The 72,089-nt window shown below is 49.0% G+C and overlaps 1 protein-coding gene across 1 annotated transcript; it reads right to left on the reverse strand.

Annotated features, from left to right (window-relative positions):
* Positions 1-18,223: 18,223 nt before the first annotated feature.
* On the reverse strand, positions 18,224-19,156 carry LOC141050055 (olfactory receptor 11L1-like). The gene has a single exon (XM_073546889.1). It carries the CDS (start codon positions 19,154-19,156, stop codon positions 18,224-18,226), a length of 933 nt encoding a protein of 310 aa, XP_073402990.1.
* Positions 19,157-72,089: the final 52,933 nt, after the last annotated feature.

The following is a 72,089-nucleotide window of genomic DNA, read 5'->3' on the forward strand; positions in this document are numbered from 1 at the left end:
CATGTGTGTTGAGCCATTATACCACCATATAGCGTCCACCATTACCGGGCAGCAGGTAACATCTCTGCACGGTGGACCCCGGGCTGCGAACGCGCCTTATTACTACCTTCTTATTATTTGGTGCATTCCGCCAGCCCGAACAAGTATATTCGATGATACACACAACATATACATTTGTTTCTCTCAAAAAGGGAAACTCATATATTATACAGAGTCATTACAAACAGAGTGATCTAATTCATGTGTCTATTTCTGTTAATGTTGATGATTATGAAAACCCAAAAGTCATTATCTCAGTAAATTAGAATACTTTATAACACCAGCTTGAAAAATGATTTTAAAATCCACAATGTTGGCCTACTGAAATGTATGTTCAGTAAATGCACTCAATACTTGGTTGGGGCACCTTTTGCATCAATTACTGCATCAATGTGGTGTGGCATGGAGGTGATCAGCCTGTGGAACTGCTGAGGGGTTATGGAAGCCCAGGTTACTTTGATAGCAGCCTTCAGCTCGTCTGCATTGTTGGGTCTGGTGTCTCTCATCTTCCACTTGACAATACCCCATAGATTCAATATGGGGTTAAAGTCAGGTGAGTTTGCTGGCCAATCAAGCACAATGATACTGTTGTGTTTACACCAGGTATTGGTACTATTGGCAGTGTGGACAGGTGCCCAATCCTGTTGGAGAATTACATTTCCATCTCCAAAATGCTTGTCAACCGAGATAAGCTTGAAGTGCTCTAAAATTTCCTGGTAGACGGCTGCTCTGACTTTGGTCTTGATGAAACACAGTGGACCTAAACCAGCAGATGACATGACACCCCAAACCATCACTGATTGTGGAAACTTTACACTAGACCTCCAGCAGCTTGGATTGTGATGTTAGGGTTGCACTAAATATAAAATATAAGAAAGTGCGATCACAACTCGGGGTCCACCCGTGCGCTGGCCGTGCGCTAGTAGGATTTTGCATGCGCTGCACCCTTTTGACGGTGTGCTGAGCGCACCAAAATGCAACATGGTGTGTTGGGCGCACATCAGCGCACCGTCAAAAAGGCGCAGCGCACGCAAAATCCTACTAGCGCACGGTCTGCGCACCCTATGCTAAAGATAGGGTGCACAGATCGCAAGCAGCGATGTGCGATATAGTAGGGAGGAGATGACCGGAGAAGGCGCGGCAGGGGGCGGGGCTTAGCGGCGCCATGCGCTGCGTGTACATACGCTAGTGTGAAACTAGCCTGAATCCCTTAAGATCCACCTTTCTGAAATCTAACCTTGACGTCTGAGTCTTCACAGGTCTTCCTCCTTTAGTTATCCAAAATTCTAAAATAGCATGGTCGCTACCTCCTAGGGTCCCAGCCACTTTTACCTCCTCAACCATTTCCTCCCTGTTTATAAGGATTAGATCCAAGGTAGCAGTTCCCCTTGTTTTCTCCCCTACCTTTTGGAAGATAAAGTTGTCAGCAAGAGAGGATAAGAATTTCCTTGACCTGTTAGTTTTGCCTGAGAGAGATTCCCAAAAAATGTCTGGATAGTTGAAATCTCCCATGACAACTATGTCATATTTTTTGGAGAACTTGGCCATTGGATGCATAAAGAGTTCATCCATATCTTCAGCTTGCACAGGCGGCCTGTAGTAAATGCCTACAATGGTGTCCTTTCCATTGTTCTGTCCTTGTATTCTTACCCAAACAGTTTCCACAGAACTCCCGGTCTCTGAAGCTTCAGTCTCTGTGCAGATATACGCGTTTCTAACATACAATGCGACACCTCTTCCTCATTTATCAAGTCTGTTTCTAGCAAATAAGTTGTATCCTTCTAGCCTTGTATTCCAATCATGTGTATTGTCTAGGGATGAGCGATATTGCCCGATATCGTATCGGAATTCCGATTTCCGATATTGAAAAAATATCGGGATTTCCGATTTCCGATATCAATGCAAGTCAATGGGAGAAAAAAATCAGAATTACAAATTGACCACTACAGTGCTATATAATGGATAAAATGGAGGGGAATCACCTCAGGATAATGGGGAAGGATTTTTCAGAGGCAGAGGAGCAAAAAAATCGCTAGAAAAATGCACAGAGCGAAAGCTGTAGCAGGAAAACATCTTCTTAACAGCGGTGATTTTCTTTGGGTTAGTATTAGTTGGGGTAGGGTTAGGGTTTATGGTTAGTAGGGTAAGGGTTAGGGTAAGGGTTAGGGATAGTTAGGGTTAGGGTTAGTGGTTTTACATTATTAAATTAAAACTGCCGGTGATGGTGTCAATAAGCCCTTTGACTAACATGTGTCCGCGTTCAGCTCTCCTTGCTTTGCAGGGAGTTTCCAGGAGCACCACGTGGAGGAATGGATACACTCCCTTTAAACCATGCTTAGTCTTCTTCTGCTGATTATATTACTGTTATTCAGTAATTCTGCATATTGATATTCTGCTTTTGTTTCATGTACATCTGCTCCTACTGCTTCCTAAACCTCTGTCTATGGTTATCCTGCTATTGGCTGGTCGCAGAATGTCCCAAACCCAGAGGAAATACGCAGAAGTATCAGTAGGCACAGGAACTTGAGAGAACCAGCTGGTGAGTCTGGAACCCGTATAGGCAGCAGAAATCAGCCTAAGAGCCAATGGAACTAATGGGCACCAACTGACGTTACCGGAGGCTGATAACTAAGCAGGAGGTAACCTGTGCCAGAATGCACTACCAAGGACCAGCAGACGTTACTGGAACTCGGATACCACAAAGGAGGGACCTAAGCCATTGACTCTACTGAGAACCAGCTGACGTTACTGGAACCCAGATAAGCAGCAGAAGGTAAAAGTGCCAGTGGCTGTACTGGGCAACAACTGACATTACTGTAGCCCAGATACCACAATGTAGTAGTGACATAAGCCAAAAGCACTGCCGAGAAGCCCAAAAAATCCCCACAAAGATGCAAGTTCAAGAGCAAAAAGACAGGAGTCCGGGGACATCTCCATCTGTCTTCTTTTCTTGGGTCTTTTGCATCTGTCTTCCTGTCTTGGGTCTTCTGCATCTGTCTTCCTGTCTTGGGTCTTCTACCGGAGTAATGTTTTCTCGCCAGACACAGTCTTCTTTACTCCACAGTCGCAGCAGGGGAGGAGGAGGGCCTTCTGGCACTGTCGAGACCAGCCTTGAGCGCCAGGTCCCGGAGTCCACATAGTGGGCTCCTACACTGCCGACACCACGGATAACAGCAAACTGAGCCGGAATGATGTACGGCGGGGCCATGGAACAGTGCGGCAGACACAACCGTGTAACGGCGAGTGTTGCCGAAACACGGTTTGGAGCAGGAGGTACCCGTGCCCTTGGGCACTCCCGAGAACCAGCTGGCGATGCTGGAACTTGGTTTACCCCTCGGGTGAGGCACCTGTGTCCGCACTTCACTGCCAGGGAACAGCCGGCGTGGCTGGATCCCGCCTCTTGTGCTTCTGCCTATAGGTGTTTGGCATCTGTCGTCCTTTTTTTTCACTTTGGTCTAACGAGGTACAGCTGGCGTTACTGTTGCCCAGAAGCACAGCATGCTGTGAAAGTGGCAGTCATGGAAATGGGCACTTGCTGGCGGTACTAGAGTCCAGAAACACGACATGCTGTGAAATCAGCAGTCACGGAAATTTGCACTAGCTGGCGGTACTAGAGCCCATGGAAAACAGTATGAGGTGAAAGAGTCAGTCACAGAACCAGGAGCTAGATGTTGGTAGTAGTGGCCAGAGCACTGGCATAACAGATGACGCTATGTGCAACATAGGCACATGACAGAGCATGCATACTGCTACCAGCCATGCATGTAACCTGTCTACTCTGGCCCAGGGCAGCAAAAGTCACCAAAAATCCAGGCCTGGTTCATTTTTAGGAATGTAAGCCGGTCCACATTTGCAGCGGATTGTCTGGTACGTTGGTCTGTTAGTACATTGCCAGCTGCACTAAAGACATGTTCAGAAATCACCCTGGCATCAGGACAAGCCAGGACCTCCAAGGCATACTGGCTAAGCTCGGGCCATGTATCCAACTTGGAGACCCAAAACTTGAAGGGGGCAGATCCATCCTGAAGCACACTGACAGGGGTGGAGAGGTATTGTGCCACCATGTCACGGTAACGTTGCCTCCTAGTGCATTGCACTGTCTGTGCTGATGGTTCCCTAACTGTTTGTGGGTTCAGAAACCGTTGGAACAGGTTGGGTATACTGAACCTGTCAGTAGCAAATGTACTGCTTCTGCTACCAGCTTCTGAACGGATTCCACTGGGCCCAGGACGCACTGAGGTGCCTGCTACTGCACGCGCATCACTGCTATGCGGTGGAAAAGAGTACATGAGTGAATTAACCAGTGCATCTTGGTATTCCTGCATTTTACGTGCCCGGTTCAACGGTGTAATTAGGCTATGAAGGCTGTCCCGGTAATGTGGATCTAAGAGGGTGGCCACCCAGTAGTCATTTGTATGGAGAATACGAGCCACGCGTGGGTCGTTTCTCAGACACTGCAGCATGAAGTCACTCATGTGCTGAAGGCTGCCAACTGGCCATGCATCGCTGTCACCAGCTGGAGGAATGTGCTCTGGCTGCTCTGCATCACCCATTCCACGTTCTATCTGGTGACTACTAGTAGAGCGCTGTGTACTTTCCTCCTCTGGCTCATCCTCATAGTCCTCCTCATCCTCCTCACTTGCTGTGTCCTGCCTGGACCTTTGTGAGGCACCCACAGAGCTTTGTACCAACCCGGCCGATGAAGATTGCCTGGTTGGTCCAAGTGTCTCATCATACTCCTCCTCCAGAGAAACCTCATCCCTTAGTCCTTTAAGTGATGATTCTATAAGGCATATAAGGGGAATAGTCAGGCTGAATAGGGCAGCATCTGCGCTCACCATCAGAGTGGAGTCCTCGAAGCACTTCAAAATGGTGCATATGTCCTTCATGGATGCCCACTCTGTGGCTGTAAAGTGGGAGGGCTGAGATGTGTGTCGCCTACTTTGCGGCTGCTGCAGCTGCAACTCCATAATTGCTGGTTGCTGCTCACACAACTTCCGCAGCATATGCAAAGTCGAATTCCACCTGGTGGGGAGGTCAACAATGATGCGGTGCTCGGGCAGGCCCAATCTGCGCTGCATGGTTGAAAGGCGCAATGCAGCCATGCTTGAACGCCGCAAATGAGAGCACTCATATCTGACTTTGTGCAGCAGATCCTCAAGGTCAGGATAGTTCCTAAGGAAACTCCGCACCACCAAGTTTAGGACATGGGCAAGGCATGGAATGTGAGTCAGACCACCTAGGCCCAGAGCCGCGACCAGGTTTCGGCCGTTGTCACACACCATCATACCTGGCTGAAGGTTGAGTGGCGCAAGCCACATGTCGCTCTGCTCCTTGAGCATGTTCCACAGCTCGGTTGCGGTGTGGCTAACATCACCCAGATAAACCAATTTCAACACGGCCTGTTGATGTTTGGCCGATGCAGTGCTGAAATCGGTTGTTGTGGTACGTCTGGGTGCAGGCGAGTCTGAGGAGGAGCATGAGGAGGAGTCAATTTGAACGGAGGAGAGGCCTGCAATCCGTGGAGTTGGCAGGACCCGCGCACTTGCACTGTCTACTTCAGTTCCAGGCTCAACTACATTTACCCAATGGGCGGTGATGGAAATGTAGCATCCCTGGCCATGCTGACTGGTCCACGCGTCGGTGGTCAGGTGAACCTTGCTATTAACTGCATTTTGTAGTGCATGCTTAATTTTACGCTCCACATGCTGTTGCAGGGCGGGGACGGCTTGCCTGCTGAAGTAGAAGCGGCTGGGAACGCTGTATTGTGGGATTGCAAACCCCAACATATCAATAAAGGCTGGCTTGCTCACCAGCCAGAATGGTAGCATTTCCACTGCAAGCAGTTTGGCAATGCGAGAATTCATGCCCTGTGCTCGTGGGTGGATTGCCGAATATGGGCGCCTTTTCTCCCACACCTGTGTGACAGATGACTGCACACTGGATTGGGAGTGTGAGGATGCCAGTGATTGGGATGCTGATGCTGATGAAGCACAGACAGTGTGCCACTGCATAACACTGCCTGCAGATGCACCCTGGCATTCTGGCGAGGAAGCGGGAGCAGCTGATTGCGAGCTGGAGTAAGAGGTGGCCGCTGTGGCTGAAGAGGTGGAAGGTGGGGAACCAGCTGCAGGTGGCGAAGTATCTTGGGTGTGATGCTGCCACTCCACAGGGTGCCTCTTCCTGACATGCGTCAACATATTGGTGGTATTAAGGTTGCTGACGTTCTTCCCTCTCCGCACAGTTTGTCGACAAAGCTTGCATTTGACTACTGTAACGTCATCAGCAACTTGGTCGAAAAAGACCCATGCACCACAACTCTTGGGCACACCCCTTGCGTTCTTTAAAAGAGCCCTGCTCCTAACGGGTGCTGAAGTTGAGGGAGCCGACAACCAATTTTTCCCTTTTCCTCTCCCCCGTGGATGGGCAAGCGGCGCCACACCTGCAAGCTCTTCCTCTGAGCTATCCCCACTTGCTTGCTGCCCCTCAGCATGCCATGATGGGTCAAGGACCTCGTCATCCAATACACTTTCATTAGCAGAAACTGGCAGCTGAGATTCATCATCATCTGCTGACTGGGGTCTGGTCACTGTGGGCACTGGCCCACCCTCCACTTCTTCCTCAGACGGACACAGTGGTTGCGCATCTGTGCACACTACCTCTTCTTCAGCTGCAGAAATGCTGTCTGGATGGCACACAGATTCCAAGCCAACAGATTCTGAGAAGAGGATTAAGGTTGGCTCCTGGCCCTCTGAATGTCTGGGCAATTTATTGGGCGGTGAAGAAGCAGATGGTTGCTGCTCTTCAGTGGCCAGACCCGATGTGGTGGAGAGGTCCTGGGAGGATGCTGTGCTCATTGAGGTGGATTCCTCAGCTGCCATCCAACCAACAACGGTTTCTACTTGATCCTGTCTTATCAGCCTATGGCCATGCGCTCCTAACAAGCTGCGAATAAATGACTGCTGCCGAGTGAAAGTAGGTGCTGAGTGACTTGGGCCTGCTGCTTGCTCTGGATGTGCATCATGTCTAGCTGCTGATGCACCTCTTCCGCGGCCGCCGCAGGGAAGTCCCTTACTCCCTGCCTTCTTCATCTCTATCGATGGATTCAGAACGGCAAGAAAGTAATTATTAGGAATTAGTGTGCTTATTCTTGTAGGACTACAAACAGGTATAAGAAACACTAATGGCACTGTATGATGATGGTGTGTCTGCTACACTTTATTTGAATCTAGTGTGGCCTACACACAGAGTAACGTGTGTTTGTGGTGTTGGTGTACACGTTGCGGTCGGATGTCACAGCGTAGTAAATGACACTGCTGTGGTACCAAAAAAAAAAGGATTCTCCGGGACTGGGTCAGGTGCTGTGTGGCACCAGCCACAGAGGTTGTTTGGGTCCCTCACAGCACAATCCCTATATAGTGTTTAACTTTTAGGAAAAAATAGGGGAAGGGGATTTATGGGATGAAAAGAAAAGGCAGTGAGACACACACCACACAGTGCTGCAGCAAGAGGAGCTGCAGCAGCTGCAGTGAATGTGCTCTGCACTGTCTCACTAAGCACCTCACTGAGAGCCTGCACAGCACAAAAAATTAAACTGAGCGGGGTCAGTGAGGAAAAAGACTGCTTCTGTAACACACAGGGGCTGCTACAGTCACTGAAAAACAATTTCTATCGCTATTAGATCCGAGATCTCTCCCTATCTCCAACTGCAACCTCTCCCTCTCTGCTTTCACAGTAGAGTGAGGCTAAAATGGCAGGCACAGCCTTTTATACTGCCTGATCACACCATCCAGCCAGCCAATCGCAGCGCAGACCCTAGCTAGCAAGTTTGGACGCCTCCTACCAAGCTTAGGGGAGTTACACAATGTTGTCAGCAATTCTTCAGCTCCTAAGTGGCTCCACAGATGTGAAAAAATATCGGAATCGGAAATCGGAATTCCGATATCGCAAATATCGGGCCGATTTCTGATATTTCAATATCGGAAACTCATCCCTAGTATTGTCCCACCAAGTTTCAGTGATTCCAATGACATCATATTTCTTTTCCTGTGTTAGTAGCTCCAATTCTCCTTGTTTGTTGCCCATGCTTTGTGCATTAGTATAGAAACATTTTAGTTTGTGATTGGTTTCTGTTTCTCCAATATTTTTATTGTTTAAATTATTTTGTCTTTGTTCTTCCTTTCCACTTCTAATAGCAGAGTTCTCAATAGCATTTGTCAGGTGTATGGCTTTTTCTGGCCTTTTGCTTCCCTTCCCACATTGTTCTAGTTTAAAGCTCTCCTGATGAGTGTAGTAAGGAGACTTCCAAAACATGTTTTCCAGTCTTCGCAAGGTGCACCCCATCTCTAGCAAGTAGTCCATCATATAGGTAATTCACTCTTTGATTCAGAAATCCAAATCGTTTCTGACGGCACCATCGACGTAGCCAGTTGTTCACCTCCAGAATCTTATTCCACCTCCTTGTTCTATGGCCATCCACTGGGAGGATGGAAGAGAAGACTACCTGCACTCCCAGTTCTTTCATGTAGCCAGTTGTTCACCTGCACTTCACTTTGACTCCGAACTTTCATTCTCCCCCCACATCCGATCACTGGCTCGCTCTTGTTATCTGCAACTCAAAAACATTTCTAGAATTCGACCTTTTCTTACTTTTGGTTCCGCAAAAACTCTAACTGTTTCTCTTATTCATTCTCGTCTTGACTATTGTAACTCTCTTCTAATCGGTCTGCCTCTTACCAAACTCTCCCCGCTCCAATCTGTCTTGAATGCTGCAGCCAGCATCATATTCCTCGCCAATCATTACACCAATGCCTCTACCTTGTGCCAGTCATTACACTGGCTACCCATCCACTCCAGAATCCAGTACAAACTTACTACCCTCACCCACAAAGCACTCCATGACTCAGCCCACCCTACATCTCCTCCCTCGTTTCAGTCTACCACCCTACCCATGCCCTCGGTTCTGCTGATGACCGGAGGTTATCATCCACAATAATTAGAACCTCCCACTCCCATCTCCAAGAAATTTTCTAAATTTCCACAATTTTTTCTCACAAATAAACACAAGTCATACTGTAGAAATTTTACCACTATCATGAAGTACAATTTGTCATGAAAAAGCATTCTGAAAATCACCGAGATCCGTTGAGGCGTTCCTGTGACGTCTGCCTGCGGTCTGGACTGCAGCCAGACAGCACCCCGAGAAACACTGATACCCTTAACCCCAATACAGGGATCTGGATTTATAGCAGAGCCCAGGAGGCACTGTCTGAATAGGAGCAATGACCAGAGCAGGACAGTCGCCAGAAAGGTGTTCCAATACAGGACACAGAGGCAATGATATCCGAGACTAAACCAGTCAGGCAGCAACGGTACAAAAACAGTAGACAGTAGCAGAGTCAGATTCCAGGCCGAAGCCAGAGTCATAAACCAGGAGAGTCGCAGAGGTACAGAATCGTTAGGCAGAAGCAGAGTCAGAATCCAGGCCGAAGTCAGAGTCATAAACCAGGAGGGCAGCAGAGGTACAAAGTCGTTAGGCAGAAGCAGAGTCAGAATCCAGGCCGAAGTAAGAGTCATAAACCAGGAGGGCAGCAGAGGTACAGAATCGTTAGGCAGAAGCAGAGTCAGAAGTCCAGGCAAAAGTCAGAGTCAGTCAACAGCAATTCGCACAGTAACACGCAGGGGAACCAAGAATATATCCGGCGGCCTGCAAGGGCAGTCCCAAGGTATTTGAGGGATCAGGTCATCCCTTACAGGCCCGTGGCCTGATGATGTCATCCGGACCGCCCCCAGGACCAGGCTGGATGGTAATGCACCAGCCCCTTCATGACTGACCGAGGAGCGAAGCCTGCGTCCAGCAGACGCCTGCGCAGGAGCCTCATGACTATCGCCGCCATCACTCGGGGTTGAAGCACAACGCCTCCCAGAGACCAAGGCCGAAACTGCAGGCCACGGGTCAGACGGTGATAGGACAGTCCGGCGCCTCCTAGTGGTCGAGGCCGGAACAGCAGGCCCTGAGTCTGACGGTGATGTGATAGTCCGGTGCCTCCTACTGGCCGAGGCCGGGACAGCAGGCCCTGAGTCTGGCGGTGCCGTGACAGTACCCCCCCCTCTAAGAGGGGCCTCCGGACCCTCAAAACCCGGTTTGTCAGGGTGGAGGAGGTGAAACCTCCTAATCAAGCGCTTAGCACGAATGTCACTAGCGGGGACCCAGGACCTCTCCTCTGGGCCGTAGCCCTTCCAATGCACCAAATATTGTACCGAGTTTCTCACTAGACGGGAATCAAATATGCCTTGGACCTCGTACTCTAAGGCGCCCTTGACCAAAACAGGAGGAGGAGGGGACCGGACGGGACGAATTGGGGAGCGGTATACCTTGAGGAGGGACTTATGAAAAACGTTAGGAATTTTAAAAGACTGCGGGAGCTTTAACCGAAACGCTACCGGGTTAATTACCTCTAATATTTCATATGGGCCGATGAACCTGGGACCCAGTTTGGCCGACGGTACCTTAAGTTTGATGTTTCTTGTAGAGAGCCAAACCTTGTCACCAACTCCCAGGTGCGGCCCCTGGGATCGTCGTCTATTAGCTGCCGAAGTCTGTCTAATTTGAGCCCCTTTTAAATTAGAGTTTACTTCGGACCAAATAGTCTTTAGACGATGTATGTTTTGCTCAACCCCTGGGATTTCCGACATCTTGGCCGAAAATGATCCAAAGCTCGGATGTAGTCCAAGGTTACAGAAGAAGGGGGTGGTTTTGATGGAGTCTTGGTATCTATTATTGAGAGCGAACTCTGCCAATGGCAAATGTTCCACCCAATCTGACTGATGTGCTGAGACATAGCAGCGGAGGTATTGCTCCAGCGTTTGGTTGGCACGCTCAGTTTGACCATTCGTCTCGGGATGGTATGCCGAGGAAAAGGACAACTCAACACCAATACGTCTACAGAACGCCCTCCAGAACTTCGAGACGAACTGGGTACCCCTGTCAGATACGATATTTGCCGGAACGCCATGCAAACGTACAACGTGAAGAACAAACAACTTACTTAAGGTTTCAGAGTTGGGTAAGCCGGACAGGGGAACAAAATGAGACTGTTTACTGAACCTGTCCACCACCACCCAAATACAGGTTTTCCCCTCGGAGGGTGGCAGGTCTGTAATGAAGTCCATGGAGCTGTGGGTCCATGGACTTTCAGGGGTGGGCAAGGGCTGAAGCCAGCCGGAAGGACGGTTATGGGGGGACTTGGCGCGGGCACAGATTTCACACGCTGAGACGTACTCCTTACAGTCCTTGGCCACCGTTGGCCACCAAAAGTTCCTGGTTACCAGCCTAGTGGTATTATTGAGACAAGGGTGGCCTGCCAGGACGGAGTCGTGAGATTCTTTTAACACTCGTAAGCGAAAGGTAGCTGGGACGAATAATTTTTTGGGGGGCGTAGTGTCAGGAGCTTGTTCTGATGACCTACGGATCTCCTCCAGAAGGTCCAGAGATACTGCCGACACGACAATGCCATTAGCCAATATGGGAGCTGGTTCATAGTCCTCGGTGTGTGTGTGACAAAAGCTGCGGGAGAGGGCATCTGCCCTCACATTTTTGGTTCCGGGGCGAAAGGTGATTAAAAAATCGAACCTGGAGAAAAACAAGGCCCACCTGGCCTGCCTAGGGTTTAGTCTTTTAGCCGACTCTAGGTAGGTTAGGTTTTTGTGATCGGTAATAACCGTAACTTTGTGTTTGGCGCCTTCGAGGAAGTGGCGCCATTCCTCGAAGGCCCACTTAATTGCCAATAATTCTCGGTTGCCGATGTCATAGTTTCTCTCCGTGGCAGAGAATTTGCAGGAGAAAAAGGCACATGGACGAAGCTGAGTGAGGGATGCAGTGCCTTGTGAGAGCACTGCTCCCACTCCGACTTCGGAGGCATCTACCTCCACAATAAACGGGTGGTCCAAGTTTGGTTGAATCAACACCGGGTTGGCCACGAAGCACTCTTTTAGTGTAGCAAAAGCCCTGGTTGCCTCAGGATTCCAATTAGTCACATCCGCCCCTTTCCGGGTAAGGTCCGTGAGTGGCTTGGCAATCTCTGAGAATCCCCTGATGAATTTGCGATAATAATTCGCAAATCCCAAAAATCGCTGTAGTGCTTTCAGCGATTTGGGTTGTACCCAATCCTTAATGGGTTGAATCTTGGCGGGATCCATGCGGAACCCCTTGCCTGAGACCATGTATCCTAAGAACTGCACCTCTTCGGCAAAAAAAACACATTTTTCAAATTTCGCGAACAAAGAGTTTTCGCGCAGTCTTTGCAGTACTGAACGGACGTGTTGAGCATGTGTCACAGGGTCAGCAGAATAAATCAAAATGTCGTCCAGATATACGACGACATACACCCCACAAATATCTCTGAAAATATCATTGACGAAGTGCTGAAATACTGCAGGAGCGTTACTGAGTCCGAAGAGCATTACCAGGTACTCAAAATGGCCAAGGGGTGTATTAAAGGCCGTTTTCCATTCGTCCCCATTTCTTATGCGGACCAGGTTATATGCCCCCCGGAGGTCAAGCTTAGTAAACCAGCGAGCTCCCAGTAACTGATTAAACAGATCAGGAGGAAGAAAAAAAAAAGGTAAGGAAAACTGCTTTTATATGTGTTAAGTATAGACACAAAAAGCCGTTTTATTTTTTGGGCCGGATATAATGTGACGTCTGCCTGCGGTCTGGACTGCAGCCAGACAGCACCCCGAGAAACACTGATACCCTTTACCCCAATACAGGGATCTGGATTTATAGCAGAGCCCAGGAGGCACTGTCTGAATAGGAGCAATGACCAGAGCAGGACAGTCGCCAGAAAGGTGTTCCAATACAGGACACAGAGGCAATGATATCCGAGACTAAACCAGTCAGGCAGCAACGGTACAAAAACAGTAGACAGTAGCAGAGTCAGATTCCAGGCCGAAGCCAGAGTCATAAACCAGGAGAGTCGCAGAGGTACAGAATCGTTAGGCAGAAGCAGAGTCAGAATCCAGGCCGAAGTAAGAGTCATAAACCAGGAGGGCAGCAGAGGTACAGAATCGTTAGGCAGAAGCAGAGTCAGAAGTCCAGGCAAAAGTCAGAGTCAGTCAACAGCAATTCACACAGTAACACGCAGGGGAACCAAGAATATATCCGGCGGCCTGCAAGAGCAGTCCCAAGGTATTTGAGGGATCAGGTCATCCCTTACAGGCCCGTGGCCTGATGATGTCATCCGGACCGCCCCCAGGACCAGGCTGGATGGTAATGCACCAGCCCCTTCATGACTGACCGAGGAGCGAAGCCTGCGTCCAGCAGACGCCTGCGCAGGAGCCTCATGACTATCGCCGCCATCACTCGGGGTTGAAGCACAACGCCTCCCAGAGACCAAGGCCGAAACTGCAGGCCACGGGTCAGACGGTGATAGGACAGTCCGGCGCCTCCTAGTGGTCGAGGCCGGAACAGCAGGCCCTGAGTCTGACGGTGATGTGATAGTCCGGTGCCTCCTACTGGCCTAGGCCGGGACAGCAGGCCCTGAGTCTGGCGGTGCCGTGACAGTTCCAAAGTTATTACTTCATAAATTGACAGTGGTCAGAATTGTTAAAATTGGCCCGGTCATTAACGTGCAAACCACCTTTGTGGATATAGAGGTAAAGTATAGGGAGCCCCACAACAATTTCTTTTGCGGTCCCACCAGCAAAGGCTACACATACAGCTATGGGCTGATAGTAATAGCCATGTGTAGTGGCCCCTTCATAGAATAATAACACTAGCCCCCAGCTGTCTGCTTTCCCTCAGCTGATTATTAAAAATAAGTAAGACCCAAGCCATTTTTTAAATTAATTTTCTAATTCAATAAATACATGGACAGTAAAATACACATGCACAGCACTGATTTTATATCCCACTCATATCTTTATTACAATACACAGGTGTCGTCTGGTGAATACTCTCAACAGCCTTGCCTTTTCTCGCTGCTATCAATGGGATTAGGCGTATGCTGATGAGAGTAGTACTCATCAGCTGATGCCTGACTGGTGGTAACCTTTTTACTACTGGTCACAGCTGCTGGGTCACACACTGTCATCTGTATGGCAACGTGGGAACCGCAGTTCTCTGATGGACAGTAACATGTAAGATTAATGAGGCAACCGCCGATCAGACCCGGTATTTCCGCGTTGTCACACAAATGACAGTGTGAGAGCTGTGGGATGTTCGGGCCTCCTATTCATTTGACTGAGGTCTAGGTTTGAGTTCAGGTACCCAAACAGAACATCCACAGGTCCTCCTATCCCTAATAATATTCATTTTTATTGCCATTAAGCCAACATATTCCACAGCAATGTACAATTCAGAGGGCACTTGTGCAAACAAGCTATGTGATTAGATTATAACACAAAGTTCAACACATACCAAGAGGAATGAGGGCCCTATACATAAGCTTCCAATGTTTGAAGAAATAGGGGTGACACAAAAGATAAATATCAAGAGCTTTCTTTTTGTGTACAGTCCAGACCTCAAAGTAATAAATAGGGGCATTCTAATGAATCAGCATGAACCAATTAGCAGCCAGGGTCTGTACAAGTGCAGATACAAGGTGCTACTAAAGGCCCCTTTACATTTAGCGATGCACCAGCGATCCCGACCACGATACGACGCGGTCAGGATCGCTGGTGCATCGCTAAATGGTCGCTAGTGAGCTGCCACACAGGCAGATCTCACAGCGATGCAGCAGCGATACAGCGGACGTTACTTACCTTTCAGACGAGGCGATCCTGACTTCCTCCCGCCCACGTCCACGCGTCGCTCGTCGGCGCCAGCAGGAAGTGCCTGACGAGAAATGGAGCTGCGCGATCTCGCGCAATCAACGACAGACAGCGGGGGAGCCTGTCGGAGGTAAGTATCACACATAGCGATATCGCTAGCGAGATCGCTGATTTTGTGACGCCACAGCGCTCTCGCCAGTGAGATCGCTGTGTGTGACGGAGATCAGCGACCGGCCTCCCCGCTGGGTATCAATGATTGCGCACTATCATCCTGGGCCATTTCTTGATCATTGCTCTCCCGCTGGCCAGCGCTCATTGCTGCATGTGGCAGCAGGAGCCAACAATCAGCGAGGCTCCTAGCGCTCTAAGCAGGCGCTGGAAACTGGTAACTAAGATAAATACCGGGTTACTAAGCGGCACACTTCCCTTAGTTACCCGATGTGTACCTTAAAAATCTGCGTGCTCGCAGCTCCCGGTACGAGCACGCAGGTTTCTAAGGTACACATCGGGTATCTATGTGACGCGCGTCGCTTAGTAACCTGATATTTACCTTAGATACCAGTGTTCTCGCTGGTGCTGATCACTGGTGAAGCTGCCTGTGTGACAGCTCGCCAGCTATCATGTAGCGATGCACCAGCGATCCTGTCAAGGTCGGGATTGCTGGTGCATCTTTAAGTGTAACAGTACCCTTACTCTCAGGTCATTAGTGTAACGGAGTGCATGGGTAGGGTGGTAGACATAGACTACGGAGGGAATGCATGGCGGTGCAGGACTCTCTGGAGCTAGGTGTGTAAAGATGATAAGTTAGCTGGTGGACAACCAACAAACAGACTGGCATATGGTGGCTGCATCAGTCTAATGTTTGGACAGAAATATGATCCTGGCTGCATTTATGATGGATTGGAGAGGTTAGTGATAGGGAGACTGATTAATAGAGAGATTCAGTAATCCACAGCAAAAGTGAGAGCTTTTGCAGTCAAAGGTAAGGAAAGGTCAAGATCAAGAGATGCTTTTGAATTATATGGGACATGATCGTTCGAGTGATAGGACGTAGGAGATTAATGAAAGATCTACATCAAATGTAACTCATGTTGCTTGGAAATTGTAGTTGAACCCTTCATGGAAACGGCAATTTCAAGTTTCAGTAGGTTAGAAGAGGGGGGGAAGCAAAATGAGTTTAGTTATTCAGTTGTTGGGTTTTTTGTTACACCTGATAAAGATGCCAGTACGACATTGAAATGATAGTGGACAATAAAGAACCTTGTAATTAATATTGCAGCAAGAGACTTCTTCCCAGCAGCACAGCCAATTTATAAGTGTGTGTTTAGCCTGTTTTGGTAATGATGTTAGAGACAGCAGACAGACAATTGCCATCATTCTGTACTAATGCTGGGGAGCAGACAGGAGAATTTGTGTATAATTGGGTACAGAAAACTTATATATCTTTGTACCGTGTTAGCCAGTAGATAGAAAAATACTCAGAATTGAGAGTCCTCGGTGGTTGTTAACTTTTAATGGCTAACTGGAAAGATGGCAACAAATCGCAAGATTTCGAGACTACTCAGTCTTTGCCTGATAGAGACCTGATTATTCTCGAAAGCTTGCAATTTGTTACCATCTTTTAAGTTAGCCATTGAATGGTATCAACCACAGAGGACTCTCATTTCTGAATATTTTTGTATAATTGTGTGTCATCAGTATAGAAATGGAAGCCAAATCTGCTGACTTTTCTCCATAGGGGCGGTGTATAAGGACAAAACAATTGGGCTTAGGACTCAGCCTTGAGGAACCCCAACAGAAAGAGAGAAGAGATGAAGAGGAGCTAGCAAACGTTACACTGAAGGACCAAGAACCTAGAGAAAATTGGGTCCTTTAGGCTGACAGAGCTGAACCAATGTTGAGGAGGAGCTGGTGATCCACGGTGTTAAATGCTGCCAAGAGATCCAGTAGAATCAGCAGCGAGTAGTAACCATTACACATAGCTGTTCCTAGATCATTAGAGACTTCAGTGAGGGCATCAGTAGAGTGTTAAGAGCAAAATCTCAATTTTAAAGTGTCAAAAGTTATCTGAGAGACAGCAGATTAGATGAGAGTAGACCAATTGTTTCAGAAGTTCAGGAGAGAGACAGACCTGTAGTTGACAAAGCAGTTCTGATCAATAGATTTTTTTTAGTAACGGCTTTCTGGCAGCATGTTATAAGCACAAAGGAAAGATATAAGAAGAAAGAGAGAAGCTAAATATTTTAGTTAAGTGAATCATGACAACCAGAGAGAGGGACTAAAGGAGATGTAAGGGATTAAAATGACTGATGCAGGTAATAGGGTGAGAAAATGTGAGGAGCCGGGTAATCTCTACTTATGTAAAAGGTTCAAAGACAGAAAGTGAGCTTGGTGAAGTCCTGAAGGGTAAAGAAGCCGAGAAATTGGTGGTTTGGAGGACAATATCCTGTAGCATGTGATGCATTTTTTTTAAATAATTGTCCAGATTAGTCCTTGGTGCCTGCACTTTAGGGTTAAGGAGGTAATAAAAAGTGTTAAATGGTAATTTAGGATTGTTGGATAGTGAGGTGATGAGGGTGGTGAAGTAAGTTTGCTTGGAGAGGAAAAGGTCCACGTAATATGCTTTAAGCAGAAACTTAGAATGGATGAAACCTTTGACCAAAAGGGATTTTCTCCACAGACGTTCAGCGCACCTGGAGCTCTACTGGAAAAAAGTGTTTGCCGAGATTGATAGGATTGTGACCATCTGAGTGGGGTTATTCTGCTTGTAGGAGCTGCAACTTAATCAAAGGCTTAGGGCAGCACAAAGGGTAACCCACTGATGAAGACAGCCAGTAACCCAACAAAAGAAGGGCTGCCAGCCTAGTGGGAAAAATGCACACAGATGAGGCATGCATAGGACATCAGCCACACAGTGCGGTGCAAAGTGTCTGACCAGCCTATTGATCACACCCGTATTATTAGCAGGCGGGCTGTCCTGCACTATATACATGCATCACACAGAAAAAACCAAGCCAACATGAAGAGGCCCAGCTGCATCCTGCAAAAATGATAAAAAGTGCAAAAAGATAAAAAGATATCTGTGTGACTGATGTCCTATGCAAGCCTTATTTTTGTGCATTTTTCCCACTAGGCAGCCAGCCCTTCATTTGTTGGGTTACTGGCTGTTTTCATCAGTGGTTTGCACCTGTGCTTCCCCAGCCTTTATCAATGGAGGTCTGCTGCATCCTGCTACTGCATCAGTCAGGGTTTGGTGAGTCTATCTTTCATATGTGTGTTTATTTTTCTATCTATCTATCTATCTATCTATCTATCTATCTATCTATCTATCTATCTATCTATCTATGTATCTATCTATCTATCTATCTATGTATCTATCCTTGACAATAAATATTGACTAATTTGAAATTTTCTATATCATGAGCTTAGCCCGTGTTTCCTGTATGGCTTTATGAATATCTGTGTTTCTCAGACTATATATAATGGGGTTAACTAAAGGAGTAAACACAGTATATAGCAGAGATACGATCTTACTCATGGTCAGTGTTCGTCCTTTTGTTGGGATGACATAAACACTAAAAATTGTCCAGTAGAATATGGCGACCACAGTGAGGTGGGAGCTACAGGTGGAGAAGGCTTTCTGTCTACCGGTACTGGATGTGATCTTTAACACTGCTGACACAATATACACATAGGATATTACAATTAATGTGGTTGGGATAATTACAGTTAGAATAGACAAAAGATACATTTCCAAGTGAATAATGAAGACATCAGAACAGGCAAGTTCTAGTAATGGGACCATGTCACAGAATAAATAGTCAATGATATTTGTACCACAAAAATTGAGTTTTGCAGTTTTTACTAAAATAATAAAAAGAAAAGAAAATCCAAACAGCCAACATGTAATAGATAATATCACACAATGTCTATTAGTCATGATGGTGGAGTAACGTAGAGGATTACAGATGGCCACATATCGGTCATAAGACATCATACCGAGAAGAAAACATTCAGATGATTCAGTGGCGCCAAAAACATATAACTGAGTGATGCATTCAATAAGAGTAATGTTCCCCCCATTATTCAGTAATATGTGGAGCATGTAGGGGACAATATCTGAGATCACCAAGATGTCACTGACGGACAGTTGTGAGATGAAGAAGTACATTGGGGTGTGGAGGTTCCTGCTGGTGGACACCAGGGTGATGATCAGGAGATTCCCACATATTGTCACCCAGTAAATCACCAGGAGAAGACAGAAAAGGGAAATTCTGAAACCTTGGTTGCCTTGAAATCCTAAAAGAAAAAACTCCGTGACCTTTGTCAAATTTCTTTCCTGCATTTCAGAATGAACAAACTATAAATCAATTGTAATTTTTAAGGTGAGAAATATAAAAAAAAAACAGATATTATACAGTGTTGTGTATATTGGTTAGAAAAAGGCCAAAGTAACTGTAAAAGGTGAAGACTATGAACCATCAGATAATTATATGCGAGGGGTCAAGATTCATATGAATTTTTAATTAGACATGTAAAAATGAAAAGACATTTACTTATTTTTTCAAATCACACAATTATAGAGAATCTTCAGCGGCCATCAGTGAGGATCATATCTGGAGATTTCCTGCTAGTACTTACAGCAGATATGTCTGTCTCATTGTTCATCAGCAAATCTAGAGCAGAATTCATGAATATTAGTTATTCTGTGTAGAAATGTCCCAGAGGAGGTTGTGATCCTCACCGTCACGCTATGTGGTCGTCACACAAGATTAATGTGAGCCACAATGGCTTTATGTCCAGATATATATATACTAATAGAAGGCACGGTGCCAGGTGACGCGAGTCTGGGGAGATTTTTTGCCTCTGTCTCATGAGTTCTCTTTATTTTATTCTTTCCAAATATAAATATAAAATTATAATTATCGGCTTGTTTGTAAGAATATCCAAAGAAAATATATTAGAAATTTTGCCACAGATAACATTTAAATGTAACTTTGTTTAAAAGAGTTGAGGGGGCACTTGTCGAAAGTTATGTGAGCTTTTCAGAGGTTTTTTATTCTTCAGTTTAACCATTTCTGTTTTGTATTTCACTATTAATAATCTTCAGTGCTATTACCAATAGCCTCTCATTATACATGTGGCACCCTTGAGGGTTCAGTCGCCACAGAGGTACTGCACCTCCTCCTGAGGTGTGGTACCCCACTATCCAGGTAAGGTGGAGACACCTGACCACACTCCAACACCTGCACCTCACACCACAAAGTAGTGTAGCAAAGCACCTTCGGCGGCTCCCTGCTTGGAGTGTAGCATAGCACCCCTTGGTGGCTCCCTGCTTGGAACACAAAATGTGCTGGGAGGTGGGTGGAGCTTAGTTCACATAATAAAGCGGGAAGAGTTGAGTTCAAGTCAGTCAGTCAGTCTTTCATTCAGTCAGTGAGTGAAGATGTAGAAGGACAGAGAGTGAGACAGAGAAGATCCCCGGGAGAGGGATGGAAGAAGGAAGTGCTGCAGCAGGCTACAGTGATCTGGGTCTGCTGGCACAGGAAAGGGACAGAGAAATGAAGCTTGATTCTCCATTGGGAAGAAGGATTAGCACAGAACGTGAGGAGAATAAAAGAACAAGGAATAGGGTTAGAGGAGAACCCTTCTCAAGTTCTAAGCGCAAGGCCGGGGTCCGGTCCCCGAGGTTGTATGGATACTAATGGTCCTGCAGCAGACACCGTAGAAATAGAAGTAGTGACCACTTTATTCCCACACAAGACTTGGGGGCACAACAGCAACATACGAGAGAGCCGGGACTTAGTTGCAAGGAGTCCCCGAAGCAGGCTACAGCTGTCTGCCATACAAGTAGAGTTCATATGAACATCTGACAGGAGGAACTCCAGTGTAACTCAGTACTAGGAGTACTTAATTCAAAGGCGCTATAAGAGGAGATGTTCAGAAAAGGCACATATGTTGGCGGAGTGTTGGAAAGAAGTACTTCATCTTGCCTGGAAGTTGGCTGAGCTCCTGACCAGGAGGACATGGCACGGATGCGGGCACCTGTACCTGCAACAGACTGTGAGTAAAGCTTTGGAACTACATGCCCTGGTGTCCTCCACTTATTCCTGCGCCAACCTGCCCAGCACTGCTACATTCCTTGCGCCTGACACTACACCATCTAAGTGTCACTTCACCTACTCTGCCCTGGGACTACAGCGCTGCCTGTGGAGGGCTGTAACATCATTGCTGCACCACAACATCTGTCCCAGAGGATCTGTCTGCAGCGTCGGCTTACATCTCCATTGCTGAACACCACAAGTGGCGTCACGAATCACTTATAAACTTTCATCACCATAAGCACACTGCAACAACACCCCTTTTTACAATGGGCACCCAGGGCCACGGGCTGGGTCCCAGCTGCCGTGACATCTCCCATTGAAGCTCATCGGGCCCGGTACCGAGTACCCCACAGCCCTGGGAGGGCGACCCATTTTCTGGCATCACGAACAGGATGACGAAGCCTGGTGCCACCAGGTTCTGTGTGCCTATGATTTATTGGACTTAAAAGTTTGTGGAAATGTGCAAAAGACCCAATTTGATAGACTGTAAAAAGAATGCTAAAAATGGCCGCCAGCGCGGGAAAGAGGGGCGTGATAATATGGGTGGTCCTAAGAAAAGTCCGCGATCTGTCTTGGGCCTCCCCTGTCTGAACTTCTATGCGACAGCAACATGGCCCACCCCCCGAGGGGTTTGTATACTGGCCTGGTATGGAGGAGTAGGAAAAAGACGTCGCCCCCAGATGGAGGGGCGGGAGCCGGTGGTGGGAAAAGAGCTGAGACAGGAAGAGAAAGGAGAGAACGCCATGATGGAAGGAGAGAGAAGGCCTGAAGAGCGAAGGGAGGTTAAGTTGAATCTCCCAGGTGCAATGGCTGAAGGCTCCGATCAGGTTTCCGATCTAGACTGTCAACAGCTGGAGGAGGAGATTGCCCGGCTGACTCATGAACTGCGGCTGAAGCAGGAGGCGCTGTGGAGGAAGTGGCAGCCCACCCTGGAGGGGCCTACACTCGTGGTACCCCAGTCACGGGTACCCACCTTGCTGCACTGGATCTCCCCCAGGCAAACCCTGTGGAGCCTGCAGCTGCTGCAATACCACCGGCAGCGTCTATCACCACCGCCCCGCTGTCACCGACGCTGTATGAGGCCTGTCAGGAGGAGCTATCTAAGGGCCTGTGGCCTGAAGCGGAGAAAGCGGAGCCCTCGCCCGGACCTAGCGCGGCTGCGCAGGTCCCACCGGAGATCCCAGCAGACACAAAGCTGCCATCGGCTCCACCACCGCCGGCATCCAGACCGGCTACTCCTGTGGATACATCTGCAGCTGCCCACCGTCTCAGGCCTGCATGGGAGCTGCAACACCGCCAGGAGGCACCAGGTATGCCTGTCGGCCCTGAAGCTAGGGAAGCCACAGGGTGCCCGCCGGCTACAGCGGCCGGACAGGGGGTGCTGGGCTTGGTCTGGGACTGGGATACTAGTTCATGGGGGGAGACACCTGAACCCTTGACAGTGGTGCCGCGGACCACGGTGGGCAGAGGCCGATACCGGGAAGAGGAGACGAGAGCCCGATGCCAGGAGACCATCCGCCAGCTGGCAGTGGAGCAGAGGGAGAAAGATCAGAGGAGGCTGGCAGTGCTGGGTCCTGACCTGGACCGTAAGGAGAAAGTCCGTGCTGGACATTGTGGTCCCCGGGATTCAGCAGGATGGGGTCAGATCCTCAATGTTAATCACGAACGGGGAGTTGGGTTCATAGCAGACCCCCAGAGGATCTCTGACCTATTTTTCAGCCGGAGGGATGTTGAGTCTCACCTCCGGAGGGGACACCCAGCGCTTGACCTATAGCCAGGGGAATATGTCACCTTTACCCGGCATGAGGGGCTACGCGGCTGGTACGCCCTAAACATACGCCGCATACCGGAGGACTTATTGGCAACTTATCGGAAGGAGAAAGCCTGTGTTCCCCCGGCAGAAAAACCTCCCACAGTAGTTACCAAAACTGTGTTTGTACCCACACCAGTGGCTCAGGCAGCGTCGGTACCAATTCAGCATCCCTTGGAACAAGTCACCACCCCTGCTGTACCTCAGGCAGCAGTCATGTTAGCTGAATACCGGCAATTCATCAACCCACCAGGAGATGGACACACAGAGCATCTCCCCTGGAAGCAGCCCAAACAACTAGTTTCCAGTACCCCAGGGGTGGCCCACCAACATTAAGGAGAATATGAATAACTAACTTTGTTACCCAGGAGGTTATTTGCACCATTGTGCCCCATTGTTTACAATCATGTTACAGTTTTTTTCAGTGTGCCTAGTTGCGCTGGCAGCATTTATTATGAAAATTTGAACTATGGTGATCATGAACTTGGAGTGAATCACAAACTGTCATTGTAAATAGTTGCACCTCTTTAGGTGCCCTCTCTTGGTTTTACATAGCTCTTTTATAAATAAGGACTACCTCATCTTGGAGCATGGCTCCTACCAAAAGGACACTGCAAGAGATCCCGGCTGGGAGCAGTGTCCAGCACTTACAAGAATTATTGAAGTTTATGATGTGAAGTATTTTATAATGTGCCTTATGACAGTATTAATAGAGAATAGCTTTTATATAGATTATAGTTAGTTTCAATGACAGATAGGAATGTTTTAATAAAGAGGTTTGAATAAAGATGAAGATTTGGAAAAATGCAGGTGACGAACCAGGCATCCATGGTTGTCACTTAAGGTTAACAAAAGGAAGTAGAAAATGTGTAAGAAGAAGTGATAATGCTCGAGATAGCAATTTAAATTAGGTAGTATAACTTTAAAGATGGATAGTAAAAATTGTTTGCAACGTTCAAGAGACAGTGCCTCTCATATTGAGACGATTAGATAAGAATTGTTTGTTTTGCATTACAAAATTTTGTATGCTCCTGTATTTGTCAACTTCTGTTTTCTTGCAGCCCGCAGATGTGCTGTGTTTAACAGGGGGGTATGTGGCGCCCCTGAGGGTTCAGTCGCCACAGAGGTACTGCACCTCCTCCTGAGGTGTGGTACCCCACTATCCAGGTAAGGTGGAGACACCTGACCACACTCCAATACCTGCACCCCACACCACAAAGTAGTGTAGCAAAGCACCTTCGGTGGCTCCCTGCTTGGAGTGTAGCATAGCACCCCTTGGTGGCTCCCTGCTTGGAACACGAAACGTACTGGGAGGTGGGTGGAGCTTGGTTCACATAATAGAGCAGGAAGAGTTGAGTTCAAGTCAGTCATTCATTCAGTCAGTGAGTGAAGATGTAGAAGGACAGAGAGTGAGACAGAGAAGATTCCCGGGAGAGGGATGGAAGAAGGAAGTGCTGCAGCAGGCCACAGTGATCTGGGTCTGCTGGCACAGGAAAGGGACAGAGAAAGGAAGCTTGATTCTCCCTTGGGAAGAAGGATTAGCATGGAACGTGAGGAGAATAAGAGAACAAGGACTAGGGTTAGAGGAGAACCTTTCTCAAGTTCTAAGCGCAAGGCTGGGGTCCGGTCCCCGAGTTTGTACGGATAATAATAGTCCTGCAGCAGACACTGGAGGAATAGAAGTAGTGACCACTTTATTCCCACACAAGACTTGGGGGCACAACAGCAACATACGAGAGAGCTGGACTTAGTAGCAAGGAGTCAACGAAGCAGGCTACAGCTGTCTGCCGTACAAGTAGATTTCATATGAACATCTGACAGGAGGAACTCCAGTGTAACTCAGTACTAGGAGTACTTCATTCAAAGGCGCTATAAGAGGAGACATTCAGAAAAGGCACAATTGTTGGTGGAGTGTAGGAAAGGAGTACTTCATCTTGCCTGGAAGTTGGCTGAGCTCCTGACCCAGAGGACACTGCACGGATGCGGGCACCTGTACCTGCAACAGACTGTGAGTAAACCTTTGGAACTACATGCCCTGGTGTCCTCCACTTATTCCTGCGCCAATCCGCCAGCACTGCTACATTCCTTGCGCCTGACACTACACCATCTAAGTGTCACTTCACCTACACTGCCCTGGGACTACAGCCCTGCCTGTGGAGGGCTATAACATCATTGCTGCACCACACCATCTGTCCCAGAGGATCTGTCTGCAGCGTCGGCTTACATCTCCATTGCCGAACACCACAGGTGGCGTCACAAATCACTTATAAACTTTCACCACCATAAGCACACTGCAACAACACCCCTTTCTACAATGGGCACCCAGGGCCACGGGCCGGATCCCAGCTGCTGTGACATCTCCCATTGAAGCTCATCGGGCCCGGTACCGAGTACCCCACAGCCCTGGGAGGGCAACCCATACACACGTGGTCAAATTTATTGGTACCCCTCGTTTAATGACAGAAAAACCCACAATGGTCAAAGAAATAACTTGAATCTGACAAAGGTAATAATAAATAATAAATGTAACAAAACGTACAATTGAAAGTCAGACATTGCTTTTCAACCATGCTTCCACAGAATTTTTAAAAAATAAACCTCATGAAATAGGCCTGGACAGATGATGATGGAAATGATGGAACACCTGAAAGTAATGTGACAAAAGGGACATGGTTAATTGCGGTGTTTCCACTAATTAGCATCACAGGTGTCTACAATCTTGGAATCAGTGAGTGGCCTGTATAGAGGGCTACAGATACTCACTGTGCTGTGTGGTGACATGGTGTGTATCACACTCAACATGGACCAGAGGAAGCGAAGGAAAGAGTTGTCTCAGGAGATTAGAAAGAAAATTATAGACACACATGTTACAGGTAAACATTATAAGACCATCTCCAAGCAGCTTGATGTTCCTGTGACTATAATTTCACATATTATTAAGAAATGTAAGCTCCATGGGACTGTAGCCAACCTCCCTGAACATGGCCGCAGGAGGATAATTGATGACAAATCAAAGAGACTGATAATATGAATGGCAACAAAAGAACCCAGAAAAACTTCTAAACAGATTAAAGATGAACTTCAAGGTCAAGGAACATCAGTGTCAGATCGCACCATCCATCGTTGTATGAGTCAAAGTGGACTTCATGGGAGACATCCAAGGAGTACACCATTTTTGAAAAAAAAACATAAAAATGCAAGACTGGAATTTGCCAAACTACATGTTGACAAGCCACAAAGCTTCTGCGAGAATGCTCTATGAACAGATGAGACAAAAATGGAACTTTTTGGCAAGGATCATCAGCTCTATGTTCACAGACCAAAAAATAAAGCATATCAAGAAAAGAACACTGTCCCTACTGCGAAACATGGAGGAGGCTCTGTTACATTCTGGGGCTGCTTTGCTGCATCTGGCACAGGGTGTCTAGAATCTGTGCAGGGTACAATGAAATCTTAAGAATATCAAGGGATTCTAGAGAGAAATGTGGTGCCCAGTGTCAGAAAGCTTGGTATCTGTCGCAGGTCATGGGTCTTGCAACAGAATAATGACCCAAAACACAGCTAAAAACACCCAAAATTGGCTAAGAGGAAAACACTGGACTGTTCTGAAGTGGCCTTCTATGAGGCCTGCAAGACAGCAATAGCACAAAAAGAGGACTTAAAAATCCTACAAAAATTCAAGAATAAAGCAAGAAAGGTAGAAATACTTACCTGCCCAGGCCTCCAAACAAATGCACTATCAGGATGCAGTGGACCCATATAGTTAATATGGCGACAACACAGGTGCAAGAATACCGATGAGACAATCGCTTACAGCCTACCAATCCATGGAGGGGGCGGTTGCTTGGTATATTAATGCACAATGAAGACTTTCTATGCAGTGATGTACACACTATGGCAATGCCCAGCATCCAGGTTAACAGCCTAGTAGTTACACCCTTCTATTAGATGAGGCGGGCTGCCCAGCGCTATCAAAATGCATCCCATGTGAGCAAACACCACAGTTTACAAGACCAAATGGTCCCAACTGCATCCCGAAAAATAAAGTGCAAAAAACACATAAAAAATGTGAGGTTTTTGTTGATATTTTGGCCAGAACACCTGAGTCCGTAATTCTTCTTCTTATTATTATTACACAGGTCAACGAAAAAAAATTTTTTTTCTGGTGTCCAAAATATTTTAATGAATTTAGGGTATTTTTGGGGTGCTGATTCTGAATATGTCATCAGTTTTGCCAGATTGGCTCAAGTTTTTGAGATTTTTGGTATCTTATTTATAGCACTTGTTGGTAAATGCGACGCATCATCTCATTAATTTCTTTGGATTAGTACTTGAACTGAGCAGTTCTCAATATAGTTTTGTGTTAATTAGTGTTCTAAAAGTTTGTTCATAGCTTGATTTTTGCACTAACTTTATGTTGTTGTCTGTTTTCCAGTGAAAAGCATGAACTCATCATGAAGAAGTTGTCTTAACGATCCAGACTCATTCTGTTACATTTGTGGTGAATATACACTGCCAAAACATAGAAGAAACATAACAGACTTCGTAAAAAAAGTGTATTTTGCCTATTTTGGGGTTATGCTTGGGGACCAAGACAAGTTTTGGGCACCACACATAGTGTGCAAAGCATGTATCGAATTATTACGAAAATGGAGCAAAGGACAAAGAAAAAGCTTCAAATTTGGTGTTCCAATGGTGTGGAGAGAGCCAAAAAATCATCATGATGACTGTTATTTCTGTGCAGTGCAAGTGCAAGGATTCAATAAGCATAAGAAACGAAAATGGGAGTAACATGGAATCTGCAAGAAGGCCTGTCCCTCATTGTGAAGATGTGCCTGTACCTGTGTTTACCATAAATAACAGTCATCATGATGATTTTTTGGCTCTCTCCACACCATTGGAACACCAAATTTGAAGCTTTTTCTTTGTCCTTTGCTCCATTTTCGTAATAATTCGATACATGCTTTGCACACTATGTGTGGTGCCCAAAACTTGTCTTGGTCCCCAAGCATAACCCCAAAATAGGCAAAATACACTTTTTTTACGAAGTCTGTTATGTTTCTTCTATGTTTTGGCAGTGTGTATTCACCACAAATGTAACAGAATGAGTCTGGATCGTTAAGACAACTTCTTCTTGATGAGTTCATGCTTTTCACTGGAAAACAGACAACAACATAAAGTTAGTGCAAAAATCAAGCTATGAACAAACTTTTAGAACACTAATTAACACAAAACTATATTGAGAACTGCTCAGTTCAAGTACTAATCCAAAGAAATTAATGAGATGATGCGTCGCATTTACCAACAAGTGCTATAAATAAGATACCAAAAATCTCAAAAACTTGAGCCAATCTGGCAAAACTGATGACATATTCAGAATCAGCACCCCAAAAATACCCTAAATTCGATGAAATATCTTTGGCACCAAAAATGCTGTTGACCAGTGTTATTATTATGATATATTTTTATAGCGCCATTTATCCCATGGCCGCTTTACATGTGAAAAGGGGCAAATATGGACAAGTAAAATAAGCATGAGCAATACAAGACACACATAAGTACAGGAGGAGAGAGGTCCATGCCCGCAAGGGCTCACAGTCAACAGGGGATGGATGAGGATACACTAGGAGAGGGTAGAGCTAGTCGTGCGGCAGTTCAGTAGGCTGAGGATCGCTGCAGGCTATAGGCTTGTCGGAAGAGGTGGGTCTTCAGGTTCTTTTTGAAGGTTTCCATGGTAGGTGAGAGTCTGATGTGTTGAGGTAGAGAATTCCAGAGTATGGGGGAAGCACGGGAGAAGTCTTGTATGCAGTTGTGGGATGAAGAGATAAGATGAGAGTAGAGAAGGAGATCTTGGGAGGATTCAAGGTTGCGTGTGGGTAAGTAGGGGGAGACCATGTCACAGATGTAAGGAGGAGACAGGTTGTGGATGGCTTTGTATGTCATAGTTAGGGTTTTGAACTGGAGCCTCTGGACAATAGGAAGCCAATGAAGGGCTTGGCATAGGGGAGAGGCTGGGGAATAACTGGGAGATAGGTGGATTAGTCGGGCAGCAGAATGTAGGATGGATTGGAGTGGTGCCAGAGTGCTAGAGGGGAGGCCAGAGAGTAGGAGGTTGCATTAGTCAAGGTGGGAGATGTTAAGGGCATGCACTAGTGTTTTTGTGGTGTCATGGTAAAGGAATGCACGGATCCAGGAAATAATTTTGAGTTTGAGACAGCAGGAGGTGGCTAGAGTTTGGATATGTGGCTTGAAAGAGAGAGCAGTGTCGAGGATCACACCGAGGCACCAAGCATGCGGGACTGGGGAGAGTGAGCAGCCATTGACATTGATGGATATGTCTGGTGGAGGGGTGGAGTTAGATGGGAAAGATTATGAATTCTGTTTTGTCCATGTTCAGTTTAAGAAAGCGAGCAGAGAAGAAAGCTGAAATAGTGGACAGACATTGTGGGATTTTGGTCAGTAAGGAGGTGAGATAAGGCCCAGATAGGTAGATCTGCGTGTCTTCGGCATAGAGATGATACTGGAGACCGTGGGATTCTATGAGCTGTCCCAGGCCGAAGGAATAGATAGAGAAGAGTAGGGATCCTAGAACTGAGCCTTGAGGAACACTGACAGAGAGGGGGTGAGGTGTGGAGGTGGTGTGGGAGAGGGACACACTGAATGTTCGATTTGTTAGATATAATGAGATCCAGGATAGAATCTGGAGCAGGAGGGAATGGTCCACAGTGTCGAAGGCTGAAGACAGGTCCAGGAGAAGGAGGACTGAGTAGTGTCGCCTGCTCTTGGCGGTTAGTAGGTCGTTGGTGACTTTAGTTAGGGCAGTTTCTGTTGAGTAATGCAGTTGGAAGCCTGATTGTAAGTGGTCAAAGAGGGAGCAGGAGGAGAGGTGGGAGGACAGTTCAAGATGGACATGATGTTCCAGTAGTTTTGAGGCATAAGGGAGGAGAGATATCGGGCGATAACTAGACACAGAGGATGGGTCAAGGGAGGTCTTTTTGAGGTTGGGTGTGATTGAGGCACGTTTGAAGGATGAGGGGAACACACCATTTGTAAGTGAGAGGTTGAAGAGGGGTGTTAGAGTGGGGATGAAGACTGTGACAAGGGGATGAGGTGTGACGGGAGCGGGTCAAGCATGTAAGTTGTGAGGTGTGATCTTGAAAGGAGGATGGAGAGCTGATATTCTGTCATGGTGGAGAAGTTGTTTTTTAAGGAACAGGGCTGAGAGCTAATAGGGGCATTGGGGGCTGTGGGCCAAAGCTTTCACTGATTGTACCAATCTTCTCCTTAAAGAAGGAGGCAAAGTCTTCAGCGGTAATGAGAAGAGATGGAGGAGGTGCTGAGGGATGGAGTAGAGAATTGAAAGTGTTCAAAAGCAGTTTAGGGTGGTGAGACAGGGAGGATATGAGAGATGAGAAGTAAGTTTGCTTTGCAGCGGTGATTGTGGACTTAAAGCTGGTGAGGGACTGCTTGTATGTGGTTAAGTGCTCAGCAGAGTGGGATTTCTTCCATCTCCGCTCAGCAACCCTGGAAGCACATCTCAGTTCTTTGGTGAGGCTGGTCAGCCAAGGCTGCCTGCTGATTGTACGAGTTTTGTTGTGTGTGAGGGGGGTGGCTGAATCAAGTGCTGATGTTATTGTGGTGTTATAAAAGGTGGAAGCAGCATCTGTGTCATGAAGTGAAGCTATATCTCTAAGAGGGAGGAGGGACTCAGAGAGTGAATGTAAATTTAGGTGTTTGAGATTTCTGCGAGGGTGAGAGAGTTTGTGGAGTGGGGGTTGCGTACTAGGAGAGGAGAGGGAAGAGAATGTCGGTAGGTTGTGGTCAGACAGGGGGAGAGGTGAGTTAGTGAGATTAGTAAAGGAGCAGGGCCGGATGAAGATAAGGTCCATTGTGTGACCATCTTTGTGAGTGGCCATTGAGGACCATTGAGCAAGGCCAAAGGAGGCAGTTAGCAATAAAAGTTTGGAGGCAGCTGGGGTGGAAGCATCAATAGGGATGTTGAAGTCACCCATGATGATAGAGGGGATGTCAGCAGAAAGGAAATGAAGCAGCCAGGTGATGAGGTGATCGAAAAAGGTGGAGATCGCTAGTTCTGGGGGGCGGTAGAGGACAGCCAGCTGAAGGTTGGAAGGGGAGTAGATGCGGATGGTGTTAGAGGTATTGGGATAAAGGAACAGGTATTGGAGAGGAGCAAGCCAACTCCTCCACCACGTTTGTTGCTGTGGCAAGGGGTGTGAGAAAGATGGAATCCGCCATAAGAGAGTGCAGCTGGAGAGGCTGAGTCAGAGGGGGTGAGCCAGGTTTCAGTGATACCAATGAAGGAAAGTTTGTTGGTGATGAAGAGGTCATGTATGAGCGGCAGTTTATTGCAGACTGAGCGTGCGTTCAATAGTGCTCCAGGTAGGGGGACCGGAGGAGTGGGGGCTGGATGAATGGGTATGAGGTTATCATCATTGCGGAAACGTGTAGAAGATCATGGCAGGGTGTTAGAAGTGAGTGTGGGAATGTATTGAGGAAAGCCAGGATTTGGGGAGACATCGCCAGCAATGAGGAGTAATAGACCGAGCATTAGAAGGTGGGAGCAAGATAGCACACGATGTGGCCGTGTATATCTTGGGAAAAAGGATTGAATGTGTAGGAACAGTTCTGAGGAGAAGGTGAGGTGGCTGGGGAGGATGGAGGGGGAAATGACTAGGTCCTTACTAGAGGGGGGAATTCCATGAGATAGGACAAAATGGAGAAGTATGGGGTGAAAGTGAGAAGAAACCAAAACATTGTTGTGCTTATTGAATCCATTACCATACTTTCAAATTCCAGTCCAATTCTAGTCTAATGCAGAGTAGCGTAATTAGAAATCTGTAATATGAAATATGTAATTTGAAATAGGCAGATGGCGTCTGGTCAAACGCATGGCCCTGATTATATCTGCGACTCAGAGGGATCATCTGTGAGAGGGGATGTGGGCATGATTGCCCAGACCACATGTTCACAGTTAACCAAAGGTGATAAAAAGCGGGGAAGGGACTGGCCACTCAGAGGTAAGCATGGAGGACAAAAGATGAATGAAATACATTATGGATACAAGAGGTAGGATAAGCAATGCATACCAGGGATAGTAAAAGAAATTCACAGAACACAGAACACAGTCGGGAGCTAGGAAAAGCTGGGGACATTCAATGCATACCTGTGGGAAAAGGAAAAACAGCTTGATTAGATGGTGCAGATGTTGATGATGATAATATTGCAGTTGCAGGGGTGATGAGTGGCCAAATGCATTATAGAATTCTAGTCTAATTCAGAGTAGCGTAATTAGAAATCTGTAATTTGAAATCTGTAATTTGAAATAGGCAGACTGTGTCTGGGCAGACGCATGGCCCTGAGTGTATCTGAGTAATCCTCGCCATCTTAACTATATGGGTCCACTGCATCCTGATAGTGCCTGGGCAGGTAAGCATTTCTGCCTTTCTTGCTTCTATGAGTCCTGACATAATTCCTATTGAGCAATGGAAAGCAAAAGGACGTGATAGATACCAAATAAAAAATAATAATAATTGAATGTACTTTATATCAGAAATATATTATAAAAAAAAAATCACAATTTAAGATAAAAAATGGGGATCTAACAGTCCAAAAAGGAGTGATAACCACTCAGAATTAAATCTAACCAAACCTCTGGATGTGGATAATATCCCAACCGATAATCAGAGAATAATATGTTGGAAAGAATGAGGACAGTACTATTAAAAGTGGATAAAAAAATGCCTTTATTAAAAAAAATTGGCAATGGTTGGCACAAACCAGAGTGCCCGCAACAATATGAATAAAAATACAATATATTTAAAACAAAAACTAGAAACCACATGCAATCATAAATAATTACAATAAATAAATCCCAATGACTGAAGAATGAGTATTATATTATAACTAGTGTTGAGCGATACCGTTCGATACCCAAAAATATCGTATCTGATGGTACGAAAAAAATATCGGGTATCGCCGATTCCGATACCGGAAGTCCCATTCAAGTCAATGGGACTTCCGGTATCGGAATTAAAAAAAGCCCTTTATTTCCTTGTTGGCTAATTCTACATAATGGAAAACAAATAAGAATCATGTAGAATGTATTGTGGGAGGTGGAGGAGACATTAAAGGCATAGTGGTTTATTCAAATCACATGGCATAGCATTAATTCCAATTTTTTTTTTCAAGACGTTCGGAGTTAAAAAGATATTGACTATGTTAACTTTTTTATATTTTGTCAGATATGTATGTTTCACAACTTCCATGCTCTTCACCTTCTTTTGTACTTCTCCCAAACTTTCTCCTTCATGATCCGCAGCAGTAGCATTTTTTTCATCAACTTTTTCTTCACCTTATTCATCTTCTTCTTCTTCACCTTCTTCCCATTATTTTTTTTTTCCATTCTTCATATTCTTCTTATTCAGCTATTATTAATTTTCATATGCTATTTCTTCATCTTCTTCCTATTCTTCTTTTTCTTCATTTTCTTATGGTGACAGGCATTCCTGAAGTACTTATCTATAAAAGTTATAAGATTACACCTTACGTTCTGCCTGTCACAAAAGATTTACAACAGGATTTGTCCGCGTTCAGTTTGGCCTGCAGCAGCAGGCATTTTCCAGGGGCACCACGAGGAGGAACGGACTCACCCCCATTTACTGCTTAGTCTTCTTCTGCTTATAATTTTGATTTCTTCTATGCTGATTTTTAGTCTTATGCTTAATGTTCTTCTGCTTTCTGTTCTTCTGCTTTTGCTTCTTCTGCTTCTTGTTCTTCTGTCTTTTGTTCTGTATCTTGGTGGTTGTCTTCATGTTCTTCGTCCTCTTGGTCTTCTTATTTAGGGTCATATTTCTGGTCTTCTTTGGTGTGGTCTTCAGGGTCGTCGTCATCAGGGTCGTCGTCATGGAGATCAATAAGGATTACCAAAGACAATTTCAAAAAGCTTGATCTTGGAAATGTAGCGGAAGGTACAAGAAGGCTGAGAAACTGGGGAGAACCAGCTGACAGTACTGGAACCCGTAGTGGCAGCAGAAGGAACAATAGACAATGGCACTACTGAGGAACAGCTGACGGTGCTGGACCCCGGTTACTATGCAGGAGGTACCTGTGCTAGAAACCACTACCAAGGACCAGCTGACGTTGCTGGACCTCGGATACCGAGATGGAGGCACCTAGGCCAAAGGCTCTGGCGAGAACCAGCAGACAGTGCTGGAACCCGGATGGGTAGCAGAAGGAACAAGAGCCAATGGCACTACCGAGGACCAACTGACGTTGCTGGACCACGGTTACTATGCAGAAGGTACCTGTGCTAAAAAGCACTACCAAGGACCAGCTGACGGTGCTGGAACTCGGATACCGAGATGGAGGCACCTAGGCCAAAGGCTCTGGCAAAAACCAGATGACAGTGCTGGAACCCGGGTAGGTAGCAGAAGGAAAAAGAGCCAATGGCACTACCGAGGACCAACTGACGGTGCTGGACCACGGTTACTAAGCAAAAGGTACCTGTGCTAAAAAGCACTACCAAGGACCAGCTGATGGTGCTGGACCTCGGATACCGAGATGGAGGCACCTAGGCCAAAGGCTCTGGCGAGAACCAGCTGACAGTGCTGGAACCCGGGTGGGTAGCAGAAGCTACCCATCCAAAGCAAAGTAGCCATGCCGCAAGCCGGCCGCAGTTACCGAAACCCACAGTCCTACAGGGGGTCCATGTCCCATTGGCACTACGGATCCAGCCTTCAGTGCCAGTTCCCGCAGCCCACATAGGAGTCACCTAAACTGCAGGCACCGTAGAGTCGGCTAACCCGGCCGCAAGACGACAGGACAACGGATTGGTGGCATAGTGACCTTGACACTACCCGGAAACAGCTGGCGTGCTGGAACCAGGCTGGGCAACAGGGAGCACCCGTGCCAAAGACACTGCCGAGAACCAGCTGGCAGTGCTGGAACCCAGATGGGTAGCAAAAGATACAAGAGCCAATGGCACTACCGAGGAACAGCTGACGTTGCTGGACCACGGTTACTAGGCAGGAGGTACCTGTGCTAAAAAGCTCTTCCAAGGTCCAGCTGACGATGCTGGACCTCGGATACCGAGATGGAGGTACCTAGGCCAAAGGCTCTGGCGAGAACCAGCTGACAGTGCTGGAGCCCGGGTGGGTAGCAGAAGGAACAAGAGCCAATGGCACTACCGAGGACCAACTGACGGTGCTGGACCACGGTTACTAAGCAGAAGGTACCTGTGCTAAAAAGCACTACCAAGGACCAGCTGACGTTGCTGGACCTCGGATACCGAGATGGAGGCACCTAGGCCAAAGGCTCTGGCGAGAACCAGCTGACAGTGCTGGAACCCGGGTGGGTAGCAGAAGGAACAAGAGCCAATGGCACTACCGAGGACCAACTGACGGTGCTGGACCACGGTTACTAAACAGAAGGTACCTGTGCTAAAAAGCACTACCAAGGACCAGCTGACGGTGCTGGACCTCGGATACCGAGATGGAGGCACCTAGGCCAAAGGCTCTGGCGAGAACCAGCTGACAGTGCTGGAACCCGGGTGGGTAGCAGAAGGAACAAGAGCCAATGGCACTACCGAGGACCAAATGACGGTGCTGGACCACGGTTACTAAGCAGAAGGTACCTGTGCTAAAAAGCACTACCAAGGACCAGCTGACGGTGCTGGACCTCGGATACCGAGATGGAGGCACCTTGGCCAAAGGCTCTGGCGACAACCAGCTGACAGTGCTGGAACCCGGATGGGTAGCAGAAGGAACAAGAGCCAATGGCAATACCGAGGACCAACTGACGGTGCTGGACCACGGTTACTAAGCAGAAGGTACCTGTGCTAAAAAGCACTACCAAGGACCAGCTGACGGTGCTGGACCTCGGATACCGAGATGGAGGCACCTAGGCCAAAGGCTCTGGCGAGAACCAGCTGACAGTGCTGGAACCCGGGTGGGTAGCAGAAGGAACAAGAGCCAATGGCACTACCGAGGACCAACTGACGGTGCTGGACCACGGTTACTAAGCAGAAGGTACCTGTGCTAAAAAGCACTACCAAGGACCAGCTGACGGTGCTGGACTTCGGATACCGAAATGGAGGCACCTAGGCCAAAGGATCTGGCGAGAACCAGCTGACAGTGCTGGAACCCGTGTGGGTAGCAGAAGGAACAAGAGCCAATGGCACTACTGAGGACCAACTGACGGTGCTGGACCACGGTTACTAAGCAGAAGGTACCTGTGCTAAAAAGCACTACCAAGGACCAGCTGACGGTGCTGGACCTCGGATACCGAGATGGAGGCACCTTGGCCAAAGGCTCTGGCGAGAACCAGCTGACAGTGCTGGAACCCGGGTGGGTAGCAGAAGGAACAAGAGCCAATGGCACTACCGAGGACCAACTGACGGTGCTGGACCACGGTTACTAAGTAGAAGGTACCTGTGCTAAAAAGCACTACCAAGGACCAGCTGATGGTGCTGGACCTCGGATACTGAGATGGAGGCACCTTGGCCAAAGGCTCTGGCGAAAACCAGCTGACAGTGCTGGAACCCGGGTGGGTAGCAGAAGGAACAAGAGCCAATGGCACTACCGAGGACCAACTGACGGTGCTGCACCACGGTTACTAAGCAGAAGGTACCTGTGCTAAAAAGCACTACCAAGGACCAGCTGACGGTGCTGGACCTCGGATTCCGAGATGGAGGCACCTAGGCCAAAGGCTCTGGCAAGAACCAGCTGACAGTGCTGGAACCCGGGTGGGTAGCAGAAGGAACAAGAGCCAATGGCACTACCGAGGACCAACTGACGGTGCTGGACCACGGTTACTAAGCAGAAGGTACCTGTGCTAAAAAGCACTACCAAGGACCAGCTGACGGTGCTGGACCTCGGATACCGAGATGGAGGCACCTAGGCCAAAGGCTCTGGCGAGAACCAGCTGACAGTGCTGGAACCCGGGTGGGTAGCAGAAGGAACAAGAGCCAATGGCACTACCGAGGACCAACTGACGGTGCTGGACCACGGTTACTAAGCAGAAGGTACCTGTGCTAAAAAGCACTACCAAGGACCAGCTGACGGTGCTGGACCTCGGATACCGAGATGGAGGCACCTAGGCCAAAGGCTCTGGCGAGAACCAGCTGACAGTGCTGGAACCCGGGTGGGTAGCAGAAGTAACAAGAGCCAATGGCACTACCGAGGACCAACTGACGGTGCTGGACCACGGTTACTAAGCAGAAGGTACCTGTGCTAAAAAGCACTACCAAGGACCAGCTGACGTTGCTGGACCTCAGATACCGAGATGGAGGAACCTTGGCCAAAGGCTCTGGCGAGAACCAGCTGACAGTGCTGGAACCCGGTTGGGTAGCAGAAGCTACCCATCCAAAGCAAAGTAGCCATGCCGCAAGCTGGCCACAGTTACCGAAACCCACAGTCCTACAGGGGGTCCATGTCCCATTGGCACTACGGATCCAGCCTTCAGTGCCAGTTCCCGCAGCCCACATAGGAGTCACCTAAACTGCAGGCACCGTAGAGTTGGCTAACCCGGCCGCAAGACGACAGGACAACGGATTGGTGGCATAGTGACCTTGACACTACCCGGAAACAGCTGGTGTGCTGGAACCAGGCTGGGCAACAGGGAGTACCCGTGCCAAAGACACTGCCAAGAACCAGCTGGCGGTGCTGGAACCCAGATGGGTAGCAAAAGCTACAAGAGCCAATGGCACTACCGAGGAACAGCTGACGTTGCTGGACCACGGTTAATAGGCAGGAGGTACCTGTGCTAAAAAGCACTACCAAGGACCAGCTGACGGTGCTGGACCTCGGATACCGAGATGGAGGCACCTAGGCCAAAGGCTCTGGCGAGAACCAGCTGACAGTGCTGGAACCTGGGTGGGTAGCAGAAGCTACCCATCCAAAGCAAAGTAGCCATGCCGCAAGCCGGCCGCAGTTACCGAAACCCACAGTCCTACAGGGGGTCCATGTCCCATTGGCACTACGGATCCAGCCTTCAGTGCCAGTTCCCGCAGCCCACATAGGAGTCACCTATACTGCAGGCACCGTAGAGTCGGCTAACCCGGCCGCAAGACGACAGGACAACAGATTGGTGGCATAGTGACCTTGACACTACCCTGAAACAGCTGGCGTGCTGGAACCAGGCTGGGCAACAGGGAGTACCCGTGCCAAAGACACTGCCGAGAACCAGCTGGCGGTGCTGGAACCCAGATGGGTAGCAAAAGCTACAAGAGCCAATGGCACTACCGAGGAACAGCTGACGTTGCTGGACCACTGTTACTAGGCAGGAGGTACCTGTGCTAAAAAGCACTACCAAGGACCAGCTGATGGTGCTGGACCTCGGATACCGAGATGGAGGCACCTAGGCCAAAGGCTCTGGCAAGAACCAGCTGACAGTGCTGGAACCCGGATGGGTAGCAGAAGGAACAAGAGCCAATGGCACTACCGAGGACCAACTGACGGTGCTGGACCACGGTTACTAAGCAGAAGGTACCTGTGCTAAAAAGCACTACCAAGGACCAGCTGACGGTGCTGGACCTCGGATACCGAGATGGAGGCACCTAGGCCAAAGGCTCTGGCGAGAACCAGCTGACAGTGCTGGAACCAGGGTGGGTAGCAGAAGGAACAAGAGCCAATGGCACTACCGAGGACCAACTGACGGTGCTGGACCACGGTTACTAAGCAGAAGGTACCTGTGCTAAAAAGCACTACCAAGGACCAGCTGACGGTGCTGGACCTCGGATACCGAGATGGAGGCACCTTGGCCAAAGGCTCTGGCGAGAACCAGCTAACAGTGCTGGAACCCGGGTGGGTAGCAGAAGGAACAAGAGCCAATGGCACTACCGAGGACCAACTGACGGTGCTGGACCACGGTTACTAAGTAGAAGGTACCTGTGCTAAAAAGCACTACCAAGGACCAGCTGACGGTGCTGGACCTCGGATACCGAGATGGAGGCACCTTGGCCAAAGGCTCTGGCGAGAACCAGCTGACAGTGCTGGAACCCGGGTGGGTAGCAGAAGGAACAAGAGCCAATGGCACTACCGAGGACCAACTGACGGTGCTGCACCACGGTTACTAAGCAGAAGGTACCTGTGCTAAAAAGCACTACCAAGGACCAGCTGACGGTGCTGGACCTCGGATTCTGAGATGGAGGCACCTAGGCCAAAGGCTCTGGCAAGAACCAGCTGACAGTGCTGGAACCCGGGTGGGTAGCAGAAGGAACAAGAGCCAATGGCACTACCGAGGACCAACTGACGGTGCTGGACCACGGTTACTAAGCAGAAGGTACCTGTGCTAAAAAGCACTACCAAGGACCAGCTGACGGTGCTGGACCTCGGATACCGAGATGGAGGCACCTAGGCCAAAGGCTCTGGCGAGAACCAGCTGACAGTGCTGGAACCCGGGTGGGTAGCAGAAGGAACAAGAGCCAATGGCACTACCGAGGACCAACTGACGGTGCTGGACCACGGTTACTAAGCAGAAGGTACCTGTGCTAAAAAGCACTACCAAGGACCAGCTGACGGTGCTGGACCTCGGATACCGAGATGGAGGCACCTAGGCCAAAGGCTCTGGCGAGAACCAGCTGACAGTGCTGGAACCCGGGTGGGTAGCAGAAGTAACTAGAGCCAATGGCACTACCGAGGACCAACTGACGGTGCTGGACCACGGTTACTAAGCAGAAGGTACCTGTGCTAAAAAGCACTACCAAGGACCAGCTGACGTTGCTGGACCTCAGATACCGAGATGGAGGAACCTTGGCCAAAGGCTCTGGCGAGAACCAGCTGACAGTGCTGGAACCCGGGTGGGTAGCAGAAGGAACAAGAGCCAATGGCACTACCGAGGACCAACTGACGGTGCTGCACCACGGTTACAAAGCAGAAGGTACCTGTGCTAAAAAGCACTACCAAGGACCAGCTGACGGTGCTGGACCTCGGATTCCGAGATGGAGGCACCTAGGCCAAAGGCTCTGGCAAGAACCAGCTGACAGTGCTGGAACCCGGGTGGGTAGCAGAAGGAACAAGAGCCAATGGCACTACCGAGGACCAACTGACGGTGCTGGACCACGGTTACTAAACAGAAGGTACCTGTGCTAAAAAGCACTACCAAGGACCAGCTGACGGTGCTGGACCTCGGATACCGAGATGGAGGCACCTAGGCCAAAGGCTCTGGCGAGAACCAGCTGACAGTGCTGGAACCCGGGTGGGTAGCAGAAGGAACAAGAGCCAATGGCACTACCGAGGACCAACTGACGGTGCTGGACCACGGTTACTAAGCAGAAGGTACCTGTGCTAAAAAGCACTACCAAGGACCAGCTGACGGTGCTGGACCTCGGATACCGAGATGGAGGCACCTAGGCCAAAGGCTCTGGCGAGAACCAGCTGACAGTGCTGGAACCCGGGTGGGTAGCAGAAGTAACAAGAGCCAATGGCACTACCGAGGACCAACTGACGGTGCTGGACCACGGTTACTAAGCAGAAGGTACCTGTGCTAAAAAGCACTACCAAGGACCAGCTGACGTTGCTGGACCTCAGATACCGAGATGGAGGAACCTTGGCCAAAGGCTCTGGCGAGAACCAGCTGACAGTGCTGGAACCCGGGTGGGTAGCAGAAGGAACAAGAGCCAATGGCACTACCGAGTACCAACTGACGGTGCTGGACCACGGTTACTAAGCAGAAGGTACCTGTGCTAAAAAGCACTACCAAGGACCAGCTGACGGTGCTGGACCTCGGATACCGAGATGGAGGCACCTAGGCCAAAGGCTCTGGCGAGAACCAGCTGACAGTGCTGGAACCTGGGTGGGTAGCAGAAGCTACACATCCAAAGCAAAGTAGCCATGCCGCAAGCCGGCCGCTGTTACCGAAACCCACAGTCCTACAGGGGGTCCATGTCCCATTGCCACTACGGATCCAGCCTTCAGTGCCAGTTCCCGCAGCCCACATAGGAGTCACCTAAACTGCAGGCACGGTAGAGTCGGCTAACCCGGCCACAATACGACAGGACAACGGATTGGTGGCATAGTGACCTTGAGACTACCCAGAAACAGCTGGCGTGCTGGATTCAGGCTGGGTAACAGGGAGTACCCATGCCAAAGACACTGCTGAGAACCAGCTGGCGGTGCAGGAACCCAGATGGGTAGCAAAAGCTACAAGAGCCAATGGCACTACCGAGGAACACCTGACGTTGCTGGACCATGGTTACTAGGTAGGAGGTACCTGTGCTAAAAAACACTACCAAGGACCAGCTGACGGTGCTGGTCCTCGGCTACCGAGATGGAGGTACCTAGGCCAAAGGCTCTGGCGAGAACCAGCTGACAGTGCTGGAACCCGGGTGGGTAGCAGAAGGAACAAGAGCCAATGGCACTACCGAGGACCAACTGACGGTGCTGGACCACGGTTACTAACCAGAAGGTGCCTGTGCTAAAAATCACTACCAAGGACCAGCTGACGGTGCTGGACCTCGGATACCGAGATGGAGGCACCTATGCCAAAGGCTCTGGCGAGAACCGGCTGACAGTGCTGGAACCCGGGTGGGTAGCAGAAGGAACAAGAGCCAATGGCACTACCGAGGACCAACTGACGGTACTGGACCACGGTTACTAAGCAGAAGGTACCTGTGCTAAAAAGAACTACCAAGGACCAGCTGACGGTGCTGGACCTCGGATACCGAGATGGAGGCACCTAGGCCAAAGGCTCTGGCGAGAACCAGCTGACAGTGCTGGAACCCGGTTGGGTAGCAGAAGCTACCCATCCAAAGCAAAGTAGCCATGCCGCAAGCTGGCCACAGTTACCGAAACCCACAGTCCTACAGGGGGTCCATGTCCCATTGGCACTACGGATCCAGCCTTCAGTGCCAGTTCCCGCAGCCCACATAGGAGTCACCTAAACTGCAGGCACCGTAGAGTTGGCTAACCCGGCCGCAAGACGACAGGACAACGGATTGGTGGAATAGTGACCTTGACACTACCCGGAAACAGCTGGCGTGCTGGAACCAGGCTGGGCAACAGGGAGTACCCGTGCCAAAGACACTGCCAAGAACCAGCTGGCGGTGCTGGAACCCAGATGGGTAGCAAAAGCTACAAGAGCCAATGGCACTACCGAGGAACAGCTGACGTTGCTGGACCACGGTTACTAGGCAGGAGGTACCTGTGCTAAAAAGCACTACCAAGGACCAGCTGACGGTGCTGGACCTCGGATACCGAGATGGAGGCACCTAGGCCAAAGGCTCTGGCGAGAACCAGCTGACAGTGCTGGAACCTGGGTGGGTAGCAGAAGCTACCCATCCAAAGCAAAGTAGCCATGCCGCAAGCCGGCCGCAGTTACCGAAACCCACAGTCCTACAGGGGGTCCATGTCCCATTGCCACTACGGATCCAGCCTTCAGTGCCAGTTCCCGCAGCCCACATAGGAGTCACCTAAACTGCAGGCACCGTAGAGTCGGCTAACCCGGCCGCAAGACGACAGGACAACAGATTGGTGGCATAGTGACCTTGACACTACCCTGAAACAGCTGGCGTGCTGGAACCAGGCTGGGCAACAGGGAGTACCCGTGCCAAAGACACTGCCGAGAACCAGCTGGCGGTGCTGGAACCCAGATGGGTAGCAAAAGCTACAAGAGCCAATGGCACTACCGAGGAACAGCTGACGTTGCTGGACCACTGTTACTAGGCAGGAGGTACCTGTGCTAAAAAGCACTACCAAGGACCAGCTGATGGTGCTGGACCTCGGATACCGAGATGGAGGCACCTAGGCCAAAGGCTCTGGCAAGAACCAGCTGACAGTGCTGGAACCCGGGTGGGTAGCAGAAGCTACCCATCAAAAGCAAAGTAGCCATGCCACAAGCCGGCCGCAGTTACCGAAACCCACAGTCCTACAGGGGGTCCATGTCCCATTGGCACTACAGATCCAGCCTTCAGTGCCAGTTCCCGCAGCCCACATAGGAGTCACCTAAACTGCAGGCACCGTAGAGTCGGCTAACCCGGCCGCAAGACGACAGAACAACGGATTGGTGGCATAGTGACCTTGACACTTCCCTGAAACAGATGGCGTGCTGGAACCATGCTGGTCAACAGGGAGTACCCGTGCCAAAGACACTGCCGAGAACCAACTGGCGTTGTTGGAACCCAGGGACAATCATGGTGCCGAGGCCTACTTGGTGACAGTTTTAGATTGTTTGTAGGCTACTGTCAACGTGCTCCAATTAGGCATCTGTCTCTACTCTGTTTCCAGGATTTCACGTGACCACCAACACCACCAGTTTATGCGTACAGCAGTCGTCTGCCCAATCCACACGTGTTCCTGTGTTCCTGGTGTTCTGTTACGTGAGAAGATCCCCTGATGTGTATCTGCCACTGTCTCCTGCTCTGTCCACTTTCCCACTGCTTGCAGTGTCGGACACACATTGGGGGATCTGCTCACGTAACAGAACACCAGGAACACAGGAACATGTGTGGAATGCGTGGACGGCAACTGTGAGCAGGAACTGGCGGTGTTGGAGGTCAGGTGAAATACTAGAGACACAGTGGAGACAGAAGCCAAATCAGAGAATGTTTAAATCTGAAGTAGTTTGTGATAAAACACTCCGGGATCGCCTTTGCTGGGGTCAAAGGTCACGTGCATTCAGCATGAAACTCAGGCGCAGAGCTGGGATTTGGGTTTAACTGACCCTGGGTCAGGTTTATTAACGGTGAAAGCAATGCAAAGGGAAATAAAACATAAAACAAATCCTTGCCTGTCCGGCACTAACTAAACAATGGACAACCTAACTACCAACTGGCGGGCTTCTCCCGTCCAGCCAAACCACCGTTGCAGTGGGCACTGCTTCCACTCACGTGTGTCTCTCACACAGACAGGCTCTCTGTGTTCCCAGGCTGAGACACTCACACAACCACCTTGCATCCTTTTATATCCACCTCCCATTATTCATTAGCAAGCAGGTGCGATACTGACCAGACTAGGCCACATAGGAAAGGAATCTGGGCGAGATATACCTGCCCTCATCCACTATTCCCACATGATTCTCACATATCCCCCCCCTCTGCTCAGACCACTCCGGTTGATCAATGACACCCGCCAAACACTACACTCGGGACAGGGCATCTGCATTTCCCATCTGTACCCCTGGGCGGTGCTCCACCGTAAAAGTGTAGGCCTGCAGAGCAAGGAACCACCGGGTCACCCGGCTATTCCGTTCCTTGTTCAAGTGCATTCACTTGAGAGGGGCATGGTCAGTGATCAGCCTGAACTTTTGGCCCACCAGGTAATATTTGAGGGCCTCTAGAGCCCACTTAATGGCGAGGCACTCTTTTTCTACGACTGCATACCTTTGCTCGTGTTTATTCAGGTTCCTGCTGAGAAAAAGGACTGGGTGTTCCACTCCATCCCTCACTTGTGAGAGTACGGCCCCGATACCGGTATCAGAGGCATCCGTTTGTACCACAAACTCACTGCGGAAGTCCGGAGTCACCAGTACGGGCTGAGAGCAAAGTGCCCGTTTTAGGCTATGGAAGGCTTCTTCAGCCGCTAAACTCCATTTAATCATGACGGAGTCTTTCCCTTTTGTAAGATCCGTCTGGGGGGTAGCGATGGCTGCAAAATTGGGTATGAACCGGCGATAATAACCGGCGATCCCCAGGAAGGCTTGCACCTGCTTCTTGTTGACAGGTTGTGGCCAGTCCTGAACCGCCTGAATCTTATCAACCTGGGGTTTAACAACACCCCTCCCAATTACATACCCCAAATACCGGGCTTCTTCTAGCCCGATGTGACATTTCTTGGGGTTCGCGGTTAGACCTGCCTCCCACAGGTCATCAATCACAGCTTGTACTTTCTGGAGATGAGTCTCCCAGTCCAAGCTGTAAATGACAATGTCATCCAAATAGGCCGAAGCGTACCGCCTATGTGGCCTCAAGACTCGATCCATCAGTCTCTGGAAGGTCGCCGGTGCCCCGTGCAGTCCAAACGGCATATACACATACTGAAATAAACCTTCCGGCGTAGCAAATGCCGTCTTTTCCCTGGCAGCCTCAGCCAGAGGGATCTGCCAATACCCCTTTGTTAGATCTAGGGTCGTAATATACCGGGCTTTTCCTAACCGATCTATTAACTCGTCGACCCCGGGCATAGGATAGGCATCAAATTTTGAGACCGCATTCAGTTTCCTGAAGTCATTGCAGAACCGGATGGTGCCGTCCGGTTTAGGAATTAGCACAATCGGGCTGGACCACGCACTGTGCGATTCCTCAATGACTCCTAACTCTAACATTGCCTTCACTTCTCGGGAAACGGCTTCACGGCGCGCTTCCGGGATTCGGTAGGGCTTTACGTGAACTGTGACACCAGGTTCCGTTACGATGTCATGTTTCATTAGCATAGTCTGCCCGGGTTTTTCTGAGAAAAATTTTTGGTTGTGGAGTAGAAACTGCCTGACCTCAGTCTTTTGCCGCTCCGAGAGGGTCTCTGCAACCCGTACCTCCGGTACGGTATGCGAGCAGACAGGACGGGCCAGCTCCGCTGACAAGGCAGACCGATCTTTCCAGGGTTTTATCAGATTTACATGATAAATCTGTTCAGGTTTCCTTTTACCTGTCTGGTATACTTTGTAGTTTACTTCACCAACTCTTTCCTTGATCTCAAAGGGGCCCTGCCACTTTGCCAGGAACTTACTGTCCACCGTGGGGACCAGGATCAACACCCTATCTCCGGGTGCAAACGTACGGATTTTGGCGCCCCTATCATAGATTCTTTTTTGGGCTCCTTGAGCCTGTATCATGTGTTCTTTGACGATAGGCATAACAGCCGCAATACGATCCTGCATTTGTGTGACGTGATCTATCACCGTTTTAAACGGAGTGACCTGACCCTCCCAGGTTTCTTTTGCAACGTCTAACAGTCCGCGAGGACGTCGGGCGTACAATAACTCGAAAGGCGAGAACCCCGTGGAAGACTGGGGCACTTCCCTGATGGCAAAAAGCAAATACGGAAGTAAATAGTCCCAGTTCTTCCCATCCTTGTCTATCACCTCTCTCAGCATCTGCTTCAGAGTTTTATTGAACCGTTCGACCAACCCGTCTGTTTGAGGGTGATACACGGATGTGCGTAACGGTTCGATTTGTAACAATTGGCAGAGCTCCTTCATTACCCTGAACATAAAGGGGGTCCCCTGGTCGGTGAGTATCTGTTTTGGTATACCGACCCGACTAAACACATGCACCAGTTCCTTGGCGATCGTTTTGGTGGTCGTGTTACGCAAAGGGATGGCCTCCGGGTAACGAGTGGCATAATCCAAGATGACCAGGATATGTTGGTGTCCACGTGCAGACCGTGGAAGGGGCCCAACTAAATCCATCCCAATCCTCTCAAACGGGACTTCAATAATAGGTAGGGGTACCAAAGGGCTACAGAACCGGGGATTAGGTGCAGAGGCTTGGCAGTCAGGACAAGACTCACAATATACACGAATATCGTGATGCATGCCTGGCCAAACAAAACAGTGTAATATCCTTTCGGTGGTTTTCTGGACTCCCAGGTGACCTCCCATCACATGTCCGTGGGCCAGGTCCAACACCTGCCGCACGACTAATAGTTGCACCGTATCTTCCCCCTTTTTCTCTATCTGATAGAGTAAATCATTCTCCAGAACCATGTAAGGATATGCCAGCCTAGAGCCAGGTTCTACGGGTACCCCATTTATCACTTTTACATTTGTCCTAGCCTGAGAAAGGGTAGGATCCTTTATTTGCTCACTTTGGAAGTCATCTTTCTGAACTTCTAAATCCGGCAAACGGGGAGGTGGACGGCTGTCGGCCTCCTCCTCTTCCCCGGTCTCCTCCGTATCACCCGCCATGACTGAAAACGGGAATGGGAGGTCATTTCCCGCAGACTCTTCCCCAGAGTCTTCCGGGGAGACCTCTTCCAGGGGTTCGGGACCCACACGTGCCCTGGGAGAAGAATCATGTACACTATTACCCTGGGGTATCAACTGATTCTCCCACAATTGCCAGAAGTGGGGAAAATCCCGGCCCAGGATAACATCATGCAATAACGCCGGGACGAGTCCCACTTTATGTTGCACAGACCCATAGGAAGTTGTAATGCATATGACCGTGGTGAGGTACGAACAGGTGTCTCCATGCACACACGTTACAGAAAATTTGTCTGATGGTCCAGTCGGGGCTGACACCAGACTGGCCTTCACCAGAGTCACCACACTTCCTGAGTCTAACAATGCCACCACATTTTTGCCATCAACAGTTAAATCACACAAGTGTTTTTCCACATCCTTTTGACCGGCATTCACACTCACTACCCGTGCAACCATAGACATGCGGTTTTTAGAGTCTGTGACGTCGCACTGCATGGGTTCAGTAGTGACCGGACAGTTCACAGCAATATGTCCCATCTCTTGGCAGCGGAAACACCTAACGGGCCCCTTGCTTACACCATAGTTCGTTACTCTCGGCCTCGCAGTGCGGGCAGTCCCGTTTTCCTCCCCCACTGTCTTAGGGATTTTTCCATCTCCCCTACTCCCTGGAACAGTCTTACCGGTTCCACGTGGAGATGATGAAGAACGAGGTGGGGTAGCGTCGTCTCGGAGTCCTTCCGCCACGGAGTAACGTTCAACCAGATCCACCAGTTGATCTGCCGTCGTAGGATTTCCATGGCTTACCCACTTCCTCAGGGCTGGCGGTAGAGCTCTCAGGTACTTGTCCATGACGACTCTCTGGATTATCTCTGGCGCTGTCAGCACCTCGGGTTGTAGCCACTTCTTCGTCACATGGATCAGGTCGAACATCTGTGACCGCGGTGGTTTATCCGGCTGATAAGTCCATTGATGCACTCTCTGTGCACGGACAGCGGTCGTCACTCCCAGCCGGGCCAAGATCTCGGCTTTCAATTTGTCAAAGTCCTGCGCGGCTTCATGCTCTAAGTCATAATAAGCCTTTTGGGCTTCACCGGAAAGAAACGGGGCAATCAGGCCGGCCCATCGTGCCTTCGGCCATTTTTCTCGCACCGCCGTCCGTTCAAACGTGGTCAGGTATGCCTCGACGTCATCTTCGGTCGTCATTTTCTGCCAGTACCGACTCACGTGAATCACTCTCGACTCGGCTTCCAGGTTAACCTCCTGTAGGCTTGCCAAGCGCTGCGCCACCTGCTGGAGAAGCGAACGATCGGTAACTGTCATGTCCACCAACTCCTTCAGCTGGGCCATCATCACCCGATTAGCTTCTTGCTGGACGGCGGTGGACTGTACCAGCGCTTTCACCACGTCCTCCATGCTCATGCTTGCAACGTAATGCCCGCATTCTCCACCACAATGTGATAAAACACTCCGGGATCGCCTTTGCTGGGGTCAAAGGTCACATGCATTCAGCATGAAACTCAGGCGCAGAGCTGGGATTTGGGTGTAACTGACCCTGGGTCAGGTTTATTAACGGTGAAAGCAATGCAAAAGGAAATAAAACTTAAAACAAATCCTTGCCTGTCCGGCACTAACTAAACAATGGACAACCTAACTACCAACTGGCGGGCTTCTCCCGTCCAGCCAAACCACCGTTGCAGTGGGCACTGCTTCCACTCACGTGTGTCTCTCACACAGACAGGCTCTCTGTGTTCCCAGGCTGAGACACTCACACAACCACCTTGCATCCTTTTATATCCACCTCCCATTATTCATTAGCAAGCAGGTGCGATACTGACCAGACTAGGCCACATAGGAAAGGAATCTGGGCGAGATATACCTGCCCTCATCCACTATTCCCACATGATTCTCACAAGTTACAATTTGAAGGCAGCAGCAGTTTGCCCTCCACACAGCAAGGGATCAGTTGACGTTACTGACCCCCACTTTCACATGAACAAGTGTGTTTTTCTGTGTGGACAGCACTTCCGAGCACCAACTAGCGTTGTTGGAGCCCAGGGACAATCAGGGTGCAGGACGAGGCCTACTAGGAGCCAGGTGTAAAGCTGAGGTATTTTGACTTTGGAGGGAGCAGGACACTTTGCCCTCCACACAGCAGGGGATCAGCTTACGTTACTGACCCCCACTTTCACATGAACAAGTGTGTTTTTCTGTGTGGACAGCACTTCCGAGCACCAACTAGCATTGTTGGAGCCCAGGGACAATTAGGGTGCAGGCCGAGGCCTACTAGGAGCCAGGTGTAAAGCGGAGGTATTTTGACTTTGGAGGCAGCAGGACACTTTGCCCTCCACACAGCAGGGGATCTGCTGGCGTTACCGAACCCCACTTTCACATGAACAAGTGTGTTTTTCTGTGTGGACAGCACTTCCGAGCACCAACTAGCATTGTTGAAGCCCAGGGACAATCAGGGTGCAGGCCGAGGCCTACTTGGTGGCAGTTTTAGATTGTTTGTAGGCTACAACAGACTGTCAACGTGCTCCAATTAGGCATCTGTCTCCACTCTGTTTCCAGGATTTCACGTGACCACCAACACCGCCAGTTTATGCGTACAGCAGTCGTCTGCCCAATCCACACGTGTTCCTGTGTTAGTGGGGTTCTGTAATGTCAGCAGATCCCCTGATGTGTGTCTGCCACTGTCTCCTGCTCTGTCTCAGCGCAGGAAAAAGTGTCGGACACACATTGGGGGATCTGCTCACGTAACAGAACACCAGTAACACAGGAACACATGTGGAATGCGTGGACGGCAACTGTGAGCAGGAACTGGCGGTGTTGGAGGTCAAGGGAAATACTAGAGACAGAGTGGAGACAGAAGCCAAATCAGAGAATGTTTAAATCTGAAGTAGTTACATTTTGGAGGCAGCAGCACTTTGCCCTCCACACAGCAGGGGATCAGCTGACGTTACCGAACCCCACTTTCACATGAACAAGTGTGTTTTTCTGTGTGGACAGCACTTCTGAGCACCAACTGGCGTTGTCGGAGCCCAGGGAAAATCAGGTAGTAGGCCGAGGCCTACTTGGAGCCAGGTGTAAATCTGAGTTTGTTTGACTGTGGAGGGAGCAGGACACTTTGCCATACACACAGCAGGGGATCGGCTGACGTTACCGAACCCCACTTACACATGAGCGAGTGTTTTGTCTGTGCGGACAGCACTTCTGAGCAGCAACTGGCGGTGTTGGAGCCCAGGGAAAATCAGGTAGTAGGCCGAGGCCTACTTGGAGCCAGGTGTAAATCTGAGGTTGTTTGACTGTGGAGGGAGCAGGACACTTTGCCATACACACAGCAGGGGATCAGCTGACGTTACCGAACCCCACTTACACATGAGCGAGTGTTTTGTCTGTGCGGACAGCACTTCTGAGCACCAACTGGCAGTGTCGGAGCCCAGGGAAAATCAGGTAGTAGGCCGAGGCCTACTTGGTGGCAGTTTTCGATTGTTTGTTTCTAGACTACTACTAACTGTCAACGTACTCCAATTAGGCCTCTGTCTTCACTCTGTTGCGAGTATTTCCTCTGGCTTCCAACCACGCCAATTGCTGCTCTGAAATGCCGTCTGCACAACCCACACTTGTTCCTGTGTTACTAGGGTTCTGTAACAGCAGCTTCTCCCTAGAGGTGAGTCAGGCAATGTCTCCTGCTCTGTCCACTTTTCCACTACAAGTAGTGCCTCTGGAGATGAGCAGATGTTACAGGACCCAGGTAACACAGGAACAAGTGTGGATTGTGCAGACGGCACTTGAGAGCAGAAACAGGCGGTGATGTAGGCCGGAGGAAATACTCAAAACAGAGTGGAGACAGAGGGCAAATCAGAGAACATATTAAATCAGAGGTAGTCAGAAGTTGTAGGCAGCAGTAGAGTTTGCCCTCCACACAGCAGGGGATCAGCTGACGCTACTGAACCCCACTTACACATGAGCGAGTGTTTTGTCTGTGTGGACAGCACTTCTGAGCAACAACGGGCGTTGCTGTAGCCCAGGAAATAAAGTTCAGGTCATAGAAACATGAACAATCTCAAATACAATACTATAGGGTTCTCAAGTCAAATCATATATATATATATATATATATATATATATATCCCTTAAAAATGGTACTTTATTGTTTAAAAACCACAAATGTGGTATGCACCAGAAAAAAGTGACTAGAAATGAAAAAGTGAAGAGTGTTCAAGCACAGCCCAAACTAGGGTGACACCTTGGAATCCCTCATATATAACTGAGCTGTATCCTGCCTATCCGCAGAGGTTGGCACCCTAGGGGGGAACGTTTTGGCGCCCCCGCTCAACAATAAAGTACCATTTTTAAGGGATATATATATGATCATAGAAACATGAACAGAACAGGAGACCTGGATCCTGTTGCCAGCCAATTATTTATTCTGGAAGAGGACTGGCAAATTCAGGTGAGATCCAGGCCTTGTTCATTTTCAGAAAAGTAAGCCGGTAAACATTATCGGCGGATAGTCACGTGCGACGGTCTGTTGCCACACCACCTGCAGCACTAAAGACACGTTCCGATAATACACTGGCAGCAGGGCAAGCCAGCACCTCCAAGGCATACTGGCTAAGCTCTGGCCATGTATCCAGCTTAGAGACCCAATACTTGAATGGGGAAGAGCCGTCTGGGAGTACACTAACAGGGCAAGACAAGTAGTCTGTCACCATCTGACGGAAACGTTGCCTCCTGCTGACTGGAGCCGTCTGTGATGGTGTAGCCGTTTGTGGCGGTCCCACAAAACTTTTCCACATTTGGGCCATACTGGCCTTGCCTTGTCCTGCGGCACTGCCTCTGCTACCTCTTTGTGCAGAGCTTCCTCCACTGCCTCTACCCACATGGCTGCTTTGAAAAGCACTACCAGCAACACTTGCCGGGGGAATGGAGAACATGATGGCCTGCACAAGTGTTTCTTGGTACTCCCGCATTTTTCGCTCCCGGTTCAACTGTGGTATGAGGCTTTGTAAGTTGTCCCGGTAGCGAGGATCTAGGAGGGTGTACACCCAATAATCAGCCGTGTGGAGAATGTTGGTGATGCGGCGGTCATTTAACAAACACTGCAGCATGAAATCAACCATGTGCTGCAGACTGCCAACTGGACCGGAAACGCTGTCCCCAGCTTGAGGCAGCATCTCTGCCTGCTCAGCATCACCCCACCCTCGCTGTACACACTGACTACTAGAGCCTTGTGTACCTCCCTCCTCTGGAGAGATGTGTTCCTCCTCCATTGACTCCTCGTCATCCTCCTCACTAAGTGTCCCCTGCCTAGGCCTTTGTGTGGAGGCACATTGCGCAGACTTGCCAGAAGCAGATGGCATTTCTGACTCCTCATCCTCGACCTCTTCAAAAACCTCCTCACTTAGTGCTTGTAAGGTTTTTTGAAGCAGATAGATAAGGGGGACAGTCATGCTGACTAGTGCATCATCTGCACTGGCCATCCGCGTGGAGTCATCAAAGGCACGCAAAACTTGGCAGATGTCCCTCATAGTGGCCCACTCAGTGGTGGTGAAGTGTGTCCGGCGCACAGTGCGACTTGTTTGCGCCTGATGCAGCTGGTACTCCATTACTGCTGCCTGCTGCTCACACAACCGCTCCAACATATGTAACGTTGAATTCCACCTGGTGGGGAGGTCACATATGATGCGATGTTCTGGCAGGCGGAATCGGTGTTGCAGAGATGCAATGCGCGATCTTGCCATGCTGGAACGCCGCAAGTGAGCACACTCTAGGCGAACCTTGTGCAGCAGTGCATCAAGATCCGGATAGTCCCTCAGAAAGCTCTGCACGACCAAATTGAGCACGTGTGCCAGACATGGTATGTGAGTGAGGTTGCCTAGGCCCAGCGCTGCCACTAGATTTCGGCCATTGTCACTCACTACCAAACCTGGCCGGAGATTCGCTGGCACAAACCACACATCGCTCTCCTGCTTGATGGCATTCCAGAGCTTCTGTGCTGTGTGGCTCCGATTCCCCAAAGAAATTAATTTAAGGACGGCCTGTTGACGTTTGGCCACACCTGTGCTCATATCTGGCCTAACAGGCTCATGCAGTGCTGATTCGGAGGAACTAGAGTAGGAGGAGGACTCAATATGTACAGACTGCATTCCTGCAATCCTTGGAGTTGGCAGAATACGTACAGAGCCACTCTCCAGATCTGTACTCGGCTCCACAACATTGACCCAATGGGCAGTGAGGGAAAGGTATCGTCCCTGTCCATGGCTACTGGTCCACGCATCGGTGGTCAGGTGGACCTTGCTACTGACGGCGTTTAGCAGCGCATTTTTAATTTTTCCCTCCACATGCTTTTGCAGGGCAGGGACGGCTTGCCTGCTGAAATAAAAGCGGCTGGGCACATTGTATTGTGGAACTGCCAATGACATCAAGTTCCGGAAGGTGTCAGTCTCCACCAGCCTGAATGACAGCATCTCAAGGGCCAGTAGTTTGGCAATGCCGGCATTCAGAGCCAGTGCTCGGGGATGGTTTGCCGAGTATGGCCGCTTTTTCTCCCATGCCTGTGCTACCGATTGCTGGTGAGTGGCCTGGGAGTGTGCTGATGACTGAGAACGTGGTTCAGTGGGTGGAATTTCACTGGGTCTCTCGACAACAGTGGCAGTGGTTCTTCCATGGCGTTCCAGTGAGGAAGCTGAACCAGCTGTGTGTGAGCTGGAGGAAGAGGCCCCAACACGAGCTGAAGAGGTGGTAGGTGCTGCTGAAGATTGGCCTACATCTTCAGTGTGTCTATGTAACTCCACCTCATGCTTGGTACGTACATGTTTCCACATATTTGTGGTATTGAGGTTGCTCACATTTTTCCCTCGTTTAACTTTCTGATGACACAGCTTGCAATTGACAAAGCAAATGTTATCTGCAACTGTGTAAAAAAAAGACCACACGCTGCAAGTCCTGGGAGCACCCGTTTTCTGTTTTGGAAGAGGATTGCTCCTCACGGGTGCCAAAGTGGAGGCTACAGGCAACCAAGTCTGCCCCTGCCCTCTCCCTCCTCTTTTGGCCGTTCAGGGAATCTCTTCCTCAGAGCTGCTCCCACCACCTTCCTGGGGCTGACGCCATGATGGGTCAAGGATCTCATCATCTCCACTCCCCTCTTCAAGCACCGGCTGGTCCTGGGTTGTCTCGCCAGCACCGTACGCACCAGAAATTGGCAACTGAGTCTCATCATCATCATCAGATGAGCACTGAGGTGTGCTGACAATAGGCACTGGCCCACCCGCCTCTTCAGATTCAGAGGGACAAAGCAGTTGCGCATCACTGCATACTCCCTCTTCTTCACGCTCTAGAATGCTGCTTGGCTGGCCACCTCTTTCCAAGCCAACAGATTCTGAGAACAGAAGTAAAGATTGAGATGGCTCCTGTACAGGGCTCTCAGACTTCCTGGGCAATTTGGCAGGTGGTGAAGAGACAGATGGTTGCTCTTCAGTGCTATGGCCCTGGGAGGATGCGGAAGTCAATGAAGTGGATGCGTTAGCTGCCATTCATCCGACAACGGCTTCAATTTGTTCGTCACGCAGCAGTGGGGTACGGCGAGGTCCTACAAAGCTGCGCACGAAGGACTGTTGCCTGGTAAAAGTGGGGGATGCCGGGTCACTGGTGGCCGCAGCAGACACCGAATCCCCACGTCCTCTCCCTGCTGAATCCCCCCGTCCTCTCCCTGCTGAAACTCCACGGCCACGACCACGTGCCTTACTCCCTGCCTTCTTCATCTTGGTAGACTGATAAAGATAGGCAGAAAAGTAAAAAAGGGGTGGCTTAGTGTTCTTATTCCTGAACACCTGCTAACCAGTATAAGAAACAATAGTTTGGCTAAGAGTGTGTGGACTACACTTTAATATGGTCTAATGTGGCCTACACAACTGTAAAGTGGAGTGTTTGGTGAACTTTATTTCCTTATTTTTTTTTGGGGGGGGGAAGAAAAGGATGTGACCAAAGTTTGAAAGCTATAGTATCACAAACTTTTTGGAGCGATTACAATGCAGGAAGCTAACCTACAATGCAATTGATGAGGCTCCAAAAAATAGGGTGATACTAGTCTGGCTGGCCCTGAAGGGCACAAGCCAGCAAAAAGGCTCCTCTATCTAATCCTATATAGTGTTTGCAACCAACCAATGACAATGGATGCGGATGGAAGCACACTAATATAGGAACAAAAATCTGGATAAATTAGCTGCAAAAAAGGACTATGTATGAGGCAGTGACGCACGCTGAGCGGACTACAGCTAGCGGTGGCTGTAGAACACACTGCAACGTGAGCTGCACTCACACACAGAGAGACCTATCAGACAGCCAAAAACAGTGCAGAGAAATGGGCTATAGCACTGAAAGGCTGCTGAAAGGCTCCGCTGTCCACTCCTTTAGTGTTTGCAACCAACGTATATGGATACGTATGGAAGCACACTATAGAGGAGAAAAAAAAAGCAGCAATAAAATAAAAATGTGTATGAGGCAGAGACACACGCTGGGCGGCCTACAAGCAGACGTGCCTGCAGGACACGCTACACAGCGTGGGTCTGCACTCACACAGCCCTTGCAGACAGCTATTAAAACAGAGCTGCTGGGCTACAAAAATGCTACAGTGGTGGATTATGTAGCCTGGGTAGAGCAATAGATATGTTTGATGATCGCTATTTCTAACTGTCCCTCACAGTCTTCAACAGCAGCCTGTCCCTAACTGAATTCACAGCAGAGTGACCAGAAATGGTGGCTGCAGCGGTTTTTATGGTGCCTCATGACATCATTTCAGCAGCCAATCACAGCCATGCCAGTAGTTAACATGCCTACATGCCTAACAGGATGTGCCCACACTTCTGAGGATCCCCATTGGCTGAATCAAATCGAGCGGGCTCCTAGCATTATGGGAACTTCCAATTCCGGTATTCGATATGAAAAAAGTATCGGAAGTATCGGAATTCCGATACAGCTAATATCGGCCGATACCCGATACTTGCGGTATCGGAATGCTCAACACTAATTATAACCCCCAACGTGCACATGTGAATATCAAAATAAATAAATATATTATTGCTTTCACCATAATGGAAAAATTGTAAGATGTTATTCTCTGATTATCGGTTGGGATAGTATCCATATCCAGAGGTTTAGTTAGATCTAATTCCTATTGAGCACATTTGGAAAGAGCTGAAACATGCCGTCTGGAAATGGCAACCTTCACACACGAGACACTGGAGCAGTTTGCAGGTGCAGAAGTCTCACTGACAGTTACAGGAATCGTTTGATTGCAGTGATTGGCTCAAAAGCTTGTGCAACAACATATTAAGTTAAGGGAACCATCATTTCTGCCCAGGTCTATTTCATAGGTTTTATTGTTTTGTTTTTTTAGAAATCAGTGGAAGCCTGGTTGAAAAGAAATGTCTGACTTTTATTTGTTCATTTTCATAGATTTTTTATTTATTATTACTTTTATCAGATTCAAGTTATTTCTGTGATTATTGTGGGTTTTTCTGTCAGTAAACGAGGGGTGCCAACTACAGCTGAGCGACTTTTGGTTTTTTAGGGTCGAGTTTCGTTTCGTGAAACCAGACATTTCCAAAAGTCGGGTCGAGCAAGATCGTCCGATTATAGGGAAAAGTCGGGGTCGTCCCGAAACACGAAACCCAATGTAAGTCAATGGGGAATAAAAGTCGGCAGTGAGAGGAGGACAGGAAACACACCTACAGTGCCCATTTGAATGCCAAAAGCATCAATTCTTCTTACTTAAGCTTGTCAACCTTAATTAACTTCATAATACAAGTTACGCACTGAAAAATGGGGGTTATTTGGCTAAAGTTGTGGGGGGGGAGGGCTGGCTCCAGGTTTTCATGTGCCCTGGGCGAAAGAGCACCCCTTTAACACATACCACAACTCATCATGCTCCGATACGGCAGAGAAATAGCGGTATAGTACAATGAAAAATACTTCACTTTTTACATCTCATGACGAGGCCCATCTATTTCTCCACACAGAATCATTGGTCCCATATAATGTTTGAAACAGTATATGAGGAGCTCCACATAAGGCTACAGTATATGTTGGTCCCCATGGATGAAGCTCCACTGTCTTATGGGCCCAAATAATGCTCCAAACATAATGGGCCCCATTTCTAATGCTCTAGTGTATAATGGGCCCTGTAAATGCTGCTCCAGTGTCTGATGTCCACCTTTGGAATCTTCCAGTGTATGGTGGGCCCCATCTATCATTCTCCAGAGTATAGTGCTCCCCAAAAATTGCTGTCCCAACATTGAAAACAATGAAATAAGACTCCTCGCTAGGGAATTCCTGTACTAGTCTGGACTCCTCGTCATTCCCATCTTCCATCTCACTGCACAGTATTTCAACCTTGCAAGTACTGTGATCCTGAGCAAGCAGGGGGGCCCACTCGTTGGCGACGTCACTGGCACAGGGCCCCTGATAGTACGGTGGTGTGTCTGATGGCGGGTGGGCCGAACCTGCACTTTCATCTGCAGCTTCCTCTTTGTCACCGTGTAAGATGGAACTGTATATGGGAAGGGTAACCTGAGTTTCATCAGGGTCAGATTCAGGCCGTGTAGCGTGCGAGGGGAATGTAGTGGTCTGGGTCAATGTACCAGCAGATTCATCGAGCAGTGGCTGGGCATCAGTGCACTTGTGTCGCCCCCAGGAGTACGGTCGCCACAGTGGCATTACCTTCCTCCTAGGGAGTGTGATGTCATGCTTGCGAGCAACGAAGGATCTCTCTAGCAGGTTAACTGATTGGGCGGCGTTATTCCCACGAGTCATGACCCTCCAAACAGCGTTCATGAAGGCAAAGTGTTTGTTTTACATGGGCAGTATGGTTGCAAAGCTGAACCTTAAAGGAATGTCCGGAAGGGCACCACCAGGAGTGGAGCCTACGGTTTAATTCGACTCCACCTGGGAAACCTCAACCATGCAAGCTACAGAAAAGATGCACAGATTGCAAGCTTGACTCCACCTGGGAAACCTCAACCATGCAAGCTACAGAAAAGATGCACAGATTGCAAGCTTAATTCCGTTAACGAACGAGACTCCGTCATGCCCCGCGGTCCGAGTCCGGCTTACTAGAGGGACACGTGAGGCTCTGGCACATGAGATGGCCAATAACTGGTGTGTCATGCCCTTACATGTCCGTGGCTGCATGTGCGCTACACTGAAAAGGCCAGCGTTTGTCGCTTACAGGTGCAGATAACCCGCTGAACAACGTTAGTGATGGGGATCTGTGATTACAATTATTACCCACGAACGATGATTTCCCAGTAAGTGCAGGTCAACCGCAGTTCCGGAATTAGGCCTAACCGTCATTCCTGAAAAAATGAAAAACTTACGTGTGCAAACCACAGGTGCTGTAGCTTGCTTAACAGCTCGCCAGCTGTTCTCAGGCCCAGTATGGCTTGCACGTGATTGCTCAAAGGTGAGAAAAGGTACCGTATCCCCAGATAACATGTATGGATAGCGTACACATTCAAAATATATGTCTATACATCAGGAGGCAGGCTCAGACGGTGTTAGGCCCAGTATGGCTTGCACGTGATTGCACAAAGGTGAGAAAGGGTACCGTATCCCCAGATAACATGTATGGATAGCGTACACATTCAAAATATATGTCTATACATCATGAGGCATGCTCAGATGGTGTTAGGCCCAGTATGGCTTGCACGTGATTGCACAAAGGTGAGAAAGGGTACCGTATCCCCGGATAACATGTATGGATAGCGTACACATTCTAAATATATGTCTATACATAGGGAGGCAGGCTCAGACGGTGTCAGGCCCAGTATGGATTTGACGGCCCAGACTACACAGCGGAGGAGCAGGGAGAGGTAAAGATTGCAAATGCTGGGGCCCTGCCCAAGCAAGGGGCCCAACTCGTGGGCGTCGGTACTGGCACTGGGCCCCTCATAGTACGGCGGTGTGTCTGACGGCGGGTGTGCACCACCACCGTCAGAGACACTTGATTGCACTATGAGGGACCCTGTGCCAGTGCCCGCGCCCAAGAGTCGGCCTACCCACCTGTCCAGGGCAACGGCACTCGCACGGTGTCGTGCGCTAGGTGGTGACCATGGCCATGGGGGGGAGGCAGCACAGTTAGGGAGTTTTTGAAAGTGGTATATGTTGATGTTGGACATTCAGCTGATGCAAAAGGCGAAATAGGTCAAGTCCCAGGAAGAGGTGGACCAAAGCAAGCCATTTTTCTGTCACCCTATGTGTCATCAGGGGAAGGTGGGACAAAATCCTTGGAAACCCATGCAAGGTTCATTTTAATGAAGGTTAGATCATCCACATTTTGGGTTGACAGACGGGTCCTTTTTTCTGTCAGGATTGATCCAGCTGCACTGAAGACTCTTTCCGATAGCACACTTGCAGCTGGGCAAGCGAGCTCCTGTAAGGCATATTGTGCCAATACAGGCCAGGTTTCCAGTTTAGCGGCCCAATAGTCAAAGGGGAATGACCTGTGTGGGAGAACATCGATATGGGAGGAAAAGTAGTTTGTAACCATAGTTGACAACTGCTGTCTCCTGTCACTTTCCATCGATGCAGTATTACCAGTTGTGTGAGCGGTACTTGAAAAATCAGTCCACAACATTGTCATGAAACCCCTGTCTCCAACGCCACTTCTGCTGTGTGCACCACGAACACCTCTGCCAAGCTGCCCCTGGCCCGTACGGCTCGTGTGAGAACCATCACCGCTGCTGTGTGCTGGGAATGCCTCAAGCAACCGATTTACCAGAGTTGCTTGTTTATTTGCCAATATTAGGTCAAGGTTCTCCTGTGGCATGATGTTTTGTAATTTGCCTTTATAGCGTGGATCCAGGATGCTGGCCAACCAGTAGTCGTCATCGTTCATCATTTTGGCAATGTGTGGGTCCCTTTTTAGGATCTGCAAGGCATAATCTGACATGTGGGCCAATGTTCCCGGTGTCAATGATGCACTGCGAGTGCTGGTTGGAGGAGCACTTTCTGGAAAATCCACATCCCTCCAGTCACGCACAAACCCTGTACCAGACCTTGCCACGCCAACATTTTCACTTGCCCCACGAGATGCATCCTCCTCCCCTAAGTAATCATCCCCATCATCCTCCTCCTCTTCTTCCTCCACCTCGTCCAGGAGAGGTCCCTGAGCAGACAATGGCTGAATGTCATCAAGGATTCCCTCCTCCTCCTCTTCCTCCTCATCAACATTGGCTGCAGACGCCTGCTCCTTAAGGTGCGTCAAAGTTTGCATGAGCAGACGCATAAGTGGGATGCTCATGCTTAGGATGGCGTCGTCTGCGCTTACCAGCCGTGTGCATTCCTCAAAACACTGAAGGACTTTACAGAGGTCTTTCAGCTTCGACCACTGCACACCTGTCAACTCCATGTCTGCTCTCAAAGTGCCTGGCCGTGTATCCTCCCACAAATGCATTATGGCCTGCCTCTGCTCGCACAGCCGCTCAACCATGTGCACGGTGGAGTTCCACCTTGTTGCAATGTCGATAATGAGGCGGTGGTTGGGAAGGTGGAGCAATCGCTGCAGCTTCTGCATACGAATGGAGTGTACAGGCGACCGGCGGATGTGCGCGCACAGTATTCGCACTTTCTGGAGCAGGGCTGTTAACTCCGGATAATTATTGAGGAAGCACTGCACCACCAGGTTCAAGGTGTGAGCCAAGCAAGGTATGTGGCTGAGTTTTGAAAGGGCTATGGCTGCCACAAAATTACGGCCGTTATCACTAACTACCTTGCCTGCCTCAAGATGTACACTGCCCAGCCATGACTCAGTTTGCGGCTTCAAGTACTCGGCCAGCACCTCGGCGGTGTGTCTGTCGCCCAAACACATCATCTGCAACACAGCCTGCTGACGCTTTCCACTAGCTGCTCGATAGGGGGACACCTCGTGTGAAACAGTGGCAGCTGCAGATGGAGTGCTCGTACGACTGCGCTCTGTGGACGAGCTTTCGCTTCTGGAGGAGGAGGAGGAGGAGGAGGGTCGAACGCCTACAGCCAACTGTTTCCCATACCGTGGGCTAGGCAGCACTGTCCCACCACCGCTGTCCCCTGTGGACCCTGCATCCACCACATTAACCCAGTGCGCAGTGATGGACACGTAACGGCCCTGGCCATGCCGACTGGACCATGCATCAGTTGTGAGGTGCACCTTTCTGCTCACTGACTGCTTGAGTGCATGGACAATGCGGTCTTTCACATGATGGTGGAGGGCTGGGATGGCTTTGCGAGAGAAGAAGTGGCGACTGGGTAGGTCATAGCGTGGTACTGCATAGGCCATGAGTTCGCGGAAAGCTGCGCTTTCCACCAACCGAAAGGGCATCATCTCAAACGAGATTAGTTTGGCAATGTGAGCGTTCAAACCCAGTGTACGCGGATGAGAGACTGAGTACTTTCTTGACCTACTCATAGTGTCTGGGAGGGTGAGCTGGACTTGAGAGCTGCATATGGTGGAAGTAGCGATGGACAGGGCGGACTGAGAGAGGGTTGATGATGGTGATGGAGTTGTTGTTCTTTCTGATGGCCTAGAATCAGTCTTTCGTTGATATAACAGTGGGATTCCCTGACTGCTGTGGCCTTGCAATGACACCTCAACATTTGCTGCTGTGCTAACCGGTGGGCTTACAGTGGGGGAAACAATGTAGCGTTGCTGACTACCTTCATTGTGATCAGTTGCACATGTGGCACTTGAGGTTTGGTGTTGTGTCCACGCTTGCAAGTGCATGGTGGTTAAATGTCTAAGCATGCAACTGGTATTCAAATTTTTCAGATTTTTCCCTCGGATAAAGGTCTTTGCGCACTTTTACAGATAACCTTGGCCTGATCATGAGGATTTTGTTCCTACTTTGGCAGACATTTTGCGGCCTAGCACGCTGTGATCTTTTGACCCTCTGGACAAGCTGTCCAGCAACTCTTTTGATTTTTGGAACCTGTCTTTGGAGTGCTCCGGGCCTGCCAGATAACAGCTGTTGTGATGTCGATGTCTGCTGTGGATGCTCCTCATCTGAGCTATTGGAAGCAGCACCAATGGATGCCAATCTGGGTCAACAACTGGGTCATCCATCACCTCCTCTTCAATGTCATGTGCACCTTCCTCTGTGTCACCGTGTATGGTGGTATAGTGTGCGGGAAGGGGCACCTGAGTCTCATCAGGGTCAGAATCTGGCTCTGTGCACTGCGAGGACAATGTAGTGCTCTGAGTGAATGTACCAGCAGAATCATCCATCAGCGGCTGTGCATCAGTGCACTCCATGTCAGATTCATCTTGGCCTGGGTAATTCACCATTTCACTTGATAATCCAGGCATGGTATGTGAAAACACCTCCATGGAGTAATCAGTAGTATGGCCTGCGTCATCCTTCAATCTTGGTTGGGGTGAAGGACACAAGGAATGGTGTGGTTCATGAACATGAGCCTCCAATGACGACTCAGTGCTTTTACTTTTTACAACTTCAGAAGAGGAGGCGATAGAGCTGGAGGCTGAGTCAGCAATGTAAGACAAAACTTTTTCCTGATGCTCTGGCTTTAAAAGCGGTTTGCCAACTCCTAGAAAACTAAGCCTTCGAAGCCTTATGGAGCCAGACGATGACGCAGGCTCAACACCTCCTGCATTCGGTCCTATTTTGCTCTTGCCACTACCATCAGATCCACCACCAACACCATCATTACCAGCTGCCAACCCCCGCCCAATTCAAATGCCTCTTCCACCAGCCTTCCTCATTTTTTGTAGAAATGTAGACAAAATCCAACAAACTATATAGTAATGTAAAACAAGGTACAAGGTGTCTATAGGACAGGGGAGATTTTGATTTTCTGCACACACTTGTGGACACTGGACACTTTTGGATTGTGTGAGGCCCACTGATATCTGAGCGCTATGTGACAGGCTCGATGGCACAGGTGTGAAAAAAGTGACTAGAGGATAAGGGAGATTTTGAATTTCTGCACACACTTGTGGACACTGGACACTTTTGGATTGTGTGAGGCCCACTGAATATCAGAGCGCTATGTCACAGGCTCGATGGCACAGGTGTGAAAAAAGTGACTAGAGGATAAGGGAGATTTTGAATTTCTGCACACACTTGTGGACACTGGACACTTTTGGATTGTGTGAGGCCCACTGAATATCTGAGCGCTATGTCACAGGCTCGATGGCACAGGTGTGAAAAAAGTGACTAGAGGATAAGGGAGATTTTGAATTTCTGCACACACTTGTGGACACTGGACACTTTTGGATTGTGTGAGGCCCACTGAATATCTGAGCGCTATGTCACAGGCTCAATGGCACAGGTGTGAAAAAAGTGACTAGTTGATAAGGGAGATTTTGAATTTCTGCACACACTTGTGGACACTGGACACTTTTGGATTGTGTGAGGCCCACTGAATATCTGAGCGCTATGTCACAGGCTCGATGGCACAGGTGTGAAAAAAGTGACTAGTGGATAAGGGAGATTTTGAATTTCTGCAGACACTTGTGGACACTGGACACTTTTGGATTGTGTGAGGCCCACTGAATATCACAGCGCTATGTCACAGGCAGAAATTGTCTAGTGTATCACAAACTACAAGGTGTATGTAGAATTGGGCAGAATAGGAATCTCCCTAGAGTGTAGATCTGTAAGAACGGAACATGTCCTCCACTTATCCTTCCACAGTGACACACAGATAGCTTCACTGTGGCCGTGATAACAGCCGTTACACGGTACTGAGAGGAGCGTGCACGTACACGGCTGTCCGGTGTACGTTAAATTGTCAAGCTCCGTGTTTTTTAAGTATACGGACTGACACACGCTGTCTCTCTATAGTTTTGAATGCGATCAAACAGCAAATATATTTAACTGTTTGAAAGCTAGACAAAACTAGTAGGTGCAGGTCTGTAAGAACGGAATATGTCCTCGACTTATTCTCACAGAGTGACACACAGTTAGCTTCACTGTGGCTGTGATAACAGCCGTTACACGGTACTGTGTGAGGAGCGTACACCGCTGTATGGTGTGAAAAAATGCACGCTCAGTACCTCAGCAGGACAAAAAAAAAAATTGGGATTGCTTTTAAAAAAGCAGTTTGCAGAGCAGTGGGTAAACAGCAATGCAGCCGTCAGGAAGCCTTAGAAGGCAGCCCAACAACCAACACCGCTGAAACACCACAATATAGCCTCCCCTTGCACTGCACACACAGTGACTGGTGTGTCGTACAGGCAAAATCGCTAGCAGCAGAAGCAGTTTTTTTTTCTTCTTCCCTGCCTAACGCTCTCCCTACAGAATCAGCAGCAACCTCTCCCTATGCTAAGATCGGCAGAAGTAAGATGGTGGTCGGCATGCACGCCCTTTTATACCCCCTGTGACGCCCACCAAAGCAAGCCAATCACTTGCATGCCCTTCTGAAAGATGGTGGTGACCCCTGCCTATGTCATCACGTTGCCCACAGTGTCCGTGGATCCTGATTGGCTGAAAAAGAGCGCAAAACAAACTTTTGAAACGCGACTTTGGCGTGTAAGTCGCCGACCTCGTGGCCGACCTCATCCTAGGGTCGGGTTTCGTTTCATGAAACCCGACTTTGCCAAAAGTCGGCGACTTTTGAAATTTTTCGACCCGTTTCGCTCAACTCTAGTGCCAACAATTAAAACCACGTGTGTAATTATATAATACATTATAGGCAATACAATCTATTCTGACATCAAGTCTTATAAATAATATAGAAAAATGGTGTAGAGGAACCTCATCATCTTAGGAAAGTTAATAAAATAAACTTTATTGGGGACCTGGATAATGAGGTTTTGCACATATTCAGACTGACTTGATGCCTATTCACTTTTTTAATATACAGTACTAGGTCGAATTCTGATATGTCTCCCCTCTTGTCAGTGGAGGTCTAGTCTCCCCCCCACTTCGGTCCTTGGTCACGTCTGCTCTTATGGAAATGCTGTGCTGAGTTCACTGGGTGCCTGCTCACTTAACCTTGCGGATGTGGCACACCATAGCAGCTTCATATGGCGCTTCTGATGATGTGATTGATGGGCGGGCTTGGGTGGTCACATGTGCCAATTAGCACTGGCGATTTATCTTGGTTCACACTATATTGTTGATACGCCAAACGTCATTGGCTACTGACTTATATTTATGGAAGCTGGGTATAATACTTGGCCACTCCCTCAGAAGAAGGCTATCATGCCAAAACACAAGTAGGGGTCTCTGGTACCACTTTCCAGCTCTGTTTACATGTTTACTTATGCTATACACTAATCCATACCTTTCTTAGTGTTTTTTGTACCATGCCTTGATTGGGAGTTCATTTCTAGGATACTGATAATACTGGTTACTTAACATTACTCTACTAAGACACTCATATAACTATGTTCCTATAGGTGGTATTATATGGTTAGTTTCTTTAATTTTTTTTGATTTATCTATACTATTTAAACCAAATGATGCATTGTACAATATATGGTTATTTAGCCTTTGCTGGCTGCTGGTGCCAGTTACTGCCTTATTGTGTATGTACACTTTTTTAATGGTTCCCAATAAAATTCATTATATTAACTTTCCCAAGATGATGTGGTTTCTGTATGTCGTTTTTCTATATGAATTACATTATGTTCGTTTATAACCCTGAGTATTAAGTAATTATTGTTAGGTGTCGAGTTCCCACCACTGCACAAGAGAAATCTCGAACCATGACCTATGCGGTCTCTCATTCTTCACCAGCAGCAGAAGAGACTGCTCAGCAGAGATGTCAGGCCCAGCGTCTTGCTCAAGCTGATTGTGTCCATTTGGTTACTGCTGGTGTCCCAGGTCCAGCTATTGTAACCAGCATTATTCAGCGGCGAGTAGACACTGCAGGGACTAAGTCCAGCTATTCATCTACTGAGCATGCCTGTGGGATGACCTTTCATTGGAGGTCGGAGGTAACATGCTCAGGTCATGTTGTGGCTCTTATTGGACCACTGGGAAGGTCCCGGAAGGCTGCAACTATAAAAGGTTCGCATTGCTGCTCGGCCATGCGCTAGTATGAAACTGTACTCGTGTGTGTGTGTATGTACGTTTAATATCTCGTGAAAACTCCTAAACATTCCCCTCCCTAGCGTTGTTGAACTGGGCCATCCAGCACTGGGCACAAGCATGCTGTGTCAAATTAGCAGCGACTGTCAGTGCAGCACCGTGCGCAATTAGTGCGCCTTCCAAACCCTAGTTAGGGTGGTCAGTGGCGTCCGCCAGAGCGGTGCTGCACACATGTAGTGCGCTAAATATATTAGCTTAGTCTCTCCCTGGCACCACAGTTGTGGCGCCGAGCACTAGCGGGTCTAGAGGGACTCTAACTTTGTGTCTTTGGGGCAGAGTCCTGTGACTGTACACTAGCGCTCACTTTACTGAGCTCTGTGAGCTTTAACAGGCTACGGCATTTATATTCCGCGATAGTGCGGTTCTTTGAAGCAACAGAGTCCGCCTCTGTACACACCGGGTGACGTTAACCCATGTGTGTTCATTTATTATACCACCATATAGCGTCCGACATTACCAGGCAGCAGGTAACATCTCTGCTTGGTGGACCCCGGGCTGCGAATACACCTTATTACTACCTTCTTATTTGGTGCTTTCCGCCAGCCCTATCCTTATACTAGCACTAGGATCTGGCTAGTAATAATGGGCAATCAGCGACTGCGGTGGTACATCCAGCAGCTCGAGGGCAGGTTGGCGGCTCTCGAGCGTACAACCTCAGCTGTGGATGTTACCACTGTTCATGCTGCTAGCATTGCAGCAGCCAGTTTGTTCACTGCCACCTCTGTTCTGACATTATCCCGCCTCCCATTGCCAGACAAGTTTACTGGTGACAGCAAGATATTCAGGGGATTCGTGACCCAGTGTGCAATACACCTCCTGGCTTCATGTTTTCTCACAGAGCGGGAAAAGGTGGGATTCATAATATCCCTCCTTTTGGACAGGGCGTTGAAGTGGGCTATGCCGCTGTGGGAGCGATCATGTGGTGCCGAGTGTTCTGTGGTTCCTGAGCACTCTGAAACAGGTCTTTTTGGTACCTCTAGTCACCCATGATACAGCGCTCCAACTGCTGGCACTGACACAGAGCTCATCCATGGCCAGCCATTTTGCCATCCACTTCCGGACTTTAGCATCTGAGCTGGAGTGGTCGGATAAAGCCCTCATCCCTGTATTTTGGAGGAGGCTGGCTAGCCATGTGAAGAACGCTTTGATCGCTAGGGAGATTCCTAGCACACTGGAGGAGCTAATAGCGGTCTTCACTCGCATAGTCCTTCGTTTTAATGAGTGAAGGTTGGAGCGAGCCCAGTGTAGGCTGAGGTTTAGGCTGGCTCCCACCTTTGACAGACCTCTGGAATCTCCGGATCAAGCGTCTGAGCCTCATGAGGCCATGGAGGTTTCTCGGGCAGGATCTAATTCCTGGGTCGCTTGAGTACTCATGGTCTGTCCTGTATGCCAGCAGTCAGGACATTATGCCAAGAAATGTCTCCAGCGGTCAGGAAAACGACCACGTCTAGTGACCATAGGAGGAGGTTCACTAGACACAACTTTGTTTTCCTCCAATTTGTCCTTCAAGGAGACAATTACCATAGGCCTATTCACTCACACGGTAGAGCTTTGCGTGGACTCCGGGGTGGAAGGCAACTTTATGTCTTCTGCCTTCGCCCAATGGCGCGCAATACCCCTGGTGATGCTTGCCAAACCTGTGACCATACGAGTGGTAAATGGGTCGACACTGCCCTCACAGATAACACACCAAACCATCCCATTTACTCTTTCCATGTCTCCTTCCCATCAGGAGATTATCTCATTGCTGGTCATCCCCGAGGGAATTCATGAGACCCTCCTAGGGATGCCTTGTCTACGTTACCATTCTACTCATATAGTGTGATCCACAGGGAGAATTTTGGGATAGAGTGAATCTTGTGTGGGCTGCTATGAATGGGTCACCGAGGAGGAAGGCAGGAACAGGCTAAGCCACCAGGAAACTAAAGAGGTTGGTAACTAAGTGGATTGCAGACACGTGATCCTAGCAACACAACTAGCAGTAGCCGTGGAGAGTTCCTAGGATGCCCTAGATGTCTCGGCACAGCCAGAGAACCAACTAAGCCTAAAGCCAGAAAGGTGAAATCTAAACTGCCCCGGAGCAGATCATCAAAGGAATAGACAGCCCCCAAACATATATTGTCGGTGAGACAAGATGAGACACAAACATAAGCAGAAAATAAATTGAGCAAATGGTGGGGCCCAACCTGTCTAGCTAGGACAGGACAGAAAAGATACTGTCTGCAATCACGCAAAAACCCTAAAAAATCTAACATATCTCATATACCAAAAACCTGAAGCCACACGACCTCACCCCCGCTAGATCAGCACTCTGGTGTCAACTGGAAGCAAAGCAAAAGACAATAATATAACAGGGGACTGAACAAACTGACACAGGCTGGAACATATGGAGCGGGGCCCAGCACTGTCCCCAGCAGGTAGTGCGCTGAACCCTCGCAACAAAGCAGAAAGCAAAAAAAGGCACAACCAGATTAGATGCAAAGGATTAGCAAAAGAATCACTATTGGCCCTATGACCAATCACTATTGGCCCTATGCGGATGTCTTCTCCAAGAATGTTGCGGACAATCTTCCACCTCACTGCCCTATGGCTGTACGATTGATCTCTTGCCTGGTGCTGAGCCTCCCCAGGGTCGAGTCTCTCCTCTATCTCTCCCGGAGAAAGAGGCAATGACCCAGTTCATCCAGGAGCATCTGGCAAGAGGATTCATTAGGAAGTTAGTGTTACCCGCTGGGGCTGGGTTCTTCTTTGTGCAGAAGAAGAACGGACAACTATGTCCATGCATAGATTACAGGGGTCTTAACGCCATAACTGTTAAGAATAAGTACCCCATGCCTCTGATATTTGAGCTCTTCGATAGGTTGCTGGGAGCGAGAGTTTTTACTAAACTTGATTTGCAGTTTGCTGACAACCTGATTTGCATCTGTTAGGGGGACGAATGGAAGATTGCTTTTAAAACCAAGGCCAGGCACTATGAATACCTGGTAATGTCCTTTGGGCTCTGTAATACCCCTGCCATCTTCCAAGAGTTTGTGAACAATATCTTTTGGGATATGCTCACCATCTCAGTCATAGTCTATCTGAATGATATTCTCATCTACTCTCCATATTTAGACTTCTACTGGAGAGATGTTTGCAAAGTCTTCGACCTCTTTCAGATAATCTCCCTCTATGCTAACTTGGAGAAGTGTGTGTTTGAGCTGGAGTCCTTGCCTTTTCTGGGCTATATTATCTCTTCCCAGGGATTGGCCATGGATTCTGCCAAGCTACAGGTGGTGATGGATTGGCAGGAGTCCCATTCCCTCAAAGTGGTGCAGCGCTTTTTGGAGTTCATTAACTATTATCGCCAATTCATTCCCCACTTCTCATCTTTGGTAGCTCCCTTGGTTGCCCTCCCCAAGAAGGGAGCAAATCTCAAATTGTGATCGGAGGAGTTCTCCAAGGTGTTCCTCTCTATCAAGTGACACTTCGCTGGCGCTTTCATTTTACATCGCCCAAAGTAGATAAACCATTTATTATGGAGGAGGATGCCTCATCCATTGGTGCTGGAGCAGTCCTGTTCCAAAAGGATGCTCAAGGTTGGAATTACCTTGCTTCTTCTTTTCTAACACCTTCTCACCAGCGGAGAGGAACTATTCCATCGGGGACAGGGAGTTTTTAGCCATGAAACTGGCCTTTTTGGAATGGAGGCACCTCCTGGAGGGGGCTCGCTATCCCTTTCAATTGTACACCGACCACAAAAATTTGGTTTATTTAAAAGTTGCTCAGTGACTAAACTCTCGCCAGGCCAGATGGTCCTTGTTCTTCTCCTGGTTCCACTTCACCCTCAACTTTCTTTCCGGAAGAATAACGTTCGTGTCGACACTCTCTCCCACTCCGTAGTGTCATAAGAGGAGGATGAGCCTCATCTATTTGTCCCTTCTGAAAGCCTGAGAACCGTGGCCCCGGTCTCGCTAGAGTCTGTGCCTCAAGGCAAGACTTTAGTACCACCAGATTTGTGACCGGAGGTTCTCTCTTGGGCTCACTCGTCCTGGCTGGGTGGACATTTTGGGACCAAGAGGACATCTGAGCTTCTGGTGAGGACGTACTGGTAGCCGCATATGGCCCGTGATGTCAGAGATTATATTCGAACGTGTGTCTCATGTGCGTGCCAAGAATCTGTCTCCTTGGCAACGGCCTGCTGGATGACTTTACCACCTACCGGTGGTGGACAGGTCTTGGGAAATGTTCGGGATGGACTTTGTGGTGGGCTTACCCAAGTCTCGTCGCTGCACCGTTATCTGGGTAGTCACCCACCATTTTTCCAAAATGGTGCACTTGGTGCCTCTTCCGCAGGTACCTTCTGCACAGGCCTTGGCGGCGTTGTTCGTTAAGCATGTTTTTCGCCTACATGGTATGCCTGAAAAAATTGTCAGTGACCGGGGTCCCCAATTCATGTCTCGGTTCTGGAGAGAGCTCTGTCATCTACTCAGCATTGAGCTGAATCTCTCTTCAGCATACCATCCTTAGATGAATGAGTTGGTAGAGAAGGCCAACCAGACTCTGGTCACATACCTGTAACATTTTGTTTGGGCCAGGCAGGATGATTGGGCATCCTTGCTACCATGGGCAAAATTTGCACTGAACAACACCATAGCCAACTCTACTGGAAAGACCCAATTCCATCTTAACTATGGCCAGCATCCACATGTCCCTGTGCCCATGCCCGTCTTATCCACCGACTCTAGGGTGGCAGACTGGATGGTGGAGGCACATGACATTTGGGACCGCACACAGGATGCCATCTGGGCCTCCAAGGATTGAATGAGGGTTTCCGCTGATGCACACCGGCGCCCCACTCCGACCTTTGCTCCTGGCGACTTAGTGTGGCTCTCCGCCTGTAACATCAGGCTGCGAGTTGAGTCCACTAAGTTTTCACCCCACTACATAGGTCCCTTCAAGTTCCTTTAACAGGTCAACCCTGTGGTTTATCATCTGGCCCTTCCTCCTAAAACCCGTTCACGTGTCCTGGTTTTCCAAGTCATCTGCCGGGACATCAGGTTCATCCATGGACGATTATGAGGTGAACAATATTGAGGCGTGCAAGGTGGTATGCGGCAAAAAGTACTATCTAGTGGATTTGAAGGGTCATGGCCCAGAGGACAGGACCTGGGAACCTATTGATCACATTTGGGATTCTCAGCTCATTGCAGCGTTTGAGCGTAGCAAGGCCCAAGGAGTGAGGTCCCTAGGAGAGGGAGTAATGTTAGGTGCTGAGTTCCCGCCGCGGCACAGGAGGAGTCTTAACCCATGTCCTCTGCAGTCTCCCATTCCTCTCCAGCTGAAGAGGAGCCTGCTCAGCAGAGATGTACCAGCGTCTTGCTCAGGCTGATGCTGTGTGTTTGGTTACTGTTGCCAACCCAGGTCCAGCTATTGTAACCAGCTTTAATCAGCGGCGAGCAGAAATTGCAGGGACTAAGTCCAGCTATTCATCTACTGAGCATGCCTGTGGGAAGACCTTTCATTGGCGGTCGGAGGTCATATGCTCAGGTCCTGTTGTGACTCTGATTGGACCACTGGGAAGATCCCGGAAGGCTGCTCTATTATAATACTGAACTCGTGTGTGGATGTACGTTTGATATCTGAAGAAAGTTCCTAAACATTCCTCTCCCTAGCATTGTTGCATGTAATTGGGTGTTTGAGCTAACTAGTGCAAGACTGTGCCATCCAACACTAGGCACGAGCATACTGCATCAAATTAGCAGCGACTGCCAGTGCAGCGCCCTGCGCAATTAGTGTACTTTCCTATCCCTAGTTCGGGTGGTTTGTGGCGTCCACCAGAGCTGTGCTGCACATACTTAGTGCACTAAATCTATTAGCTTAGTCTCTCCCTAGCACCGCAGTTGCAGTGCTGAGCACTGGGGGGTCTGGAGGGACTCTAACCCTGTATCTCTGGGGCAGAGTCCTCTGACTGCACACTAGCTCTCACTTTGCCGAGCTCTGTGAGCTTTAACAGGCTGCGGCATTTATATTCCGCGGTAGTACAGTTCTGTGAAGCAACAGAGTCCGCCTCTGTACACATCAGGTGACGTTAACCCATGTGTGTTCAGCCATTATACCACCATATAGCGTCCACCATTACCGGGCAGCAGGTAACATCTCTGCACGGTGGACCCCGGGCTGCGAACGCGCCTTATTACTACCTTCTTATTATTTGGTGCATTCCGCCAGCCCGAACAAGTATATTCGATGATACACACAACATATACATTTGTTTCTCTCAAAAAGGGAAACTCATATATTATACAGAGTCATTACAAACAGAGTGATCTAATTCATGTGTCTATTTCTGTTAATGTTGATGATTATGAAAACCCAAAAGTCATTATCTCAGTAAATTAGAATACTTTATAACACCAG

Source organism: Dendrobates tinctorius, unplaced genomic scaffold, assembly GCF_039654945.1.
Source record: "Dendrobates tinctorius isolate UK_male_01 unplaced genomic scaffold, ASM3965494v1 ptg000151l, whole genome shotgun sequence".
NCBI lineage: Eukaryota > Metazoa > Chordata > Amphibia > Anura > Dendrobatidae > Dendrobates > Dendrobates tinctorius.

Coding starts and splice junctions, on each gene's coding strand:
- LOC141050055 (XM_073546889.1), bottom strand. CDS start 19,156: ATGCAGGAAAGAAATTTGACAAAGGTCACGGAGTTTTTTCTTTTAGGA.